The sequence below is a fragment of the Magnolia sinica genome, chromosome 6, assembly GCF_029962835.1.
Source record: "Magnolia sinica isolate HGM2019 chromosome 6, MsV1, whole genome shotgun sequence".
NCBI lineage: Eukaryota > Viridiplantae > Streptophyta > Magnoliopsida > Magnoliales > Magnoliaceae > Magnolia > Magnolia sinica.
Window position 1 is genome coordinate 11,870,694 of NC_080578.1, and position 72,089 is coordinate 11,942,782.

Here is a 72,089-nt window from a genome sequence, read left to right on the forward strand (position 1 = left end):
AAAACTGGATTGTAGACAATATGTGCATACTGGAAATTTAAATTTCTTATTTGCTTTCAGGAGTCCAACAACATTAGAGTATATCAACTGCACAAAGTCCTCTCAGCAGCATCCCGTCAAGAGTGAGAGGCACGTGGAACTTATATATCTTGTAAAGTGACATATTAAAACAAAAGAGAGGGATAAGTTACAGTGGGTTCACACACTCAATCCACTGACAATTCCTTTCTCAATCCAGGTATTGAAGAAATTCATGCTTTCTTTGTAGTTCTCAAGAACATACCTTACTCTATCATAGAAGAAACTGTATTTTGTTATTCTAACTATGTGAAGAGGGCATTGCACCAGATTTAAAAAAAGAACAGAAAATAAAAGAAGAAAGAAATAGCACTTATATAGAAAGCAAGAGTGAATAAAGCATTTTCAGCATTAAGTAGTAGAATATAGGTAGGAAAGGTAACCTACTATATACTGGAGATGGGCAGTTGCATATACCATGTCATCACTGAGATCAGAGAAAGCAAGCTCGGGTTCAATCATCTTGAGGACAAAATAAATCTTCTATCAGTTACATTGTAAGGGAATCATGACACTTAACAAGATTAAAATAAACACAATGAAGAGCAGTTATATTCTACATAACCGCAGAGCTAAAACTAGATCAAAACAAAAAAGAAAACGATACCCGGAATTCAGCTAAATGCATTGCAGTGTTAAGAATGCTGGTTTCAGCATTGAGTTGCCCTGAGACTGTCAAGAATGCTGGTTTTCCTTAATTTTAAAAATAAAACGAGAAAAAAAAAAATCCTAGCAACAGTAGGAAGAAAATGAACAGATCAGAAAGGGGAAAAGAGTTAGAAAAAAAATGGCAAACATCTTTGAAGAGAATACTGGCGCTTTACAACAGAATAACCATTATCTCAAACAAGCTTGAGGAATTCAAAAAAAATCAAACCAAAGCTATTCAGTGTGAATAGAGGGGTGTAGTAAATATTTCCTCACTCTAGGTTGCATCGTGATGAAATTTTTATAGTTGGGTTCTCACCTGACAAATCTCTTGAACTCTAATGGAACTAAGCAGGACCTGAATCACCCATGCATGAAAATTTTCCATCCATCTGATATTTCATTGTAATTGTATGAGCATTTCATGCTTCATAAAAGTTATTAAGTTGACAAGGTCTGGTATAGGAATATGAATTTTTAACTAGATCCATAAATATGCATGAGCAAAAGTGGAGTTGAAGGGGAAAGTAAGTTGAAATGGTTTCTAAGGGAACATGAAATGTGAGCTTATTTCTCCATTGGCATCTGGAATCCCCTGCTAGCTAGGACTGTAACATGGTGGAAAAGATAACACGTCCATCAGCTGTGATGCACTTTGGAAAGATGACAGTTAATACTTGTGGAGTGGGGACATGATGTGAGATAATGGGTTGGCTATTAGAGATAAAGGTACAGGAACATTGAGATCCTGTTCATATAGAGTAGAAGAGCTTAAAAAGAGGGTTTAAGTGATAGTAGACAGGATAAGGTTTTTTAGATTAGGAAAATGTGGCTTACAAACATATGCACCTTCTGGGAGACAAAAGAATCAGTGAATAATCACTCTTTCCACTCAGACCAGCAGACTTGGAGTTTCTTAATATTTTTTTCGTAAAAATAAGCAGCGTATTACCATCAAAGATAGATAGTTTGATTTGGAAGGTGTTGATGAGATCTTTTCAGTGATAGAGGGCGTTTATGATGGAGAATCGCCCCCTATACCTGTTGCGCAGCACGCCAACAACGCAGTGAGCCTAGATCCAATCTCAGGCCTCACCCACAAACGATAAACAAGAAGAAATATAAACTAGAAATAGATCAAAGCATTTAAAACAAACTATAAGACAAGATATATGTGGAAAAACTCCAAACTAGGGTAAAAAACCACGGATGCAAACTTTCACTATGAAGAACGAAGATTACAAAGCAATATACTAACCTCTCCCTTGGAAGTATATAGAAAACTCTTTGCCCATACCCTAGAATAATTTTCCCTTGCTTTTACTCTATATGAAAAACTCTAGAAACCCCTGTTTATAGTTTAGGAAACTCCCATTTCCGCATCCCAGTTGCGAAAAGACTTGCGACACGAAATCCGCGCAAAATCGCAGAACGAATCTGCGTAACCTCGACTGGTCGTGCAGCCTGCACGACCGGTCGAGAGGACCCCACGACCGGTCGTGAATGGGCTATAACCAGTCGAACACCTCGGGATCAAAAAACAGTGCTCGCTGGACTTTGAGTCGAGCCGGACCCTACGACCGGTCTAGCATGGCTCACGATCGGTCGAGGACGGTCCCAGATGTGGCTCCACATCTTAATAATACCATCTTATGGTATAAAAGGAATAATAGGATGTTCAGAGAAGTGGCAACTCTATAAAAAAATCTAAATTCATTTGCCAATTATTAGAAAGAAGTATTGAAGTTTTGAGTGTTAAATGATTTACACTGGCTGGATGTAGTTAATGTAAAGAGGGTGATTGTGAAGTGGAAAGCACTACACAAATAGCACCCCCTAACTAAATTTTGACAGATTTTGTTCAGCAATCAGGGCAACTGTCACATCATCAAAGCTGACATCTTCAAATGAAATACCTATTATAACACTGTAACAATGAGAAAAGTTTCCAAATAATATGAAATGGATATTTAACACTATAATTTAGTTTTAAAATAGGGTCCAAAGCACTAAGGAGGACATGAATCATTAACCCCTAGTTGCAGAAATCTTGAGGAGAACAGGTAGCAGATTTGGTTGCAAGAGTGGGAAAGGTCTCTTCTAAAGCTTTAACCAGTGCAAATTAACACCTAGGAAACAGGAATAGGACCTTAGGTAGAAGGATCTTGCCACTAAATTTTGAATAGATATCTCTTGGTACAATGCATGTTCAAGCTAACTACCATGTGGGGCATGTTATAGGATAATTTTATGTTTCAATTGTCCAACTATCCTAACAGATCACCTTAAGCTTTCAAATATAAATTGAAGCTAACCTCAACTGAAAACGGATGAAGAACGAAAAGCAGTTTGCAAGGGACTGAAAATTAACCAATGATGGATCAAAATATCCAATTGTAGGTCTACTCAAAGTAAGTCATGGGAGGTAGTGTTTCAAGAAATCGGGCACAAGACGGGGGGGGGGGGGTGAGTCCCCACACAAGTAAAGCAATAATGGAGATCCTGGCTAAGACAGGGGACCCTCCGATGCTAAAGTTAGACAGGGAATCTAGGTCTAGGTGTGTTAGGGTTTGAGTGCATTCCTTTCTCTGTAGATTGGACCTCTATTTATAGCCCTGGGATGTCTTCCTTGGATGGAAAAATCTCATATTTGGCAAGTGTTAGTTGTAGTTGTCTTCCGAAATCATCGGCTGAGATCTCGGAATGACTTTTAGTGATAAGGTGATCAAATAGTCGGAACCTAGAAAGGTTGCACTAGATAGCCGAGCCCAACCAGCACCAGATGGCCGAACATGACTAGATGAGGCCAAGCTGTAGGTTTAAGGGTCAATGTCGTCCCGATGTCAGTCCTACAGGATTGAGTGTTCGGCTAAGACCAAGTTGACCTGTATAACAACTTAGCGAGAACTTGTAGGCTGTCGCAGCGAGAGCTCAGTAGCGACGAGGTTCCCTGCTCGTGGTCGGGTCACCGAAGCATCTATGGAGGTCGCGCTCGGTCATTCAACCCGGGTTACCTTCTCGTTGTTGTTGTTATTGTTCTCCTATGCTGGTCACCTTAGGTCACTCCATTTTTTCCATAACAGTAGCTCCCCTACTTTCGAGCTTCTCCCATAAGCAAGCTCGGGAAGTAAGTCGATGAGGACAGACACTTAAGCAATATCACGTGGGAGGTCGGATCAAGTAATCATCATTGCGGGAGAGAGAAGTGTGGCATGTGCAGAGACAGAAGAGGATCCGTAACAATAGTGACAGTGCGCTCGAGGGGGTGTGGGTTGGTACGATGTCTTTTCAGCTCCCAGCTTATGGGGTGTTGACACGCAGCGCGGCTTGGGAAGTCAAGTCGTCCTTCGAATGGCAGACCACCACGTGCAAAGGGCATGTGGTTGAGGCGTCTCCTCGACCACGACATTTAAGGAGGGCAATTAATGCCTGTGGTCGTGGACCCTTATAAAAGGATGGTGAATCCAAAAACCTTAGTCATTTTCTCCATCTCCTAGTGTCGCCTCTCCAGACCTCCCGGTTCAAGTGATTTCCGGTAAGTTAGAAACCTTGCTCTGACAGATTTCTATTCTTCCTCCTCTATTTCTTTTCTTTTTTTCCTTTGCTTCTTAACCCGATATGTCCAATATTTTGGACGAACGAACCTAGAGCTTTCCAAGGAGAATCTGATATGGAAAGCATAGCTTCCCGGCTTGGGGCGTCCTCTGATCCCCCATCTCCAATACCATTAAGCCATTTTTGAACGATGGAGTCTGCCCCATTTGGAAATGTGGTAGCTCAGCCTTCGGCTGAACATCCCATCAATGTCGGTCCCACTGGGTTGAGGTTGAGGGGGACTGACCTGGCTCGAATTAGATCGGAGTACTAAATTTCAGACTCAGTGGTGTTACGAGTTCCTGAGCCTAGTGAAGTCCCTGGCGATCCTCGCAAGGGCGAGGTGGCCATCTACTTGGTCGCCTTGCAATGTGGCATCCGCCTCCCCCTTCGTCGGATTGTGCGAGAGGTCACTTCTCGCTTGAGGTTGGCCCCAGGCAAGATCATCCCGAACGTTTTGAGAGCTCTGTTGGGAACCTACATCCTCTAGTTCCAACTCGAGAATGCCGAGCTAATGGTCAAAGAGTTCATGTACTTATACCAGCCAAAGGCCAACCTGAAGCATCTGAGCTGGTACTATTTCTCAATGTGGGCAAACAAGGGCCATGCCTTTTTTAACACACGCACCTGCCACACACTCAGGCACACTGTAGTGGGATTTCACCACCTATGGGTTTCGAACCCAAGACCTCATTTTTGAAACTCCTCAAAGTCTACCACTCGGCCAAGGATCTGTCTACCCCTATGGGAGGCTCTAGCCACTGATTTGGCCCGAATGTGGGCTCGGGTCCCCACCAAATTCGCCACTCCAAGTTGGATTTCGCTGAGCAATCGAACTTGAGAATTTCTCGTTTTTTTTTTTTAGTCACATTCGCTTACCACCGATCATTTTTGTAGGCTTTTCTCGGATTCCCCCCAGCTCTCTGACCTTCAGCTCCGTCAAGTGAACCAATCAAAGGCGACGAGTGCTGATCATAGGGCTTGGGTCGTGCTAATCATGCCCAACTTCCTGCACCAATCCAAACTCTCCCGAATTATGTTTTAGTTTAATATTTGGGCCTTATATGTATATTTTGGGGCGGCATCTAATGGTTAGAGTGGATTTCATATACTCATTACAATCGGCATATAAAAATCAATGGTGGACATTTCTCTCTCTCAACTCTTCTGCTTAGAATGGCCCATTTAAATCACAAGTCAGCCAGATTTTTTTTAATTATCATTTAATGGTTGAAGTGCATTTCACACACACATCACAATGGACCCCGCAAAAAATCAATCGTGCGAGTCCCTCTCACCTACTCAGGAGAAAGAAGCAACTACGTATTCGAAAAAGAGATCTTATGTCCAATAAGTTGGACCGCAAGCCACAGTCCACCGATATCAAAACTTCTAACATTAAGTGCACGTGACATTCAACCCTTTCAACAAGTTGGCCCACCACGAAAATCACTTGATACAAAGGGTAAACAATATCTAAACATCAAATGATTCACACCATCTCTTCTTGAAGCAATGTCTCTAGTTCACAGAACATATCTCTACTTCACACAACTAATTAAACCACTTGATTTTAGTAACCCTTGATTACTTCACAGGGTCCATTATGATGCGTATATAAAATCCACTTCTAGGGCTATAAGCTTTTAAATAAAAAAAACAAAAGAGAGAGAGAAGAAAAAATGCTGACATATCATTCAAGTGGGTCATATCAAGGAAATTGGGAGAGATGTCCACCCTTATTTTTTTACAGGGCCCACAATAATAAGCATATGAAATCCACTCCAACCATTTCATGCCAGTCTAAAAGGTAAGCCTTGGGTCCAAATACTAAGACCAAACTTGATTAAGTAGGCCCCGACAAGAAAATAATTTGAAAGAGGAGCTTTTTTATATACCTAGTTTCCAAACTGTATAGTCCACCTGAACCACCGGAACTTTCTGGCCCTGGGACAGAGAGTAATGCTCACACAAAACTAGTTGGTCGACAGTGCATTTTTGTCCAACTAGCAATGCATTTAATGAGAAATTTTTTATTTTTACATAATACATGCACCTACCTTGAGGGATTTTAAAATGCCGGTCATAGTTATGTAAAGTGACACACGTGTCAAAGATCTAGGTCATTCATCAGTTAAGACCCACTAAGGAGAAGTTATGTGCCAAAAATTAAGAAACTACACTTCTAAGGAAAGTACGTATGCATTTTAAATCTATATCCTTGGACTATTTTATTAATAATCCACTATTTTCATAGGTATTTGACATGCTTGATTATAAGATCATCAATAAATATATATATATATATATATATATATATATATATATATAAAATCTATCTAATGCACGGATCTGATTTTGAGTTGGATGGTCCAAATCTATAATAAGTGTGTAGCCTATCCTAGATTTACTCTCCCTTCATACGTCTCCTCTTCCCATATAGGAAAGAGTTCATGTGGAGTAGATCCACCCCGTCCATCATGTGGGTCACCTTGTGTATGGCCTACTGACTTGGGCTACACCATGGTAAATAGTTAAAATAGAGAGTCCCACTGTTAAAATCATCCAAATTGCGTATGGCCTGCTGACTTGTATATATGGTTGTTGCGGTGTTTTACAAAAAGTAATACTTGTGATAAGCCAACCTATTAGACAGGTTGGATGTCATATTTACGGATGATATGTGCTGGCTGGACATTAAACGGGAGTCCAGTCTGCTGAACTTTTGACATTTTTATTGGAAAAAAGAATTTCAGCAGAAGCTCTATCTTGATTTTTTACGGGCTCACCTTGATGTGTACGTGTGATCCACTTCAACCATTAGATGTATAATCTTATGTAAAGCACATAACCTAAAAAATCAATCCCACCTGTGATTCAGGTGGGGCACACCAAAGAAAATACTTGGCATAGAGAAGCCCACCCTTGATTTTTATAGGGCTCTCCATGGAGATTATACCAAATCCACTCCAATCATTAGATGGAATACTAAAACTTAGGTTTATATCCCAAAATTCAGGTACATCCATCTTTCAAGTAGGCCACACCAACTTAAATAGTTAGAGGGTGAGATTTTCTTTATCGACTATTTCCAATCGTGTGGTTCACCTTAATCTTGTATGGACCTGATTTTTTTAGCCCTACATGTAAGGTGAGGTGACCCACCAGATGTTTGGGGTAGATTTACAATTAACACCATGGTGGGCTGACCCAAACGGACCACTCATTTCAAAAGTTGGTTTAAATCACTTCCCTACGGACCTTATAAGGATTAATTACCAAAATAACGCCACTTCTCTACAAGCATTGTAAGCATTGATTATCACCTTAAATAACGCCAAGTAGTAGTGCTTTAAGACTCCCACCTCTGATTTTTTACGGGCCACTCTGAAATGTATGTAAGATCCACTCCGTTATTAGACGTGTAATCCAGTGATAGGCCCAGAGTCAAGAAATCAGGCTAACCTATGATTCAGATAGACCACACCAATGGAAACAATTAAGAGAGAGACATTCGCCCTTGATTTTTACAGGGCCATCACAATGAAACTATGAAATTCATTAGATATCACACCAAAATTAAGCCTGGGTCCCAAAAATCAGGTCTATACATGATTCATGTGAGCCACACCAGGAGAAATAGTTTAGAGGGTGAATCTTTTCATGTACAGTGTTTCCAATCATGTGGTCCACCTGAACTATGGATGGGGATGAAATTTGATTCCTTAATCTAACATGGGGTGCATACCAGATCGTCAGAGTTGATTTTACATTAACACCATGATGGGGCCCACCCAAGCCTGGACCCATTTCCATGCCAAAATGAAATTAGCATGCGGTGGAAGTGTTTACTTACATTAATTACGATGGAAGTTTTTAAATGCTTGTACGAAAATGCAATGTCTAACTAATTGTGTAAGCATTAGTCTCTCTCTCTCTCTCTCTCTCTCTCTCTATATATATATATATATATATATATATATCTCTATCTATATATATATATATATATATATATATATATATATATATATATATATATGCGTGTGTGCGTGCGCGTGTGTGAATGAGGAAATCTAGAGTCTAACTGGTTGGACTGTACAACCACTTTGGTTAGGTACTCTCAATTCTAAAATTTGTTAATTTGAATTAATGTTAGTAATAATATATTGAAATGAGTTGTTTTCTAACTTAAAAAATAATACCATGTATGTTTGCATTTATTATTATCATAATTTTTTTTAATTTTTATAACACCATTTTCGGGATGTTGATTATCTACTGACTGGTTGCAGTTGAGTAGTGAGATTGGCTATTGATGTGATGTCACCCAGTTCAGTGAGCCCCACCATAATGTATGTGTAGTAAGCACGTAGTCCATTAGTTTGGAGATATCATTTTAGGACATGATGCAAAGAATGAGGTAGTTGCAAAGCTCAAGTGGATCCCACGGTAGAAAATAGTAGGGATTGATCTCCTACTACTAAAAACATCTAAGGGGCCACCAAAGTTTTCGCCCAAGCTGATTTTTATCTTTTCCCTTTGCCCATGTCTATGTTAACTTATTAAAAGGTTGGATCTGAAATAAACATTATGATGGCCCTAGGAAGGTTTCAAGGGTGCGCATCACTGTCCATGCTATTTTCTGTGGTGGGGTCCGCAAAAGCTTTGGATATGCTTCATTTTTTTATGGACGGTGTGGATACAACACATACATCATGTTGGGGCCCACAAAACTTGGTTACATTACTTCAACAACAAATCTCGCTACTCAACCTGTCACTAGCTAATTCGCGTCCCCATTTTTGGTCGTCTTTAATAATTGCATTATTTATTATGACAATAACATTAATTAATCATATATAACTGATGTGGTCCAAATAGTTGAACTTGAGAGTTTCACACGGAAATGGTACTATGAGGTCGACCTCATAGGAAGCGGCCCGATAGGTCGAGCTTTGTGAGGCCTGTCGCGATGTCCGGGGGACATCCATCCTTGTGAGCTCCACGGTTAAATGGGTTGTTTGGATGCCTGTAGAGTCCTCAAGTTATAAAAGGATTACAAGTAATCTAATTATAAGGACTGTTTGGATGCATGTATTTGCCTATAATAACTTTACAGGTTGTAAATAAATTATAGTTTTTAGTTGTAATATGAAACCTGGTAGAAAATCATGTTTCAAATTGTAGGTAAAGTATTTACAATTAAAATGACATTATATATGTTAGAACACAATGATTAATATATACATGATATGTGGGGCCCACCCTAATGTGTATGGTACATCCAGTCTATCAATCGTGTACTTTCCTTGATATTCTCTCATGGCCTTAAACAAACAATTCACCCATTATCAAATGAACCACATGAGGGAAGGACAGGATGTCCATCATTAAAAACTTTTAAATTGCATTTTGGGGCTAGTATGATGGGTGGAAGACATCCAACATGCTTAGTGTGTGTATGCTTTAATGCTCTCTTATGACCTTAAAAAAATCAAGTTTTTCTTATGTAATTTTTTTTATGAATACATACTTTATTCATTGTAAACACATTATAGGCTAGCTAAACACATTTTGTTTACTTATAAATAGATTAACAATTAAAAGCCAAATAAAATAGCACATAAACCGATTACACTAAAGCTTTTTTAAGGTGTAATGTGTTTACAACTAAAAAAAATTACAGGCATCTAAATGACCCCTGAGTGAAAAATGAGCTGTGGTTTCCAAGGTGCATCCAAACGCGCATCATCAACTATTGAGTTGTTAGATGAAAACAACGTTTATGGCTCAAACGCCGAGGTGCGTCAAATAAGCCTTAAATGACTTCTCATTTTCTTTGAATATTCAAAGCTAAGCGCACTTGTTAGGAGCATTGAACTAACTGATGGGGTAAAATTGTCCATAACTATTAGCATTAATGTTAGCATAGAATAGATGAATGCAATATATTTGATAAATGGTGTATCGTCCAAACCATCCAAAGTGGGATGAGGGGATGTCCACCCTTGATTCTCAATGAGGCTTGCCTTTTTTTTTTTTTCCTTTGATTTATTTATTTTTATCTTGTTCTTTCATCTAGGTGAGGTGGATTAAGGTTCATTTAAGAGTTACATCCAGATCCATGGCACAACTGGCAGACTGAGTGGAGATACCTCTTTTCAACACTTGAGGTCTTGGTATCGATCCCAAGAAGGGGTGGCTAACATGGAGTGTGTGTACTCCCCCGCCTCCCCCCCCAAAAAAAAGGTTCATTTAGAGTTTAGATTTCAAATACCTTAATTCCGAATCCTTTAATTGTGTTTGACAATTTATATTCGGAATATCGGTTTAAATTTAATTATTAACTTAATTTTAATATCCATAATTAGTATGAAAGCCCATTGAAATATATACTTTAGTAAAAAAAATATGAAATCCTAAGCTTCAAACAGGCCACAAGTAAGGAATTACAAATAAGCAACTTTTTTTTTTTTTGTTGGATTTACATAGCTAATGTTCATACTCTTCATATCATCTTATTAATGTAATTTCAATTATGCAATTGATATTTTGATTATTTTGCGATCTCATGAGTGAGTTACATGCACAATAGACTAGTAGCATAGTAATACTTATGTTATTAGTGTCTCTTTTTCTTTAAAAATGAGAGAAAAAGAAAAGAAAAGAGATGATTATATTAGTATGAAGATTGTAAAAATAGCAAAAGTGAGAATGGACAATTCCCTAAATTCCAAATTGGATTAGTCTCAAGATTGTAAAAATAGCAAAAGTGAGAATGGGCAATTTCCTAGATTCCAAATATCTCAATCCATGCTACCAAATGGCCTTGGATGCCCGTTTCTCTCAGATCCCCCCAATCTATGCTGCCAAACAATCTGTTTAAGCATTGACAACATTATGATTTCACACAAGTCAAAGGTGGTCTCTACTCTCAGCTTGTCCCTTTGCTATGGCTCGCTTGAGTTTCCGTTTAGGCTGATTTTTGAGGGGTCACGTGATGAACGGGTTGGATTCTCGAATACATCACGTGGGCCCCACTTATTCTCAGAGTGGAAACGGATTGGCTACTCCCCCTGCCTCCAGCCTGGTGACCGGTGGTCGGTGCTATGTGAGCCACCATGATGTACGGGTTTCATCCATTTTTATGGATCATTTTAGGGATTGATCCAAAAAAATGAGAGGAATATGATTCTCAAGCGGACTACACCACAGGAAAACAATAGCAATTGGATATGGACCAGTAAAATCTTCCTCAGGCCCACTGTACTGTTTATCCGACATCCAATCTGTTGATTAGGTCATACAGACCCAGATAAAGGGAAAAACAAAGATCAGCTTGATCCAAAACTTTTATTGCCCCCCAAAAGTTTTTAATGGTTGAAATTCATTCAACACCATTTACTGTCACGTGGTCTACTTGAGATTGGGATATAACTCATGTTTGTTTTCATAGCATAAAATGATCTAGAAAAATAGATGGACGGTATGGATGAAACACATACATCATCGTGGGGCCCACATAGCACCGACCACCAGCCATTGGCTGATGACAGGGGGAGTAGCTAATCCGTTTCCCATCGGAGCCAACCCTTCCACGGCGGGATTCGAGATGCAACGATTCTTCAACCCAAGCCCTTCCACTCACACGCGCCGCCCGTGCCGCACATAACATAAGATGCTCGCCACGCCAATCGTCCGTCCCTTCGTATTCTCGTTCACTGCCATTGCATGACCCTTTCCGCTTCGCACGAAAACAACAGCAACAACAACAAAAACAAAAGCCACACCCAAACACAAGCGAATCAAAACCCCAAACAAATCACATGCGTTTAGGAACATCTCCTCGCCCTCACACCCTTCTTCCTCAAAACCCTAACAACAAGAAACCCTATCTCGCTCTCCCCAAAATTCCTGAAAAAACCTATCTCTCAACCGAACCCCCTCTCTCTCCCGTCTCCCCCTCTTCTCTCCATTCCTCCCACACCAACATGGATTACTCCTCCCTTTCCGAAGCCCAAACCCAACAGCTCCTAGCCCAAGCCCAACACCTTCAACAACAACCACAGCCACAACAACAACAGCCTCTACAGCTACAACAACAAGCAGAGCAGCAACCACAGCAAGATGCCTCCTACCAACCCTACGACCCATCCCAAGCCCAATCCTACGAAGCCTACTACCCTTACGCTCAACCCTATAACCCTCAGCAATACCACTCGCAGCAGCAGCCCTACCCTTACTACCCCCATGACTACGCTGCGGCGGCAGCAGCAGCGAACGCCTACCAACAGCCGTCCCAGCCGGACCCGGCTGTACAGCACCCTGGCCATGCTGCGCCGCCTGATGCTTCTCAGGTGGCGGGGGGACAAACGCAGCAGAATGCTTATTATCCGCAGGACCCACAGAGCTCGTACCCCCTCCCGCAGGGGCTCAACCCTGCGGCTGCAGCCGCCGTTGCTGCGCTATCGCAGCTGCAACAGTTCGCTGGGAGGATGGACGCTGCTGAACGGGCAATGGTGGGGATTCAGGAGCCGCCATGGCCCGCGAATAATGGAGGGTACGGCCAGATGCCTGGGCAGCCTCCTGCTCAGCACGGAGCTGTCGGTGTTCATCCCAATGTAAGGCTGTAAATTATCTTCTTCTTTCCGTCTTCTTTTCGGCCTTCTCTATTTTCATCTTTGGTTTGGTCAGATTCGGATTTGTTCTCACCACTGTTCTACATTGTTTCCTTTTCTGCACTTATCTCTTTTCCTTGTTATTGAATTATCACAGACGTCGTTCTTTTACTCTTATGACTGCTTTATCAATTTACTTGTAATTTGTTGTTATCTTATTGGTTGAGGTTATGTTCGGGCAGACAACTTTCAATTATAGTAATTTTATTAAGATCAAGATTAGATGGGCCTACTCGTGTTCTCTTAATTTTATGGAAATCAAGATCCTCAAAGGTTATCTGCACAAGCATACCCCAAGATTGAGTTTTTGTCGGCTTTGTCAATCTTCTCAAACTGTGTCTGTCGCTGATCTGATATTCCCTCTAGATGGGCCCCACCCACAGTCCTCGTTCATTGAGCACTAACAACAGCTAAGGTTGGATAATTCACAATACTCATGTTCAGTCATCACATTGAATATCCGTAAGCTTGTTCCATCTGATCTCGTCACCACCATAGTCTTGGTAAGAGCATCATCCTGTGTTTGTAGATGTGTTGATGTTTGCTGTATTGCCATTTTCTTTCTTGATGGATTTTAGTTTGCTCATGAAGTGGTTGAGATTCACATCTCAGAATTATTGTTGTGCGGTCATTTTTTAGTATAGTCTAAGCCATTCAGGTTGCACGCCTAGGCATCTTGGGCCACTTGCCCATTGCCCGCGTCCCAGGTGAGGCATTGTCCCCAGGCGGCACTTGGCACCTGACACATTAGTATGCCTAGTTACGTGTGGATACCACCTGCATAATACTACAAGGCACTGTTATGGGTGCCTCAAAGAATGGTATTTCGGGGCATTTGGACATTCATTAAGGGTGGAAATATGTCTTATAATCCCCCTTTGAAAGAACATTTTCCCCATTTCTTTAGATCAAAGCTTTGATATATGAAAAATAATCCCTCTCCCAAATTCCTTAGTTTTTTCCATAAACCCATGAGATCTTCTTGATTTCGTTTTTTCTATAGTGTTTTAACCACCAAATAGGACTTTTTAAAAGCATTTTGAGTTTCCATTTGTGCATTTAAGGTATAGATGATGAATTGGGGATTTTAGGGAATTGGAAAATTTAGGTTTGATGATTTGGGTGTATCGAAAATTTAGATTTTGTAGACTATAAGGGATTTTATCAAAATTTTGACTTTAGGCTGGGAAATTTGGGGGAGTTTTGAAAATGGGAAATTTCAGGTAAGGATTCGGGGAAATTGGAAAATTAAGGTTAGAATTAGGGGAATTTGGGTAAAAAAGGGGATGTCGGGGGTTTTCAACTAAGAGGAATGGAAAATTTTATGAAATCAGGGTCTCTACATATGGGAATTTGGGGAATTTGAAATTCTAGGGATGTAGATTTATTGGAACTCTCGAGTAGATGTAAGTTTTGAGTACTTGTATGGCAAGTATGCAATTTGTAAGTGTCAATACATCATCTATTTGGTCGGAATTTCTGCAATGTTTTAGGTTAAGCTAGTGCAATCTGGGCTCGGTGGATCGTCTGTTGTTTGCGTGGTACGGTGTCAGTTTGGGAAAATCTATGAAGAGGTCGTGGAGAATGTTGATTTTAGCTATATGGTGGGCTGTTTGGATCGAGAGGAACAACAGATGTTTCGAAAACATCTCCAATCCTGTGCTCAGTACTATCTCCAACGCTAAATGCATGATCGTGGAATGGGCTGTTTCTGATGTTAGGATCAAGGAATCTGATCTTTTCTGCTTTAGGTCGATGTAGGGTCCGCTTTCTCAGCAGACCGTTTTCTTTTTCTTTTTCTTTTTCTCTTTCTTTTTCTTTGTTTTCTTTTGCCAATTTTTTTTTTTTTGTTTTTGTTTTTTTCCCTTGTGTTCTCCTTTTCTTCTTAATGAAATTTCAGTGATCTTTCAAAAAAAATAAAATACATCATCTATCATATTATGCCAAAGCATTAAAAATTTTCTCAAGGCCAAGCTGCTGTTCATGTACATGCCACCACATGTGCAAAATCCAAACCGTCCACGGGGTGGGCCCCACTTTGAATATGCATTTTCACAAAAAATCAGGCCAGTCCACTTGTATGGCCTGACACAATTAATGAAACAAATGGATGGGTGAACAAAACTTCACCTAGTTTTTCTAACATTGTGGACTATTTGAAGAATGAACCAGTCTGATTTTTGGGTATCTTATAGTTGCCGTTTGTTATCTCACCCAAAATCGTCTAGATCACCAATCAATGGCCCCGCATACACTAAAAAATTGCCCTCATTCCGAAGCTCGAGGGAGCTGATAGCTTGAAGGACTTTCGCCTTATAAGCCTAATCAACAATCCTTACAAGATCTTAGCTAAGATCCTCAGCCAAAGGTTGCGGAAGGTTATCTTAAGCATTATACCTCCGTACCAAAGTGCGTTTATGGCTGGTAGACAATTTCTGGATTCTGTTTTGATAACCCATGAGTGTTTTGATTCTTGCCATAGGGTGAAGAGATCAGATGTGATGTGTAAATTGGACTTAGAGAAAGCTTATGACCATGTTGATTTTTTTTTTTGCAATATATGCTAACTCGTATGGGTTTGGAGCCAAATGGAGGTCGTGGATTCGCTCGTGCATCTTCTTCAGTCAGATTTTCTGTTTGAATCAATGGTTCCCTTTTGGCTTCTTTAGTTCGTCCAGGGGCTTCGTTAAGGGCACCCCCTTTCCTTCCTCTTTAACCTGGTCTCTGAAGTCCTAGATTGTTATTCCGCAGCCAAGAAGCTAGGTTGTTTTAAGGATTCTTGGTGGAGAACTTTCCATCTTGCATCTGCCATCTTCAGTTTGCTGACGATACTCTCCCTTTTTGTGAACCAGAGAGAGCCTCCACTTGCTCCCGCTGCTTTCGGCTTTCTCGATTTGTCATGTTTGAATTTGAATTTTCATAATAAATGGTCAGTCTTGCAATAAGACCTCGTCATGGGTCAAGTTAGAAGTTTGACAGCACCTCCCCTTAACAGGAGAGGATTCAAAGATGGTCACAGGGGCTGACCCCTTGGCTGCTAAAGATTGCTTTTGAGAAGACCAACTTTTTGTATGAGAGTGATCCCCACTCTTCGGCTGAAGCATTTTTGTCACTTGAAAAAGACTCCTTATTTACAATTCCTTGCCCGTATCTTGTCATCGGATTGACCTCGTCATACAAATAATCATCCTACGACTATCACCTATGTTGTTAATTCACCAGAGGGATTAACGAATAACAACAAGAAGACTATATAGTTGATTTTTGTAAAATGTCTATCTGTTGGTTCGAGGTAATCTCTGGCTTGAAGGTTAACAATCGAAGTGTGAATTCTTTGGGATTCACCTCTCCTCGGAAGACACCTCTCGTTGAGCAGATCTATTTGGTTGAAAAGTAAGATCTCTTCCCACTTCTTATCTTGGCCTTCTACTTTGTGTGGGTAAACCTCCGTTATATCTTTGGGATAGAATTTTATAAAGAATAGAAAGAAAACTCTCTTTTCTTGGAAAAGCAACCTCCTATCTCTTGGAGGTAGATTAACTCTCATCAAGGCTTCTTTATCAAGCCAGCCTTTTTATTACGTCTCTCTTCCAATGTCCAAAATTTATTGTAGCCAAAATAGGTAAGCTTCGTAGGGACTTTTTAGGGCAGGGAGGATCCTCATCAAGGAAATTTCCTCTTATGAATTGGAAAGAGGTTTTCTCCCTCCATTCCCAAGGGGGACCGTGCATCAAACGCCTTGATTTGGTTAATTATGTGCTTCTAGGCAAATGGGTTTGGCACTTTGCCAGGGAGGACAACAGCCTATGGAGATCCCTCATTTAAGCTAAATATGGTCTCTCGCTGACGGGCTAGTGGACTAAAAATTCTCCCCTTTACTGATCTTCCTATATCCGGAAAGGTATTAATAGCTTAGCTCCTTCAGTATTCTAAAGGTCAAAGTTTGTGGTGGGTGATGGCAAGAGAGTTATATTTTGGGTAGACCCATGGCTTGGGGATCAACCCCTTATCTCTGTCTTTTCTGATCTCGCTTCCCTTTGTCCCGATATGGATATTTCTGTTGCTTCTTGTTACTCAAGCAAAGGTGAGGAAGGGTTGTGGCTTCCCCCATTTAGGAGGAACCTGCATGATAGCGAGATTGAAAACTTAGCGACTCTTTTGTCTGGTCTGCAGGGTTATTCTCTCTTTGGATTAGGTAGATTCGATTTCCTGGAGGCTGTCCGCTTTTGGCTCCTTTTCTGTGCTCTCCTTGTACAAAGCTTATTTGCAGTTGGATTATTTAGACAACTGCTACTCTACGAGTGAGGTTTGGACCTATGGGGCCCTTCCTAAAATTGTGGCCTTTGCTTGGCTTGTGGAAAGAAGCAAAAGGTTAACGATTGACAATCTTTGCAAAAGGGGAATGATTGTTCCCAATGTCTGTCTTTTGTGCTATCAAGATGCCGAGTCAATGGACCATTTGTTTATCCACTTTGATGCAGGACATGGAAAATTAAATATGATATGCAAGATTGCAGGCTTAGATCACACCAATTCAGAAACAATCACACAAATTCCACATCCCACATGAAAATCCAAACATTCAATTAAAGGGGAATCTATGCGGGTCCAAGCCGACACAGGCTAGGACTGGACCAATAAAATTATAAACCAAACAATGTCAAAGGGAAATAAAATCAACTACTCATGCATAAAAATCAGTCTCTAATCCAAGGGATTCCCTAATTTCAATTCAAGGAACCCTAAGGTGATAAAAAATGGGCAAATCAATTAGGGATCATATAATCTAGGGTTAGGATTCATGAAAAATGACTATGAGAGGAGAAAAGAAGATAAAAACTTGCACCAAAAGATGATCCCGCGTGTGGACAACAATAATGGTCAAACGGACGTGCGTGTGATCCCGGTAGCACATGTGTGGGGCCCACTATTCAGGAAAAGGCCACCTTAGCCCTAGTCGGCCAGGGATGGACTCCAAAACCTCCAAATTTCAGCTCGATCCGATGTATGGTTTGTGCGTGGTGCTCCGCCGAAGTTTCAGCTCGCCTGCGGGCCGAAATCTGGAAACCTGCTTCAATGAAGAAATCTGATGCAACAAAAGGACAAATTCGAAGTATGGATGGTGGGGGAAGATGGAAAAAAAAGATGATGGAAGATGGGGGTGAATTGGGATCGATGTGGCTTCGCACCACGGTAGTTAGCCCTTCGAAAAAGGAGGGCTTCGCACCCACTTTTGAATTCTTCCACAACTCATGAAGAGAGCAGAAAAATAAAGCAGGAATTTTTTTATTAACTTCAATGAATGAAAAGAACTACAAGGGGTGCCTATTTATAGGGAGAACCCTATACCCAAAAACTCGCACCATGTGCGACACCTATTACTTGGCGATGAAGTAAACTAAAATAAAAACCAAACGAGGAAATCTAAAGCGTTTACGATGTTCTAAATAATAACAATAAGCAAAACTTAAAATATAAAACCAATCTGACGAGTGGGCCACGATCATGAGATCCCATGGTGGGCTTTTCTTGACAATCGGGCCACTTTTCTGAACCAAAACTTGACTTCTAGCTAGGAGGCCCTCCCTGGACGTCGTCATCGAGACAGATCGATGGTGGGATCCTCCATCTACGTACGTACGTGGGTAGGGGTGGTGGCGTGAGTGCGCGTGTGCGCGTGATGTCCCCATCAATTCTCCCCGGCTGCAAAGATTTCGCCACTGGAGAAATAAAATTCCTGAACCGCTTCAGGATGTCAGGATCAAGTCTCTGAAGCTCCTCCTCAGTGAGCCACGTGCTGCCTGAAGCTGGGCGTAACTTCCATTTAACCACGTACTTCTGAAACCCGCCGTCCGACGTTGAAACTATCTGATGGTCCTGGATATCCTCTATTTCCTTTTTGGGTGTGTGAAGGTTAGGTATGTGAGATAGAGGCTGGAAAAATGAGTCGGGAATGATAGGTATGGGAGGTAGAGGCTGGGAAGATGGGTCGGGATGGGTAAGTATGGGAGGTAGAGGCTGGGAACATGGGTTGGGACGGGTAGGTATGGGACGTAGAGGCTGGAAAAATGGGTTGGGAAGGATAGATATGGGAGGTAGAGGCTGGGAAAATGGGTTGGGACGGGTAGGTATGGGACGTAGAGGCTGAAAAAATGGGTCGAGAAGGGTAGGTATGGGAGGTAGAGGTTGGAAAAATGGGTTGGGAAGGGGCCATGGTTCAAGGGATAAATATGAGGAATCAGGATGGGTGGGCGAAGGGCCAGACAAAGTATCAGTGGTCCTCTGAAAAGTAACTAAATCCTCTACATCGGATGTGAAACTAATTCCCATGGAAGGTGGAAGATCTATCTCATACACATTGAGACTGTTTCGTTTTATAATTTTGACGGGTCCAGCGCTACACGCGTGTAACTTACGAACGGCCCTCGAAGGATACCGCTCGGGCCTGATGCAGACCATCACAGAGTCCCCAATATTGAATCCTTTGAAACATTTATACTGGTCTGTATAAAATGTGCAATGTTCATTATTAGTCATGATCTTCTGCCTGATTTCTTGATGCCATGAATGAATGTGATGCGCAAAAGACTCTGCAGACTCTGACGGCCTATGGGACAGTGACATAGGGACAAGATCAATAAGTTTCCTAGGTTTATAATCAGTAACGACTTCACAAGGACTTAGACCTGTGGACCTATCGACAAACTTATTCAACGTGAACTCGGTTGTAGGTATTACGATGTCCCATATTCTGGTGTGCTCTATATCCTTCCTAGGGGACTCATCCGGTAGATCATCAGGAAAGATATCACGTAACTCATCCATTACCGGAATGGCCTCAGTGGGTAACTCTACACTAGCCGCTGGTACACTCTCTCCAGCCACAAGGCCACACATGTTGTACCCCTCAAAATAGTAGTCTTTATATCTCTCATGGGGTGGGTTTCTGGGTGCACACCCATAATTGATTCCTTGACCAACTCCATTCATTGGTGTATCTTCCAGGCTACCTGCTTGAGATTGGACATCTACCCCAATGGCGGGGTTTGTCCTAGCGATGGTCTTTAGTCGGGTAATGCGTACATCAAGCTGTTCACAGCATTGGTCCATTTCCAAGCGCTTAATCATAGACTCCAACGTCTGAGATATCTTGTTTAGTGACTCTTGCAATTGTTCCATATTTAGTGTAGGGTGCAAACCGAAACCGCGACCCGTACGTGTGGGCATACACTGACTTGCTCAACCTAAAGACCTTCTATGACAACTATATGCGTCTAAAAACTAAATGACCCTACGAGACTCTAGAGGAAGGAGACTACACACATTACTAAAATTCAGCCATATATGATGGATGAATGCATGAAGGACTTAAACAAACTAAACCCTAAATATGTGGTGAATTCTCCTACAAGAACCCTAGGCTTTGATACCAAATTTGATGCAGGACATGGAAAATTAAATATGATATGCAAGATTGCAGGCTTAGATCACACCAATTCAGAAACAATCACACAAATTCCACATCCCACGTGAAAATCCAAACATTCAATTAAAGGAGAATCTATGCGGGTCCAAGCCGACACAGGCTAGGAGTGGACCAATAAAAATTATACACCAAACAATGTCAAAGGGAAATAAAATCAACTACTCATGCATAAAAATCAGTCTCTAATCCAAGGGATTCCCTAATTTCAATTCAAGGAACCCTAAGGTGATAAAAAATGGGCAAATCAATTAGGGATCATATAATCTAGGGTTAGGATTCATGAAAAACGGCTATGAGAGGATAAAAGAAGATAAAAACCTGAACCAAAAGATGATCCCGCGTGTGGACAGCAACAATGGTCCAGATGGACGTGTGTGTGATCCCGGCCGCACGTGTGTGGGGCCCACTATTCAGAAAAAGGCCACCTTGGCCCTGGTCGGCCAGGGATGGACTCCAAAACCTCCAAATTTCAGCTCGATCCGATGTATGGTTTGTGCGTGGTGCTCCGCCGAAGTTTCAGCTCGCCTGCGGGCCGAAATCTGGAAACCTGCTTCAATGAAGAAATCTGATGCAACAAAAGGACAAATTCGAAGTACGGATGGTGGGGGAAGATGGAAAAAAAAAGATGATGGAAGATGGGGGTGAATTGGGATCGATGTGGCTTCGCACCACGGTAGTTAGCCCTTCGAAAAGGGAGGGCTTCGCACCCACTTTTGAATTCTTCCACAACTCACGAAGAGAGCAGAAAAATAAAGCAAGAATTTTTTATTAACTTCAATGAATGAAAAGAACTACAAGGGGTGCCTATTTATAGGGAGAACCCTATACCCAAAAACTCGCACCATGTGCGACACCTATTACTTGGCGATGAAGTAAACTAAAATAAAAACCAAACGAGAAAATCTAAAGCGTTCACGATGTTCTAAATAATAACAATAAGCAAAACCTAAAATATAAAACCAATCTAACGAGTAGGCCATGATCATGAGATCCCATGGTGGGCTTTTCTTGACAATCGGGCCACTTTTCTGAACCAAAACTTGACTTCTAGTTAGGAGGCCCTTCCTGGACGTCGTCATCGAGACAGATCGATGGTGGGGTCCTCCATCTACGTACGTACGTGGGTAGGGGTGGCGGCGTGAGTGCGCGTGTGCGCGTGATGTCCCCATCAGACTGTCCTTTCTCATCGGGATCCTTGCCTTAGTGAATGTCCAGACCATTTGTTTATCCATTGTCCTTTCTCATTGGGATCCTTGCCTTAGCGAATGTCCACTGGGTTAAGCCCTCCTCCATCAAGGATCTCTTTTTCTCTTGGCATGCAGCGAACGGTGGGAGAGTTGGTAGGAAGAAATGGAGACTTGCTTTGTTAGCTATTCTATGGGCAATCTAGGAGAATGGAATAATCGGTGCTTCTGTAATAAAAAGCATCTCAGTTGCTAGGGTTTTTAATAAGGTTATTCAGTACTTCTAGGATTGGGCTCCTTGATTTGGGTTTTGTTGTTTTTTGGGGTTATTCCAACTGAGAGGCTGGCTGTTGTTGTATTTCTACCTTTTGCTTTAGGTTTTTTAAAAGGCCTTTTCTAGGTTTTTTGGTCTCTTTCTCTCTCTCTCTCTCTCTCTCTCTCTCTGTGTTTGCTTTCCTTCTTTGTTTGCTCCTCTTTTTCTTTTTGGCTGCGGCCTAATAAAGTTTCATCTTTCAAAAAAAAAGAAAAAAAGAAAAAAAAAAGGTTTGCTTGGAGTGAGATGTATGCACACAAACATGCGTATGTGGTTGAATCCTCTTAAATGGGACAATATGTGCTGAGTTTTGAAAGTCAAGCCTGATTGTAGGCGGTTTGGGGTCGTTTTTGCTGTAAAGGTGGGGCGTACTGTATTGTACAGTATCAGAATCAGTACATATTGGTCAGTAGATACCATTACCGACTATATTTTAAACCTTGGTATTCAGGGACTGTTGTTGGTGTAATAAGGCCAACATGAACTAGACCACATGCATTGTCATCCAATGTCTCTTGATGTTGACTACTACTGTAACACTGGTCAATCGCTTCTCTTGCTAGGTTGCGACAAGTTTTCAATGTAGGCAGAGTCCTGGTGATCCTACAGAGTCATCCAATGGGACCCTTTAAGGAGAGTAGGCCAAATTCTGCCAGTCCGCAAGCATTGTCATCTAATTACTCACTATTGGTTGACTGTTATGGCAAAATTTGTCAAATAAATCCTCTAACCAGGTTGCTTTGAGACACTACATGAATCCCTTCTTGTGGCCTTGTCATAGGGGTATTTGTGTTGGTAGCTAGATGTGTCATGTAAATGGTTTACACCATGCTATTTTTGAACCTTTCAATGTGGCATATGATGATGTCTGTAATGCAGATGGCATCTTGGCATCAAATGCACTTGTTATGAGCTAAATCTGTTCAATATTTCTCTTTGCCTTAGTTTGTTATCCTCTATGTTAACTCACGTACTTTAGTACAGCTATAGTTTCTTGATTTAGTTGTGCTCTATTCTATCCGTTGAATGGAGCTACTGTGCTTCTTTGTGTGCATGACTGTCATTGGTGGTTTAAGCATATGATGTGCTCTGCATTTGAAGTCTTGAAGGTGTGTTCTACACTTTGTACATCCTCAAAAAGTCAAGCACAAAGTTTTGTGCTGCGCTTGGATCCATTTCCTGCTCCTTACTTCTGAGCAGTTCATATATATATATATATATATACACATACATACATACATACATATACATGTATGTATGTATATGTGTTGATATATTGAAGTTCTTCAGAGACTTTATTCTGTTAAAGGGTGTCCCAAGCAAGGTGGTTTGTCTCTCTTGCGGACTTAATGGGCCTTCTATCTCAAGAGTTGACGAGGAGCAATAAACCACCGTGCAGCTTCTTCTGCCCAAAATCTTTATGGACAAGGATGGAAGAATCAGTTGTACTTGCTACCAAAATGCCAGCCATTTGTTCTTCCTTATGGGCTTCTTGATACTGTTGGAAAGGAAGAGTTGAACGATGGAGTATAACCTTAAGGGCTTTCCAAAGAGATCTGTTGTACTGGAAAACCCCATTTGAGAAGATGAATGGTAGTCTTTAATTCATCCAACAATCATCTCTTTACTATCGTACCTTTTATTTTCTATGAAGTGTATGAGTTATTCTGATGTGCATATTCACTGTTTTGTATTCCTTTGTTATTATTATTGGCAGTTGGAAAATGTTGTAAGGAGTACTTAAGAGGTTTTATACATTGTTTCTACTATTGGAATCCAGACCAGGATATGTTGACCCAAAAAACTTGATTCGGGTGAGTTGACCAGGTGATATGTACAAGTTTCTGAAATTTTAACTAAGTTGGATTTGATAGCATAATAACAGAAAGAATGTGTGAAATTCTACAAAACATATGGAGCAGTTGAATGGAGAATCCATACAAACAATAGAAAGTCTGATTGTTCTTGAGGGGACACCAAAACTCGTTGTCCCTTAATCCGAACTGTACACATGTTACGTGATTGGACATTCATATGATGGGCAAACTGTGGATTGGCCAGTCCAAAATCACTACCTTTCAGATCATCCTGTTTTTGCATAAATGGATGGTTAAAAACAAATATCAGCAATGGTCAGCACAAATGGGCAGAATTTGTCCAATTAGATGAAATTTGCTCATCATCCTGTGCGAGTTTGGGGAATGTTACATCTCTTGTTGGCTCACTAAATGAATAGTATGAATCTCGTACATTTGTGCTGCATCTATAGTTTTAGGAGGACGCTAGCTCATCGAAAAAAGATTGAGGGACCCTAGTTATTGGTCTCCGTAAGAAACACCAAAGACTTCCCTGCAAACAATAAACGAGCACGCACCTGTTTCTAAAAAAATGTACCACGAGTGGAATTCACCCATATCAAAACTGAGTTTAACCATTTGATTAATGAATGACCCGGTTGAGTAGAAACTGATCCAGTTGAATCAGACGATTTCCTTTTTATTTAGTTGGGTTGAGATTTCGACAAGGTAAAACATGACAGTATTGGCTGCTGAATTGGTTGATACGGCCCCCAAATAAAAATGTAGGCTGCTGTATCACCTATATCAAAACTGAGGATCCCAAATATCCATGCTTTTTTTTTTTTTTTTTTTTGGTTTTAGATGTGCGTTTAATAGTATAACGGGCCATTCTTTGGTAAGAATGTTGTTTGTTGGGTAAGCGTAAGCTTGACCTTACTGAAAGTCGACCACATAGGCCCTAATCGAACACAAATCAAGCACGATTTGCTTACATATAATTACTATCTAAAATAAAATAAAATAAAATAAAAATACAGTGAGATGGGAAAATGGAAAAAAGTGATGGTTTACCCGTTCTTCCAATGTTCCCAAAATGGTCCACGCCACTTTGGTTCGTTGAATCCTTGGAATAGGACTAGGTCCGGTTTAAATTTAGTTTCTAAGCTTCCTTCATGGTTGAAATAAATAAAGAAGTGGAAAAAATGAGAGAAATTGGAAAAGAAATTTCATAATGGGCCCTTTATGGTTGTAACAGCCCGTAACGGGCATATCGGTCCATTACAACTAATGTGGGCCATTAAAGCCCATTTTTTTTTTTAATGACAGATTGTGATTCACTCTGATGTTGAGTAATAGGGTGACCGTTTCCTTTACATAACGGTCGATACAGCCGTAGGAAAATCGTTTTCAAATACCATGGCCTTAGAGCTTTCATATATTTGGTTTAGGTTAAAATTGAATCAACTTGACAAGATCTTTATCAACCCAATGATTTCCTAGACATTGCCCCAAAATCATTTAAGTTGTTTCCTAATATAAAGTAACAAGGTATACCATTTTTACTAATATTTACAAGATTGAATTGAATGCTCAACATCCGTTGATGCATGCTATTACAAATTATTTTGGTATGCAATTTTATAATTAATGTACAAAATCATGTTTTTAGATGACGGAGCCAAGGTATTTGTTTAATGAGTGAGGCATAGGCCATGAGGTGGACAGGGGCAAAAACCTCAAAAAAACCAATTAGTGTAAAAAATGGGAAAAAAACTAAGAAAAAGGAGAATAGATCAACCTTGTGAAATGAAATGGAATAGTTCAAATCACTTAATGGTTGTAAAGAATGAATATGAACTATGGAACAACAATTGACGAATTAAGTAACAAGAATCATAAAACCATTGATCATCTAAAATTCATCAACTTACCAACCCAAGAAGGCAAATATTGGAGCAACTAAATTGCTAAATAATCTCACGAAACAAGCAAAGAATTAAGTTGAACTTATAAATTGTTAATAGTCAAGAGTTGAGACTTCCAACCTAGAGTCATATGACAAAGATGAGGGGGTTGTTTGGGAGCGTGTTTTTGATATGCATTGGCAATTACCATGGAATCCAAAAAGGAAAAAAAAACATGTACTTCTAAAAAAAACCAATGGAATCCACGTGAATTGGAATCACTAGTTATATTTGGCAGTTGTAATCGGAATCCGTTGGAATCCATGTGAATGTGTTTGGTAGCCTGTATTTGGAATGCATAGGTGGAGAGAGAGGACTGTGACTTGCGAATTAGTGAGAATTAGAATCCATTTGAAATGGAATTGAATGGTTTTGTTATGATATGGGGGGATCAAATACACTCTCAAATGCACCAATTATCATTGATTCCCACCAATTACAAGCTCCGAAATGACCTCTATTGTCCTTGGCCAATTCCAAATGAGGTTTGGATGATGTATTTTTTTGAAAGATAGGTTTGGATGATGTATGGAAGTTGATTTCTGTAAACCCATCACTGTTTGCCTGCTCAAGTTTTAAGGGTGTTCCTTCTTTGGTTCTTTAAATAACCCTACCCTTCTTTTGTTCTTTAAAGAATAGTACCCCGAGGCCTTGGAGTTAGGACTGAAGGGGTGATAATAGGATGAATAAGAAAAACTGCTCATGGAAGTTGTGAGTTGTGTTATTAATTTGATTCTCATGCCTTGGGGTGACTAAAATGGTAAGGACAGGAGTAAGAAAGGCTTCTGAAAAAGAAGTAATTTTTTGTGGACAATTTGATGCTTAATCGTTGAGGCTGAGGATAAGATTGTCTCAGCCTCGAACAGTCTTGAGGGATGGTGTAAGGCAGTAAACTTTCAGCCTTGAGGCTCAAGTCCTTTAAAGCAATGCAGTAATGCAAAAATATTTCTTCCTTCCTGGAAGGCCTTTTCACTTAGCGAGGTTAGGGATTTATTACTATTATTTTGAAGTCTTAGACAGGATTTGTTGGTGAAACAGGATGTGTAAAAAGCTGATCCCAAATAGTTGGGACAAGTCTGTGATGATCATGTGCTATACTGGGATTGAATGTGTGACTCCTATGTCCCACAAGGATTGGTATGACCACACCAAATTGCTTTATCGACTGAACTATAATAGATACGCCATATTTATTAAACTAATGCATACAACATATGATTTTAAGTAGTATACTATTTAACACAAACATATGGTGCAAACACATAAAATATAACAAATGCACCAAACATGTATTTCTATTATGTGTGTCACTCTTAAGAAATATTGTGAGCAATTTGCCCATGTTAGGGTGTGTTTGGTTGTATGTCCATAGTGGTAAGAGGATGCATCCATTTGACACCATGTTGTGTTTCTCTTTTCTGGATTTGCATTTGGAGAAGGATGGTTTTCAGCCCCAAATCCCTGAACTAGTTTTCTAGATGGAGACAGTCTTAGCACATCGCATGTGCCCAAAAAATTGAATTACCCTAGTATACCCTTTGATTAATAGATATGGCAATTATACTTCTACTGGAGCTCAACTTGCATACCTAGCCAAAAGATGGAAACAAAAGACAACACAATTTTGGACCACATTGTTCAAAGATTTTCCACTTTATATGGTTATTTTGCATGTCCAATGAACCAAAATTTGAGTAATGCTTATTGAGTTCTAGAAAACGTTTAATGTAATATTCACTATGTCGTATATGAAGTATGAACCAGTGTCTTAAATATCGATGATATCGGCCGATATATCCCACGATATATCTTGTATCCCACTAGTGCGATATATCCCACATGCTCAATCTAGTGAGCATTTTTGAATTTCAATCCTTTTATTTTCTATAAATCATGTTAAATTAGTGTCAAATTGTTACAAATCCATGATTTTTCATGCTTTGCATGAAAATCATGGATTGGGAGCTTTGATTTTAAGATTTGAAGGAGATGGACCAAGTTGCGGAAAATTGAAAAAAAATATAAAATTCCCAATTCTCGCAAATCGTTTGAAATCTGTGTCCAAACATCAAATAAAACATGTATGTAACATAATTTAGTGATTCTTCTTTTGCTTTTGAATGTATCGTTTGTGTTTCCACATATTTTCTTACATTTATAAATTATATGAATAGACATTAAATATACTTGCATCAATTCAGTTAGATAATGCATAGATTAGAACCCCATACAAAGAAAACCTATTATGTGTACTTATTTTTTTGTAATGTTTTGATTTATAAGTGTGTATCGATATTTTTTTAAACAGCCACAGTTTTATTGAAAAATTCAATCAACTTCCCAATGTTTTCCCATGTTTCCAACAACAACAATACATTACACAATACAACCGATATATCCCATGCGATAACCGATACGTATCCGTATCCCAAGAATGCGATACGTAACGTGATACCGATATTTCGAACACTAGTATGAACAATTCATCAATTCATCAATCTAGTGACACTGACACAACATCTCTCTTGTAAACTATATGATGGAATGCCATGTTCAAATACAACTAAAGATGCTTTTTATTATGGATAAAAAGAATTTTATTAAGAAAGAATCAAGGGAAAAATTCAACTAATGATGGATAAATGCAACTAATGATGTTTGGTTTGATTCATGACAAAGTTCTTGAATGACCAAAAACACAACGATGAAAAACCATAAATGGTGCCGGAGAGAACTCTTTGGAATTTGGCAAAATTTTCGTTCATTCATATTCTAAAAAGAAATCATCTAAGGTATATTGGAATTGGGTGAATTCTACTCACGATCTGGTTGGTGATTCCAGTTTGAATGGGTGAATATTGAGTCAGGATATTGAGCTGTCTTGATGGGGTCTAGGCCTGTTCCGCTTTGAGCTGTGCTTAAGCTATGCTGCCAGGCCTGGGTCCACATTCTCCTAAAGGCCTGATGGCACAGCTCGGTCCAACTTAGCAAATAAATCAAACTTACCTCATTGATTTGCAGCCTAGTCTTGGTTTGGGGCCCGAGTCCGCACCACTAGTTGGTTGGGTGGGGGCTTGGCTCCTTGGTCCATGGGAGAAGCCTCGGCTCACCAACCCATAGACCTGATTCAACCTGGCTAGTATGCAATCTATTGTGTTGCTATCTGCTCTGTCATTTACCATGACATCAGATTAGTTTCTATACACAATCAGGTTTGGACATTGACACTTGTCAAATAGAAGTGCATATAGCCTCCATGATTTGTTGTATGGATTCGTCTGTGCAAAAGCCCAGCGTGTCAACATGGGGCACACCGGTATGAGCATGAATTGGGTAGCGTAATGCATGGATTCAGCAGTTGCAGAATCATGCATGTGTTGTTTGAAACAGATTCTATGTTGGCACGTTGGCGTAGACAATTCGGAGGGAGTCGTCAATGCAATGACCTGGAGAATCTAACATCCATTTAATACTTTTTAACCAACACCTTTAACACACAAACTGGGAAATGCCTTTTAGGGCATTAAAATGTTAAATTTTGTTGTTATTCCATTTGGACAATTGACTTGGGAGCTACAATCTTGCCTTATCATCCCTGGATCTTCATGTTGTCAGGTTCTCACCATGTCATTGGTTTTGCGCCAAAAATAGGTATGAGTTCTTCCTTTTCTTTAATACTCTATTACTAGGGCATCCATTAATGTTTGTAACTGAATCACCTTGGAAATCATTAAAGATCATTTTCAGTGACTTTTGTGGTTTCTGGGGTGTGTTCCTATAGTTTATGAGGGGTCCTCAGTTCTTTCAATTCAAAGAGGGGTTTGTTTCCCTATGTTTTAGTTGGGATTCCAGACATAAGCAAAACTGGACACCCTCCTCCGGAGAACCCTCCCTTTCATGCCCTCTTGGGATTTGTAACCCTATTTAGGGGTTGCAATGGTATGGCTGGTGATGGACTGGGCCTGGGCAAGGCAAATCAATACTTTGAATAGGCCTGGCCCGACCAGTTCAAAATCCAGGCCTGAACCAGCCCCAGGCCCCAGGCCTAGGCAATGGGTTGGGTCGGGTCGGCCTGTGGGTCAAATGGCCCGACCCGACCCTCTTCTAATGCGGATTTGGGCCAAACTCAATGGGTAGGTGGGTTGGGCTCAGGCTGAACCCTACCCAACCTGACCTGCCCACGTAGTTATCATGAGCTTGGCCAGATGACCTGGCCCACCCGGCCCAAAACCCAAAACAAATTATTAGATGATAGGTGGTATTGATACATGGGAATGATGTATTTATGTTTGTATGCATCTCTGCTAATTGGGCAGATCTGGGCATGCCTTTAGCCTCATATTCCATTCTTTAATCCGAGCGTGGTCGTGCTGGGTCATTGCGCCTGGGCTTGATGAATTTTAAGTGGGTCAGTTTGAGTCACAGGGCAATGGATCAAGGGTCAGGTTGGGGCCATAATTCTTGGCCTGTGTAGTAAACGGGTTGGGCTCGGGCTGACCCTGACCCAACCCGACCCATTGCCACCCCTAGGTTTCAGTGGGTTCCATGGGAATTATAAATTGCTCCTTAATAGGCTCATGATGCGTTTGCACTGATTTGATTTGGCTGAACTCTAGGATTGATTGAGTACAAGCTTTGAATTTGTAAAAAAAAAAAGAAAAAAGACCAATAGGTGATTGATACCATTCAACAACTCTTCCTCGTTCTGATTAGGGGGGCTTAATACAAGTTCCTGAAGTAGCTCGTGATGTGGTCCACCAGGCTCTCTCCTTCCATAATCAATCCCGACTCCATCCAAAATAGCCTGGCTTTTTGGATCCAATGCAGGTTACTAATTCTTAGCATGTTGTGGAGGTTGTAATGGCCTCCGCCTCATTTGTTAGTTCGATTCCATAGTATGAGGTTGATGCTGCCTGCAGGTAGATTACTTCTATTCCAGCATGGTTACCCATCTGCAACTTTTCCATCTTGTATCCAAGTCTCATTCATGAAGATGGAAATACCGATTTGCCTGAAGGAATCTCCATAGAAGTCTATGAGTGGATAGTAGGTCTTGATGGTCTGCTTCTTGTTCATGGACAGGTCAACTCTTGGATGTCTTGGGCAGAAAAGCAAATCCGACTTGCAGCCACTATCACTCAGATCTCACTTTGTGGCAGTTCTTGCTGTTGGGAGCATTGAGGTTAACCCACCATCTGCATTTTGGGGGACACACCAACAGCCCTGCTTCTACAGCCTGCTAACTGTGGACAATGCTATAACTGAAGATATGGCTACTTGGACCGTCCGTAAAATGTAACAATATCCATTGCCCAAAGTGACATTGAATGGCAGCAAGTAGCTGCTATCACTCAATTCTCACTTTGGGGCTGTTTTTGCAGTTGGGAGCACTGAAGGCATCTTCCTATCCACATTTTCTTGGATACACCAAACGGCAAACAGAAAACAGCCTTTCTTCCCTAATGCAGATGCAAAAAGGGAAAATCTCATTGTCTGCATGTATGTTATGTTGGGCATGCTAAGAGTTGTGAATGACCTTTTGTGAATGTGCATAAATCCAGTGGTTATTGGCCTTTTGTGAAAACTAGAGGGGGATGTTAGATTCTGTGCTTCATAAGATTAGAAGCAATGGGACCTGACCTTATTGCATGGTAGGAAGCAAGGTCACCTTAGTTTTGGGTTGAGGTTCTCAGTTGATAGCATCAAAATTTCCCTTTTCTATGATTGTATAAAAAACCAGCCAGCAATTTCTATTCATTATAGCTGGGAAGAATATGGGGCTTGGCTGGCTACTTGTGAAAAATAAGGAGAGGAATGTGGATCATCACTTAACACTAAAAAAATCTACCTCATATAACCGTGATTGGGTGATTTAAGGTGGATGATTATACAGTTTTGCATGCCTCCCCAAGCTCCTTATTCGGTGTAAAATCTTGTGAATGTTAGTTCCAGCTGATGTTGCAACTTTGATATTATCACCATTGTTCATCATATGAATCACTGGTAACGTATTTCTGGTTATTTGTTGGGTATGTGTATTTCTGGATTTGTCGCCGACTCATGAGCAGAAAACAGATGAGTCTGTATGTTGATATTTGTTCACAAGATACAGCCATGGTGGATTTTCAAAGGTGCTTAAGTCAAGGGCTGGTTTTCACTGAATGAGAATGCAATCATAATTGTCATTACATTCTCATTTTGGCTATTTCGTGGAATCCACATTTTGCTGGATACACCAAACAGCCCTGCCTCCACAAAATGTGCATGGATTGGGTGTCATTCATTCAGCTGTCATTCTGGTGTAATGTCCAAACAGGCCCTAGGCTAACAATCATGCCATTTGGCACCATCAAATCCATTCTCATTGGTATGCCTGGTTTTGTTTTTTCACTACCCTTTGTATAGAGAAATTAATTTCAGTTATCATCTGTATCTAGTTTTGACTTTGTCGGTCCTTTCTCCTAGTGCCCCTGGTTTTGCCAAAAAATTTATTGTTTTTATCAGTCTTTAAATTCTTGAGGACCCTTTTGGAGCTTTTCTACAGGTCGGCAGACCTCCATACAGGGGTGGTGGTAGAAGGGGGGGTGGGCCATTCAGGGGTGGCAGAAGTGGTTCTGGTCACCACCGTCCAAGGTCTGATATTGGACCACCCTCTGGTCGAGGGAGAGGTCGCATGGGTAGGGGTGGTGGAAGGCGATTCCCGCATCATGCCCCAGCTGCACAACCACAATATTTTGAACCTGCACCTTACCAAGAACCATCATCAGCAGATGCACCAGGAGCAGAACCCACAGCGGCAGCAGCATTTGCACAGGGACAACGGCGGCGGCCTCCCCAGGTTGCCTGGTGTGACCTCTGTAAGGTTGACTGTAACACTCAGGAAATCCTTGAGCAGCACAAAAATGGAAAGCGGCATAAGAAAAATATGCAGAAAATTGAAGAATTTCAGAAGCATCAAAATCTCTTGTTGGAATCACAGGCAAAGTCTGGAGAACAGCCTCTGAATTTCGAAGGAGGTGAAGAGAAAAATGAGGCCTCTGCTGAAGGCTTACCTAGCAACGCCGCTACTAATGAAAACAAAATGGAAGTGGATCAGCAAACCCAGACGGCAGGACAATCTGAGATTCCCGCAGCGGAACCAACTGTAGCAACTGCAGGGAACTCGAGAGTGGATGGTGGTTTTGAGAATCGAAGGCGTCCTCCCAAGCGCAAGCAGCAATCGAAGTTTGGCCGGGGTGGGAAGCGTCTGAGGCAACAACCAGAACCAGTTGCAGAAGCTCCTAAGGAGCAGCCCAAGTACTGCGCCTTGTGCCATGTGACTTGTGACACGCAGGCTGTGTTTGAGTGCCATCTATCTGGCAAAAAGCACACTTCTCGGGTCAAGCGGTCTCAAGGCCCGCAAGGCCCATACAGGGCTTTGGGCCTCCATGCTCTTTACATGCCTCAGGCCCAACAAGCCAGTTTACAGGCTCAAGGACAACAGGGTTCACAGCTTCAAGGACAAAAAGGTATTGCAGAGGCTGGGGGACAGCAAGCTGCTCTAGGGGGTCCTGGAGGCCAAGATGCTACAATGGCAGTTTCTGTACGTGAGCCTGATGGAAAGTTCAATCAATCTGTTGATAGCATAGTCCCTGCATCAGAGAATGCTATCATGGGAGCTGGACATGCTCTCCGGAATGCAGAGGATGTTGTTATGGATCCTGGGTATGTGGTATCGTCAGCCGATCATCTGCCAGGGCTCAAACTGAAAGAAGATCCTTCCAAGATCGAAGTACCAACCATTTAAGATGTGGCTTCGCCGTAGAACTGGTATGTTCTTTTCTTGATTATCTTTGCATCTGCTTCTCTGATCTTTGCAACTGTTTGGGCTTTTTTTTTTTTTTTCTCAAGACAGTTTTTAGGTTATGAGTTTAGCAATCAGGTCAGAACAATTCCCTTTATAAATGAAGATTGATTCGATTACTTCGGTGTAGAAGCATCCATTATCCTTTGTTTTTGGGTTTTCTTCCGTAAAATGGGTTGATGCGAATGCATGAAATTAGTTATCATGGTAATTCTATGCTTCTTTTATATTTTTTCCCTCTTCTTTTTTTTTTTTTTTAACTAAATACGGGCACCCAGATGTTACTTTTGGTAGCAAGACTTTGTAAATGCAATCTAAAGGATCTCATCCTTGGGTATTATACCTTATTTTCTCTTCTTCACTGATCAAAATTCCGGTGGAATGTTCAGGGATATGACCTGATCAAGGCCCTTGATTACAAATCTAATCACCATGGGTTTTCCTATTGTTTGTTTTCGGAGTCGTGTACATGTTACTACTGTTTACCAACCCTGCCGCTCTTGGTTTGTGCAAATTGAAGATGGATTGGGGCCCGGACCACCTCATGGGTGTTGATATAAAAATGATCCCCTGCCTGTCTTTTGATGGTCAGAAATGGCCAATTGCAAGTTTTGACTGCTGGCGTGCTCATGAGGTGGCCTCTCAGTTCAGATTGATCAGATGGGAACCTATTCTTTTGAGCTGAGCAGTCCGAAAGGCATCTGATTGGGCTTCTTTTTCTTTTTTCTTTTCTTTTCTTTTCTTTTCTTTTCCTGGTCTAAACTGTCAGTTCTTATTAGCAGATATTTGAACACTCCTCTCTGGAATTGAAGGACATCCTGATGTGCTGGTCTGCGTGCCTGGGTTCCCATTATTTGGTGATCCAGGCTGTTAATGTGATGGCTGCAACATGGATGATGGATGCTTCAAAAATTCCCCAGGTTGGAAGTCTCTAGCAGTCTACCGATTGATGGTTTAGGGAAAATTGCCAATGATTGGATGGTTAGGGTCTTGTAATCAGTTCTGGGGCATCCCTTGTATGCCTGGTGGAACCCATAGATCAATGGTCTGATTCCCTAAATAATGGGACCCGCCATGCAGACCTGGTGAATCAGAGTCCTGGTGCATCAGGATTCAGGACTGATACCTGTCCCCTAAATCATATGACCATGGTGGTTTATTTATTTATTTTACAATTTTAAATGTGCATTCTCAACGGGGCCCTGATCTGGATTGTTTTCATGGACTTGGCTACTTAAGGTGGTTTGGCTACCACTATTTTTATGGTGAAGATGAAGTGATCTAGGTTGTAGTCCAGATATCTAGGTATCGCCGTTGTTTCCTTTTCTTCAATTTTCTTGAATGCTAGCCAGTTTAGATCATGAAAATCAATGCCCCATTGCTGAAGGATAACACCGGAAAATCACTGGGATTGGGTACATGCTAGAAAGGGAGTTTGTGTCTGGTGTCCAAAATCAACAAGTTAAATTGGATGGTTTAGCTGCCTCTGACCAGTGTCATTTTGGGCCTCTTTTCCGTCTAGGGTCTGGCTGATTTGATGCTCTGGATTGAACTGTGTTACAGTGGTAAATGGACGATTTTTAGTGGCTTGACCAAGCTCGTAGTGACCATACGAGCTTCCACCTCATCCTCCACTGCTGCATTGGTACAAGTGGGTCCATATTTGATCTAGTTATGGGATCTGCAGTGGGTAACTTTGGCCTGCAAATGGGTGGTCACGATATGAACATGGAAACAATCCACTTTTGGACTTTTTGGGGCATGGTTCAAATATGGAGCCATCAGATCAATGGATTGGATCATTGAATCAGCCAGCCCACTTGTAGAGCCAGAAACCCGAAGATGCTATTGAGTATCCTGGTTCGCAACTCTCTCTAGGGTAGTAGCCTAGTAGGGAGGCACATAAATAGGGAATGCCCATATAGTGGGCCAGTTATCAATGGATGAGAAATGGTTGGAGCTAGGTAAACTTAGAGAAGCCGCGGCTCCAGTTCTCTGAGATGCGATGATAAGGCCTGCCAGATGGACGCTCCCCGTTAAGAGTCCTGATCGTTATCTGAATAATGACAATTAATGGGCCAAAAGATGGACATTAATGGCTGTTATTCATATAGCGACGACCATTCTTCTTAAAGCCAGTACAGCAGTTTATTAAACAAAAAAAAAAAACAAAAAAGCGTCTTCGGTGATCACTTCTCCTACAGAAAAATACATCTGATGAATGGGGTCGGATGGAATGACCACGCGTGCCAAGTTGGGCCAAAAAAAAAAACAGAGAGTAAAAATTCCTAACAGAAAATGATGATTTTGGCCTTTTCACCGTGAGTCCCACATCTGAATAATTTAGGATGAATCGTGGGACATGAAGAGGGATAATCTTTCTGCATGGCCAGAAATGGAATAGAGGCAGGTCAGTTTGCTTCAATATTCATAGGAAAAACAGTCGTGGATTTGGAAATGAAACTTGAATTACAAATAAATCCAATGCCAATGCACAATAATCTTCTCATCAGTGAAGGATGATGATACCCCTCTTCACCATCGTTATATATGCAATCAAATACGATAACAATCAGACACTACTGATACAAGAACTCCTACCATCATACTTAAAAATTTGAGTGGTGAGATGGGATTAGTTGTCGAATCTTGTATCTTCTCTTGCAGCAGCATTGGATCAGGTTTGGACCTGTTCACCTTTCAATATAGCTTGCTGAATTCAGGCAGTTGTGGAGAATCACCCAATCTTGGAAAGAAGGCATCCCTCTCGAGTGAGACGTGCAAGCATGCCATCACCTTCTGCATCGATCCCCATGCGAGCGGGGCACAACAGAAGGCGTAGGCGAATACCGCCAAGGCCCGAACAAGCCCATCTGAATACCAAGGGCATGCCATGACGGCAAGCACGCCCAAGATCCCGAGCCATGGCATGAGGACCGGTAGAGCTGGCAGTAGGAAGGTGTTGACAATGATCGATGAGAGCGCTGATGAGCCAAGCAAGTAAAGTGACCAGCCCAAGATCGGGTGTATTGTCCGGGGAATGAGGAAGAAGGGAATCGTATAGGCAGCTAAGATGGACCACATGGCTGCCATCTTGAGCACAGCTTGCAAGTAGGTGAGGCTCTTGTCCGGACGGCGGTAACACAATTTGGATAGGTTGGGCCGTGCCAAACGGGTCACCACCATGACTACCAGGTACATAGCCGATTGGATCAATACGACAGGGACCTCTGCGCTGTACCTGTTTGGACGTCGATTCAGCCATTCCAAGTAAGAACACCAGAACAATGATGTTCACCAAATATTACAATAATGCCAATTCAATTGCATGAATGCATAATGTGACACTGCATTAGATACTTTTAAACTGTCAGAAAAGGCTTCTCTTTAATTTACTACTGATGACGAGATCATTGTTGGAAATTTGGAATTTCTTCGCTAATGATATCTCTTGTTTTGAGATTGCTTTAAGTTCATAAATTGCCAGGTCATGTTTGGATAAACAATTGAATCAAATTCTGAAAAACAGCCAACCATATTGCAGCTAGTATTCGTATAAAGCTCAGCCCAAGTTGAACTTTCAAAGTAATGTCACTGCAGTCCATGTTATTTATTGAGCTAGTTATCGCAATTCAATTTAATAGTGGATCCAAACGCGGCCTTATAATAGAAGAACAATGCAAATATGCACAAGCTGTCTATCTTACCCGAGGGTTTTCCGGCGTTTCTCGTGCCATGAGAGGCCCAAAGGTAAGACAGGCCATGACCACCAGTACCAAGGTTTCAACCATGGCGCACTTGGGAAAGTGATCACGCTGTTAGGTCCGCAGGGTATGCTCCACCGCAACTTCAGATCTGCGTTGAAAATGAATATGGTTTTAACATTAAGGAGAAGGGATTCCACAATTGCTGCCTTGAAATAGATATTACAGAAAGGTTCAAGCTTGTTTCTACTTACAATAATAGGAAGCATCCATCTGGTAGCCTAAAGGAAGGCGGAAGTAGCCATCAAGCTTCGTCCCATTACTAGGTGCATGGAACATTGGCTGGTCAAGCATGTCCGAGAAGTAACCCCCAAGAAAACCCTGATCTGCACCGTCCGGGTTGCTCAGGCCATTCTCCAACTCATGAAGCATGTTGTTGAAGACCTCCTTGGACGGCTGTAATCTCCAAGAGAAATAAAAAATGAGAAGAGATAATGCCATTAGCATGCATCATAGAAGTTCTATGCAAAGCATGCATGTTGAGCGGGACTTCTGATCCAGTGGGTCACCATGTGAATGAGGGATAGTCAAATATTACACTGGTTGAAAACTTTGAGAATTCATGCAGAGAGCTTCTGCCCATTAAATGTAGATCATTTGTTACGGTTGATTCATGACTAAGCCATTTCTGGCCCTACTTGTACATATGAGAGGCTGGTCCATTGTAGAAGAGTCTAGAGAAACCTAGAATACGCTAGTCTAATGGTGTCATCTAGTGATTTCAGGAGCAGTCCATGCTATAGTAGATTTGAGTAGAGATCTCTAGAAGGTTCTAAAATTCTCTCTCGAGTGTGGTAGCTAGGAGAAATGTGGAAGTGTATAATTATTTTAGTCTCTTTTGGCTGTTGGGTTAATGCAAGGTGGCGCAATTCAAGGCAATTGCATAAAGGGTCTAAAGTGTTCCTAGGTCCATGCACAGGTAAATCCTTACTTGAGACACGTATGGATGAATGCCATGTGGCTCAAGGGTCTAAAGTGTTCCTAGGTCTATATCAGTGTATCAAATAGCATTCATAGCGTATCGGTAGCGTACGCTACGTAGCGTAGCGTAGCGATTTCGCTATGTTCGAAATAGCGTTTTTTCCCTGTAGCGTGCGCTACAGGGGTCGTAGCGTACGCTACGGATATGTAGCGTATAACGCAGGTAGCGTACGCTACCTGTTTGGTATATAATTTTTTTTTTTGTTTTTTGTTTTTTGTTTTTTTTTTTGTTTTTTCAATGCAGGAAACAGTGGTGAACTCACACCACAAGCTAAACTTAAGTTAAAAAACAAAAAACCTAATTCTAAAGGGCTTTCACCCTCAAACCGCAGCAGCCGACGCAGCTGCTCTCCCCACCCTTCTATTTGGAGACACAAAATCTTCTCACAGGGCTAATCCGACGCTGCCGACGCTGCTTCTCTCCCCACCCTTCAATGCTGTGGTCGAAAGTAAGCTGCCAAGCGCAAACCGACGCTGCTGACGTTGCTCGCCTCCCCACTTTTCAATCGTGAGTTGGAAAAACTACTTCCAGAGGCAAACCGATTGCTGTGTAGCTTCAATATTTACAGTTTTCAGCGATTCAATCTCGTCTTGAGACAAAAATAGGTATGCTCCTTCCTTTTTTTTGAATTTTTTCAATGTACAATGAAAATAACTTGGTATTTTCAATTTTTTCTTCATTTTTTTCCCTTTTAAAATGCTAGTTACTGTCGGTTTAGTGTTCTTTATACTTTCTTTTTTTTCCTGTGGTATGGCCCATGTAGGCCCCGCTAAGGTGTGTGAAGGCGTGGGATGTGCGTTATTTTCTATGATGTGGCACACGTGGGGCCCACTGAGGTGCATGAAGGGATGGGATGTGCATTATTTTCTATGGTGTGGCCCACGTGGGGCCCACTAAGGTGCGTGAGGGGTGGATTTGCATTATTTTCTATGGTGGGCCCACTATATAATATTTATCATATATATATATATTAAAAAATAGAAGTATTGTGTAGCTTACGCTACACGCTACGCTATTTCGCTACATGCTACGGAGGGTTGAACGCTACGCAACACGCTACCGCTATTTAAAACACTGGTCTATATATAGGGGACTCATGTCAGACTCGCTTGAAGTTGTAATTTTCTCCTCCAATGCAGTACAAGCTTTCCCATTCCACTCTCGTATGTTTTCTTTGGGTTCTCTCGCATCCTAACTAGTTCTTGGTATTTACCACTGTGGTGTCAGTGGGGATAGGCTTACTCAAGTAGCTTGGGGATCACCTAGGAGCGCTGCACAAGTAAGGGTGTTAAGGTGTTAGCAAGTCCATGATGGTGCTCTGTTTTGAGTGGATTGCCAGAACCTTTGCATTACAAGATATGGCCCATCCACCTGGTGTCCATCAAATCAACAGCGTGAATGCAAGTGTGATATATACACGCAATATTTTCAGTATCAATAATATTAGTTGATATATCTCACCATACATCTTGTATTTCGTCTATGTGATACAAAGTACACAAGTAGTGCGATATATTCTACTAGTTCGATTCATTGAGCATTTTTGATTTTCGATTTTATTTTTTTTTACTATAAATTATATTAAATTAGTATCAAATGATTACAAATCCATGATTCTTCATCTCTTGCATGAAAAATCATGAATTTGGAGCTTCGATTTTGAGATTTGGGGGAAATGGGCTGAGTTGCGGAAAACTTGAAAAAAATTAAAACTTCTAATTTCTCACAAATTAGTTGCAATATGTGTTTAAACACAAAATTAAACATGTATATAGCCTGATTTAGTGTTTCTTGGTAATTTGAGGAATTTTTGAAAAAAAAAAAAGTTTTAAATTAAAATTGTTAAAATATTCTTTTTCAAAATTTCATTTCGATCGGTGGTTAATTAGCTCCCATTTCAGAGTGTTCAAGAGTATTTGATTAAAACATTATCACATACACTATAATTTTGAGATTTGAGGTAACATGGGCTGATTTGTGGAAATTGGAGAACTTGATTTTTTTTTTTTCCTCAAATTAGAGAGGACGAGTACCAACATTGTGCTATAGAGTATCTTTACTGGTATCATTCTACTATGACTTGGGCATGGTATTGTTAGTTTGTGGAGTAACAATACTATGCCTAGCCTCATCGAGATGGAAATGATGCTTTTAAGCCACCGCACGGCTCTGCGGATCTGAGCCAGGTATATTTCTAGTTTTTTACTTCTTTTGCTTTTGAATGTATTGTTCATGTTTCCATACATGTCTTCATACATTTATAAATTACATCAATATACCTACATCATTTTAGTTAGATAACACAAATTAGGACCATATATAAAGGAAACCTATTATGCGCACTTGTTTTTTATGATGTTTTGATTTTTAAGTGTATATTGATGTTTTTAAAAATAATTTTTAAAGTTTCATTGAAAATTATGACCAATTTTTCAATGTTTTCCCATGTTTCCCGACAACAACAATGCTTTACGCGATACAACTGATATGTACCCGTATTCCAAGGGTGTGGTACACTACGTGAAAACAATACAGAAAACATTATGCACAACTAGTGATGTATTTTATGCCCATGTTATTAAATACCAGGTAGATTCAAAGATAAGTCAAAATGTTTGATTAATGGTAAGCAGTATACCTGCAAGACAAAGAGGCCAGTATGGAAGATGCATGGATTGATGAAGACAGCGCAGAACTGGCCGCACTGGAAGAGCTCGTCAGTGTTCAGCAGGAAGAGATTGTCGGAATCTAGCATGACCACACGATCATAGTCCACCAGGCTCCATGCATACAACTTATTCAATGTCAGCTTGAACCTATTGTTGAAGTTATCCTGCTTCATGTATGGGTTCTCCATGTTCTTCACCATCACCACCTTCGCGCCATCTTCCTCTCTCCTGCCAAACGGGGGGGGGGGGGGGGGTGGGGGGAGGAAATTATACAAATAGACAATGATCCCAAATAGCTAGGACAATGCTACAATGATGATGCCGCATTAAAGGAGATGTGTACAATGCAAATGATGGGGCCACACACTTGCATGGAAATGCAAGCGGGGATGGGAAGGGTCAAGGGAAGGAGGGATGAACCAGCATTTACTTTTTAAAGAAGAATTTTGCACCATGGTTAAAAGACTAGGCGACTTGGATCGACTCATTCAGCCATGAGTTGAGCCAAGACTCGCTTAAATTGGGTGTACCTTGTGGTATTAACGACTCATATTGAAGTCACCAAAGCCATTCACACTACTCTCATAGGTGATATGACTCTAAAGCTTTAATGTTAGTGTTTTAAATAGCGTGTAGCGTATAGCGTGGTGTTTGGTCCTCTATAGTGTAGCGTAAGCTACACAATCCTTAATATTTTTTAATTAAAATAATAGAAAATATGATAAAATTTAAAAAATGCATAATTTCTATGAGTTCTTGACTACGAATCTGAATCATCAACCACTTACTTCCATACAAAATCTCTCTCTCTCTCTCTCTCTCTCTCTCTCTCTCTGCCTTTAGACATCTCTAAGTGCGAGTTTTTCTTTTATTTATTTATTGAAACATTACAAATTCATGATATAGACCGCAATTTGAATAGTTTGGATTGATTTATGTGCTCTATCCATGATATGGACCACAATTTGGATGGTCTAGATTAGTTTAATGTAGTGCCATGTGTCATAGGTACAAGTCATCACTATTTTAAAGTAGGTGTTAAACTAACATAGAAAAAACACTTTTAAAAAATGAGATTTCAGGTAGCTTACACTATCTATGCTACACACTACGCTACAGTGCATATAGCGTATGCTACATGTACTGTAGCTTATGCTACACACCTGTAGCTTATGCTACTTGGGAGTTACACTACGTAGCGTTTTCGCTACACTACAGCGCTACTAAAAAAAATAGAATGTGAGTAAGTTATATGATTCTAAAACTTCAACACGAGAGGGGATCTTAGGGGTTGTTTGGATGCCTGTAAAATTCGTTAGTTGTAAAGGGAGTACGGGTAAACAAATTATGAGGGCTACATTTGCCTGTAAGCCTATACACACATTACGACTTTTAGTTGTAATACAAAATTTAGAAAAAGTTATGTTTCATATTACAGGTAAAGCTGTTACAGCTAAAAAGACATTATACATGATAGAATATAGTTGTTGATATACACTCGTGATGTGTGGGGCCCACCGTAACGTGTACGGTACATCCAATCCATCCATCATGTGCTTCTGTTGATGCTCTCCTATATATATATATATATATATAACTAACTTGAATGATCATGAAATGGATCACATGTGAGGTAAGGGTGGGAAGTCTATTTAAAACTTTCAGATTGCATTTGGGGCCCACTGTGATGAGTGGAGGGCATCTAATCCATACACAACATGCATGCTTTGATGCTCTCTTAAGGCCCCGGAAAAAAATAAATAAAATCGCTTTTTATGTGATTTGTAACTTTTGGCGGGATTTACCATCCCTGAGCTCTATGTGGTGTGAATACCTACAACTTCCAAATACACAGTTAATAAATTACCACTTAAAGCCAAACATAATAGCAAGTAAACAATTTACGCTTACAACTAAAGTTGCAAGTTTTTACAACTTAAAACTTTACAGGCGTCCAAACAACCCCTTACTGAGAAGATAACCGGAATACTTTCTATATACGTATTGCATGGAAAGACTGAAAAAAACAGGCCCAAAATTAGAGCGTGAACCATCCATTCATCAGGTGTGCCACGCTTTCCTTGATCATTGGACCTGATTTTTCCTTTAACCAGCCAATTTTACTCGTACAAATGGGACCTACTCGAACTCGATGAGTAGATTGCCCAAGTCTGCAACCATTCACCACTTTTAACTCTCACTTCCATCAAGGTTATGCTCTACAGACTCAACTAGTTCGGGCCATGGCCCAGTGATCCAGACCATCAGACTGGAGCCCACATAGACGGTGGAGATTAAACAACCGAAATCTACATGAATATGCGAAAATGCAAATATATATATATATATATATATATATATATATGATGGCCAGGATCTTCCATTATCTAAACTCTCATCAGTCTTGAATGACTGAATAGCAGGCCCACTTGTTGAGATCCGTGGGTACTTCACACGTGCTAAAGATCGGAGTCATTCATCAGGTATGGCGTACTGGGATTATGCCATGTACTAAAAATCCTGGGAGGCTTTGAATTCAACCAGTTGGACTTTTATCCCTCACCACCCAGCTGTCACACACAAGTGTGACCTTCTCGGTCCAGGGCAGGTCCACAATATGCTCACCTGATGAATGGCTCAGATCAATGACCCGCTCCGTAGGAACGGATACCTGACATTTGCAGACCCTATCATTCCGGGTACCATTTTAACCTTTTCGTTGAGACAGATTCTCTGTATCGACTGAGGGCCACGTGATGACCCTTACTTCAAGGTATTGACTTGGGGCCATGGGATGGTGCGCCATGCTACTCACTCATTCATTCCTTTTTTTTAATAAACGATTTAGACCATACGTTTTACTTTAAGTGGGTTGAACGGTTAGAATTGTGATTCAGGTGCATCCCATATCGTGGATTGGACCTAATTTATAATAATTTTATGGGCAGTCGAAAGAAGAAAAAATGACACAATCAAAGATGTTCTTGATATGTACTGGCAATTTAAAGGTAACCATTCATGTTGTAGACAATTGATCAGAGATGGAAAGGAATGTCTGACCAAACGATTCTTGAAAAATACTAGCCACAATCTACTGTCATCTTCAGACATGATGGATGAATCACTCTTAGCAACTTGACTCTAACTCATACAGACTTTCCATTTCACTGGGCATCAATCAGATAGTTAGGATCATCTGATTAAAGTGATTCTTGAAGGATATATGGAATCCATTGATTGTCTTGTTTTTTGTTACATTCAGTGTGCACAGCACGTTTTGGCGGACACTGGTTCGATGTTTATAATTATCGAATCAAAGTAATCACCAAAGGAATGTGCAATCAAAGTTGGGACCACATGATTAGTGGTTTGGATGCAGCATATTACGACTGATACGAGCAATAAGTTTGAAATGGCCATTGATTGATTGGATGATGAGTTGGATCGCATTCAGTTTGAAACGCAAGGACTTATCATTTATTAATTCCTTGCTTTTAGAGGAAGAAATGCCCATCACTCTTCACTAAAGGTTAAATATTAAAAATAAAAATAAATTAACATGGTTTTTGGTTTAAGGATTTTGCTGCACCCACAAGCACCTCAAACACCTGATATATGGTTTCCGCACGAACCTGAGCCGTGCATCAAGTGGGGCCATCATGTCGGTGACATGGCAAAGAATCCAGCCTGGCATAACTCATCAAGCGTGGCACCCGTGTATGAAAACAATGGACGGTCCGCATCAATCCTAAAGGTGTGGCTCGCTTGATAAATAAACCCGGCCTAATATTTTGCACCAAACATCAGCAGCTGGATACCACCTGCTCAACTTGAATGTTCTCACACATGCTGGTTTGACACGTGCGAGCACTGGTAGAGGTGTTGGCTTGGCAAACAAAGGAATTTTCAGTGTTTGCGGTAGTAATCGATGGAAATTTGGTCATTTTGCAAATGACAGTGCATCTGGAAACGTTAACCAGGCATTTCTTTGTCTTTTCCATTTCTTAATACAGAGTGCTAGTGTGACACACACACACACACACACAAAGATCGGACTGTGATGATCATGCCATCTTTTTCGAAAAGGAAATGGCGCCAAAAAGTGCCACTAATAGAGGCAGCAGTTTGAGCAATAGCGGCCAAAAAGTTTTAAGTGGAGTTGTAGGATACTCAGGCTGCGTATGATGCTTGGTACTCAGGCACTCAGAAATAGCACACGTGGCACATATTAAGTCAATAAAACCGACTATATTGTGCAGCCCGTTGGGATTGGTTGAATAATCCTAAACTCTTGACCCGAGGACACTTCTTTGTGGAAACAAGACCGTTGGATATTTTTCATTTTTAACCGTCCAAAACCAGTCAACTAATCCGATGGTCAAATAAAAAAAAAAAAAGGTTAATGTTTGGTTTATGATTATATGATATATCTACACCAGGTACCCTAATTTGGACGGTTTAACTAAACCATTTGTGTGCCAAGTTCGTCAATCAAAATAATTTCTAAGTTCCTGCGTAACATCCATCACACTCTACCAGAGCATCAAAGTTTTTCTCTTTTGGGTGGTGGAGATGTGCCAGTGGCTTTAAAATGACTGGGGTGTCATTTTCGTGGATTCTACCATCCCCCATCTCCAAAAACAATCACCACAACACGTTACGTCCCACAGGCCACACTTCACACCGAGAGAAGCCATTTCCCACCACTAGCTGGTGGAGTCTCGGAATCCCTGTGAACTCTTACCGCCAAATTTTCAAAAGGATGGCGCGAGAACTGCATTGCCCCCAACAACTCAAGGTAGAGATGTTACCACGCAACTGCCCGTGGACCACCGGCACACCAAATATTTTTCCCACGAAAGGAAGAATAAAACCTTTCTATTGTTTGCAAGCCTTTTCTTTCCTTCTCCCTCTTTTGGAAATTTTTGTCTCCTGGCGCAATATGTAGTAGAGACAGAGAAAGTGTAAATGCTAGCAGCTGAACACACCCTCCAAAGTATCAATTTTTTTTATTTTTTCAAAAAAATATAGTTTTACTTTTCTAAAATAAAAAGATACACCCTAATTTTTTTGAGGTCTTAAGCTAGATATTTAGTAAGTGTAACAATAGCCATAAATGCCACCAACCTATCATTATGATACATGACGGTCGTTACAACACTTTGGGGGAAAAAAAACATCCACCTATATCAGCCGCCTAACAGCTCTTTTTTTCATAATGGCCATTAATGGTTGCCACTGTTACCAACCCGCCATAATGCGTAATGGTTGCCATTGTTACCAACTAATTGGATCACAAGTTATGTTTCACCCAGTGGATAACTTCCAACCTATTACGTTAGGTATGTCCTACCATGAGGATCACCTCGGTCAACTTCCAACCTATTAAGTGCAGGTGAAATCGAACACTTCCCATAGGTATGTCCTACCATGAGGATCACCTCGGTCAACTTCAAACCTATTAAGTGCAGGTGAAATCCAACACTTCCAATAGGTATGTCCTACCATGAGGATCGCCTTGTATAGAAATCAACCTTGTCTGCTCATCAGGTGGGCCACATGATAAAAAGTGTAGTTAGCAAAATACAAGTGTGGTCTACTCAATGAGCAGATATAACATTTTTTCATAAGGTTGTACTCATGATGGGGCTAACCTATTGGATAAGTATGATGTTACACACATGAATGATTAAAAGTCATTACTGGGTTGACTGTAACTTATAGACCAACTGGTTGGACTTGACACCTCAAATTTTTTGGGCTTATCTGGATCGTAGAAAAAGAGAAGAAAGGAAAATAGATACCTCATGCTATTTTAAAATTTTCAGCTGGACTTTGACACCTTAAATTGTTTGGGCTTATATGGATAGTAGAAAAAGAGAAAAAAGGAAAAATGAATAACTTTTGCTATTTTAAAATTTCCACGGTATGTAAGTAGTAGTGAAAATATTTAATTTCAAAATGCAATTACAATCTAAAAATTATGGTCAAATTCTTATCAAATATGAATAACTTTTATGAGAGCTTTACTTGAAGTTTTACTTGTTTTCCAAATAATTTCTATAAAATGAATACGTGGGCTAGACCAAATGGGCACACAAGTTCATGATCCGGACTGGAACCGAGATTTGATGATCAATCTAATGGGATAAACGGTTAGATTACATGTGCAATTAAGATGATCAGTGGATGGCTATTATAGTTTAAGGATATTTATTTTAGTTAATTTTTTATTAGTGTTTAATTATTTCTCTTTTGTATTTCTGTAAATTTTTAGTGAGCCAATTTTGAAATATCAAATAATGTCTACATGATACAAAGTTGGTCCCATTTGATAGTCCATTAAGCTAGTTTTCAAACTAATCCAAGATCATGCAATTCCGACTCTATTTGAGCAAGTTATGACCAATTTATTTAATGCCTATGTGGTAGCAACGGAATTTACGAGCATTCTGATTCTTTTTTGTTATTAAGATTTCTCTACTTTGTTTAATTATATATAAAACTATATTATAGAGGTATAATGTATTACGAAGATGATTTCATTAAAACTCCTTTGGTTTGTTATTTGGAAAATAATAATAATAATAATATTTTGCATGAGATTTGGAAAAAAGGGCTTTTAGTAGTTTAGAACTTCGTTAGAAGATTATTGAGTTCTTTCTCACAATTTCGTTCTTCTAATTTTAACCTATTTGCTTCTCCTTTTGGAGCTTGCATCATCATGAGAACATGCTTCCCCTGGAAAATCGTGAAAAATCATCTTTAGATACGAGGCACTTACGGTACAACCCTTCCATCATCTTTAGCAACTACAAATAGTACAAAGAGTATTAATGCTGCGGCAGGAAAATGACACGGATTGTGTGGTGACCCTGCTACTAATGATGTCCGTGGTGACCCAACGCCGTCAGATCTGACCGGCGCATCTGCTACTTTCAAAGTTGGAGCCCATGGATTTTCATGCAAAGCATGTTTGTCAATTATACGGTGAGCCTGCCACCACCAATGTCCGTAGACCCAATGTAGCGGGTTTTAATTGGGCCACGTGCCTCTAGCAAAGATGGAACCCCGCTCCGCCTGGAAGAAGTGAGGTGGAGACGTAATCAACCGACCCATCTTAGACAATGCTCAAAGTCACTATGGAAATTGGTGGTGGAGAAGGTGGATTGAGTCCTGCCCCTGCTCAGACGTACACCGTCCTGGTAGGTATTTTGTGGGGGCCACTGTGATGCGTGCATTTTATCCATGCCGTCCATTAATTTTGCCAAATCGTTTTAGGGCATGACTCAAAAACGAGGCCGATCAAAAACTCAACTGGACTACACGGTAAAGATTGAACCACCACCATTAAAAACATCTTCGGAGCTGCAAAAGTTTGATCAAGTTTGATATTTGTGTTTTTATTTAATTCTGGTCTAAGCGAACTTATAAACAGGTTGGATTGCAAATAAACATGATCCTGGGCCCTAGAAGGTTTTAACGGTGCGTCGGCGTCAGAACCTACCTCTTTTTTGCCGCATGCGCGAAAATGTTTTGTCAAAATGGATTGATTGTGGGGATAAAACATATACAAAACGGTGGCCACACAGAGCCCCTACCATGACCAAGTCCGTCGTGGCAAGGGCAGGACTCAATCCGCTCCGCTGGTATTTGAAAGCTGTTAGGTACGACACACGACGGGGACATCTTTGTCAGATACACGTGGCCCGTTCCCTATGGAAACGGATTGCCTACTCCCCCTGCCACTAGCCCCGTGACTGGTGGTCGGTGCTCCGTGGGCCCCACCATGATGTATATGTTTCATCTATTCCGTTCATCCATTTTTACAGATCATTTTATACTTCGTCCCAAAAATGAGAGGGAGATAAATCTCAGGTGGACCACACCACAGGAAAACAATAGTGATTGGATATCCACCATTAAAATCCTCCTAAGGTCCACTGTACTGTTCATTTGACATCCAATCTGTTGTTTAGGTCATAAAGGACCAGATGAATGGAAGAAACAAAAATCAGCTTGATCGAAAACTTTTATGGCCCCAAAAAGGTTTTTAATGCTCGACACTCATTCAACACTGTTTCTTATAATGTGGTCCACTTAAGATTGGACTATATCTAATTTTTTGTATCATACCATAAAATGATCTGAAAAAATAGATGGACGGAATGGATGAAACGCATACATCATGATGGGCCCACAGAGCATCGACCATCAGCCTTTGGCCGGCGGCAGGGGGAGTAGCCAATCCGTTTCCGTTCCCTATACAATCCTGTAACGATAGTCGCCACGGAGGTCGGTCGTGGTTGGGTCACCGACTCACCGAGCAATGCGCGTCCGCAGGAAAAGTAGACCGATGACCTGCGGCGTCATGGACGATGCATTGAGAATCTTTTTTAAAAGAAGATCACAACCGTTGGATTTGGGCTCCACAGAGAGACCGCTGAGAACAGAATACTACATCCGTCTACTTTCAACTGAAAAAAAGTCTCTTAATGGTGACTAGGATATTCCAATTTGCGCAATTTTCGAGTCCATCCGTACTGAGACTCAACAGGCCAATGGTCTGGATTTCCAAACCGTGGGCCCTACATGTCAAAACTGAAAATTCAAAACCGATTTATGATGTTCCTAAGTGCGGTCCACGCATCATAAATATCCATTCCAATGGAAATTTGAACTCATGTCTCCCTCGCTTTCGATAATCATGATCGCATGAGAGAGTGCGATGATCGGAACCGTCCATTTCCGGGATGCCTTGCTATTGTGATACTTAGGAGTTAGGACAGACGATTCTGAGCATCTTTATGTGCAGATGAATTTAAAACATTAAAAGGTAAATTTCAATGGTTGGCACTTAAATTCAAAAATCAGTTGTCAGGATCATCACTGACGCTTGATTAATGGACCATGGTTTGCTAACGAAAGTATCTTGGAAATTGACGGTTCAAATCATCAAACCATCGCAGCATGTGGTCCCCAATAAAGGGGATCGTGAGTCGCGACATAGGCGAGTTTTATTAGACGGGTAACTCCATAGACCGACAGATGAGTAAATAGCGGGGCCACGTGCGTTTGTCAACGAAAAGTAGTTCACATGCGTCGTTAAGCGCGTGCGCGTGTGTGCGCGCGTGTGGGAGGGTGAGAGAGAGAGAGAGTGAGAGAGAGAGAGAGCTGTCTTACAGAGCTTGAATCCACCGAACTGGAACATCGAGGGAGGCAATCACCACGAGATCGGCTTCCACCTTCAGCTTCGTCAGCGATCTGAGCATGACCCGCAGCGCCACGTAGAACTCGTAGTCCCGCGGCGTCCCCATGTACATCATCGCCGCATACGCGTTCCGGAAACGCTGCTGCTCCTCGGCCCCGATCGCCGATCCAATCGCTGCAAGAAGCACTACCACCACAAGCAAACCACTCCACCAAAGCCCTAACCCTTGATTTCTCCTCAATCTCTCCTCCATTTTCCCTCTCTCTTTCAGCCCTCTCTAAAATCCAACACCCAAAATCATCAAATCAGACCCTAAAGATCAGATCTAACTACAGAGAAAATGAAAACGAAGAGAACCGATTGTCTCTCCTTTCCTTCCATTCTCCACTTCTCTACATCAGCAGCTCCACAACCCAAACAGAAGATTTCCGGCCGTTTCCTCTTTAGGAGCTGGAATCCACGGCTCGACACGGAGAATGCGCGCCGGAAATCTCAGGTTTCCCGTAGCCTGGGGAGAGTTGCAGAGGAGTGAAAAAGGGGAAGTTGAAAGAGCAGGTTCTCTTCTTCTCTCTCAAGAGAAGAATCCAAGAAATGCCCTAAAAAAAAGCCAAAACCGGCTTGCATCGGTTTTACTTGTGGGTTTTCATTTTAAGAATATTTATAGATATACGGATAACGCGCCCATGCGGGCCCCGCTTTTGCAGCCGGTGACGACGTGTCCTTTTGCCACGTGGCGTCTATCCTTTCGCATATTCCGTGTCCGATCGCTGCGTGAAACTTCCGTTCATTTTCCTCTCACGGTACACGTGGCACACATGTGTATTATAATGACTGTCCATCTTGTGGGCCACACTGTTGATGAGCTGAAACCCAACAGGCAGCAGCTATCATACAGCTCTGACTATCCAGTATCCAGTTGGGGCGTGGATTCGTACAACGCTCGCCAGGACCTAGCTGGAGACGACGGTCCTGTCAAGGGCTCTATTAGTTCCAATGTGGTGTATGTGTTTTATCCACGCGGTCCATCCATTTTGAAAAATTATTCTAGCTACCAAACCCAAAAATAAGGTAGATTTAATGCTCAAATGGACCACACCACAGAAACAGTAGGGATTGAATTCCTATCGTCCAAAACTTGTTGGGGCCACATAAGTTTTGAATCAAGCTGATATTTATATTTTCCTCATATCCAGGTCTATGTCACCTTATAAACAGGTTGGATGACAAATAAACATCACGGTGGGCCCATGAAGGTTTCAACGGTGGGATCATTATCACCATTGCTTCCTGTGGTGTGGTCCACTTGAGCATTTTATCTGCCCCAATTTCGAGCTCATCATTTAAAATGATTTTTCAAAATGGATGAACAGCTTGGATAAAACACATGCACCATGGTGGGCCCCACAGAGCCCCGGACCGTTCGTCTCTGGCTTTGATCTGCCCCAATTCTGAGCTTTTACTGTCGAATTTGGGCTACTGCTATATCGATTACTTCTGCAGGCAGCTTATCTCATGTCCGTTCCATTGCCTTTTAGATTATGGCCCATCTACGAGGTGGGCCCATCTGATCAACGGTCACCGTTACCCTTTTCTTCACCAGCATCTTGATATTGCAACTGGCGTGGATTTTTCTAATACACGAACCAGCATAATGCCATTTCCTACTTTGAGAAAGTAGTCAAAATATTAATAAAAGCTTAACCGAAGATATTACTCTTGTGAGGTTCGCTAATTAAAAAAACATTTGGTAGCCGCACACATGCACACGCGGGCGTACTTATCAACTAATATGACACGTGTATTAGATCCGAGCTTTCCATCAGATGAGAAGCACAATTTAGAAATTAATTCATAAAAATCAAGCTATTTCACAACTGAGTTAGGCTACAGCTATCAAAAGAGAATGGCAGGAAAAAACCTTTGACCGTAAATTTAAGTTGCATGTTGTGGCATACCTGAAAATCAAAATTAATTAATTATTTTAGAATGAAATATAATCATCATTTAAAACCCCATGGAAGGCTCAGATCTCGCATACGTTTTTAAATTTTCACATGTGCTTGCGTATCGATGCGTACGGAGGTACACGCGCGTGGAATTAGCAAATGGACAGGAATATATCCTGATATTACAAGTGGGCCGACTTACTGTAATGGCATAGGTCGGGACTGTAACCGTTGGATCCGGTTAATGTTGGGTGAATGAAACAAAGAAATAAAACGACATAACGCTTTTCTGCATCAGAAAACCTTCTGAGATTGAAAATTCCTGTAATTTGGAATCAATGGCCCACAAGAACAAAGGTCTGTAAATAATCAAAATGCTAATTTATTCCAACAAGTTATTTACGTATCTTCCATCGAAGGTGAGGCCCATCTTTTAAACGGTTTGGAAAACATGATCTCATATTCAAAACCTGTAATCCTACGTGTCCTACTGCAATAGGTTGGGATGTGTACTGAGACTACCCTACTGTTAAATGATTCTACGCCGAGCATATATGCTGAGATTGCGTGTATGCAATCTCCACCACCAATGGTGTTGGGCGGTGGCCTACAATGGTTTGTGGGCCCACCTGAGGTGGCATGTTCCACGTGACAGGCTTTGTTTGTGTATATACTCGATTCCAGTGTATGATGTTGTACATTAAATCGTTGTTGCATGCAGTAGGTCTATCAGAATAAGACAAGGAGAGGCATAAGAAGGCGTGAAGATGGCCGTGATGCTCTTATCTTGGACTTTGCTGTAGCTTTTATTTGATAAGATTTTACTAACGGCATGTCACGTGGAGCTCACGTGGGGTATGGCACGTGCTGAATTCTTAAATTTTGTTTAATTTTTAAAATTTTGATTACTTTACATAAAAATCAGAGAAATGGGTGGGAAATGATGGGGATATATGTTATAGAAATAAATGATGAAATGTTTTTCAATGATTATCAATTCATTTTTATTTTTTCCGGTGTTATTTTACATGTCATATATAAAAGAAAAAAAAAGAATCAATTATTGTTTAAAAGACTTTTTTTTTTGGTAAAATATAAGCCGTATAAATATTTAATAGAGTATAATATAAATCATCTTTTAATTGTAAATACTAATCATAATTTTTAATTTTTTAAAATATTCCAAGCTTCATTTCTTTTCATGCCAATTTAGGTTGCATTTGTAGGCTTAAGGATTTTTTAGTCCTCATGAAGTGAATCAACGAGAAAGGAGAGACAATTATACATGTAAATTTTTATCATTAATTGTTTTTTTTTTTTGTAAGAAAAATAAATTTCAAGTATAATATATATATATATATATATATATATATTAAAAGTAAATAAATATATTATATATTAAAAGTTTTTAAAATTTTAAATTAGATTGGGGAATTAAGATCTACATAAGGATGGTGAGATGTGGGACTATATGGTCACTTTTTGGCACTTTATTATGCAAACTTGCATGTTACAAAGAGTTTAAAATTGCTTAATTTGGCTGGTAATTGCATGTATTTATTGGGGGACTGTGGAAGCACACATATATGAATTTAGGAGAGTAATCCAATTGCACCAAGCAAACGTAATAATTTAACGTGAAAAAACCCTTGCGGGAAAGAAAACCACAGCACAAAGTGACAGATGATCATTATGAAAGTAGAAATTATAAAGAGAAAGAGCTTACCCGATTCAAACAATCTCACATCTCACCCTTATTACACCCTTTGAATAGACAAATTAGAAATCCTACTTATCCTTTCTAATCCCACTTTTATATATATATATAGAAGGATCCCAAGCAAAATCAGAAACAAATCCTGCAAAATTGCAACTCTACATAAAATTGCGTGGAAACTATCGATGACATCGAAACTAATCCTTCGATGGCATCGAAATAACACCTTAACTGTCCAAAGACAAAGCATGATTTTTTGAAAATTCTCGATTGCCTTGAGCCATGTTCGATGACATCGAAGGTGCCATCGAACAGCTTCCGATGGCCTTAAAAGAATGCCATGATAGTCCAGTGACCAGTTCGAGAAAAATTGAAAAATCTCGATGGGATCGAGTACTATTGAATGCCATCGAAGGTGACATCAAACAGTTTGTCGATGGCATCGACATACCCTATATCTGACTATATTTAAGTTATTAAATACAACAGTATTGTCATGTGGTAATTGTTTTTAAAAAAAAAAAAAAAAAAAAACTATTGTGTAAATCTCTTTATTTAAAATAGACAGAAATAACTGTTATAAGAAAAAATCATGCCATCGAAGGACATTTCTCGTCGGGTTTACAATGTGTGGAGAAGTTTTCAAACTAAGATTCGGGTAGGAATAGTTTTAAGTCGGCCTGCAAACATCATATGTAGCTTCAACCTTAAAAGTTAATCCTAACAAAGCTCGTTTTCCCATAGCCCTAAGTTGGTCATATAAATGCTTTCGGAGACATTTGATTTCAGACGGGTGCTAAGGAAGTGGTAGTACCCCTTGTGGAACTCTGCTAACTTCTTCCTCATAATGATCGATTTCATCAACATTCTTGTAATTCCTAGTGGGGCAATTGTGTTAGGAAAGGATTGGCGGATGAGGGAGAGAAATCCCCATAGTGGGGCAAGATGGCTTATCAGTATATACATGTGTAGAAAGTAGAGAATGAGCTAAACTAAGATACAATGGTGGTTATTCGAACTAGAATTGAAAAGCGCTCCCATTGGGGGGGCCTTGACTGGATTGAGATTGGTTGGAGTATGCCTATTGAGGTACTAGTTGTATCCCGTTAGGAGGAGGATGGGCTGGAGTTTGAGATATTATGATTAGAGGGCATTGAAAGTGAACTTGATATCCATTAGGGGGAATAAGCTAGAATTGATTGATGAGAGGTTTAGAAAGACCCGAATGAGTAGTGTACTGATGTGTGATGTCAATGGAATGTGCCACCCCTTCTTGGAGAATATAGGTTACTGGATCTTCTAGCCTACTTATGTTGAGGGCTTGGTCAGGTACTGATGGGGCAACTGGGGCTAGAGGGCTTGTTGCCTGAGCGAGTTGGGAGGAGTTGGAGGGTTATCTCCTTAGACTGGCATGGTGGCCTGTGCATGGGTTCAAATAATGCTTTAGTATGTGTACAATGATTTTGTTAGATGACAGACCTGTAATTGATTTTTGGGTGGAATGGTTATAGAACAGGCTACTGCCCTCTGATGATTGGCTCACTATGTTCTTTTTTTGTTTTTTTGTTTTGATTTTTTTCTAAGAAAGATGAATATGCGGAATGTAAATGTCAAGAAAATACAAGAGGACCAGTGCACACTGGAATATCAGGATATGCAGACGGAAAGGTAAATGGACCAGTACAAACTGGATTGCGGGATGGTAAATAGATTAGTGGTAGATGGAATGCAAGATGCTCATAGGAAGTTAAAATGACCAGTTTTCCACTGGAATGTTGGATGTAAGCAAGAACGTAAAACAGATCAGTATAAACTATAATGCAGGATATTCGTGAGACAGTAAAGGAACCATTGTACATTGGAATGCAAGATGTGATAAGGAAAGTAAAACGTACCAGTGTAAATTGGAAAGTTAGCTAGTTAGTAGATTACTGGGTTAACATCGGGCCAATAAAGACTATAATGGCGAAAGTTAAAGAATCCATGAAAAATTTGTAAAATCCCCTATTTTGAGTCGACCCTTAACTAGTGGTTAGCGATACCTAATAGAGTTGTCATTTTGTGAACGCCCTCCCTCGTACGTACATGTGGAGTGATGCCCTCACTTTCTCGGCTTTCTTCGTCTGTCAGTTTTGGTTTGATTTGTTTTTGTATGGGGTTGACTAAGAAAAAAATGTGTGTTTAACTTAAAGTTGTGACTAGCAATGATATGACTTTAGAATCTATAGTTGGTTAGGACCTTTAAAGCGCCTAGAGGATGAGAAATCGTAAGATTCCTTGAGTCAAGTAACTCATACATTGGTATGCATTGTAGAATCTGGGTAAGAATCTCAACTATGGAAAATGAAGGGGTTATGCACTATTTTACACGCTATGAAATGCACAGTCTTTACTTTACAAGTCTGTTCGAATTTTAGAGGGATTCAAAGGAATTTTGGCATCTAGTCATACTTCGAAGAGTTTAGGACTTCAAACGAGTCAAAAGAGAAAATAAATGGCACTCAACCTTATTGCACAGGGTTTAAGACCGTGGGTAGGTATAAGAAAATAAATGGAACTTAACCTTACTTCGTAGGATTTAAGTTCCTAGGTAGGCAAGTAAAATGAAAAGTAATTACTTAGGATGAATGATAATAGAAATAAAATAAAAATGTGAGTGGGTGTACTATTGGTGTTCTCGTATGTGTGGATTGAAATACGATTTAATTTGATATATAAGAAGAAAATTGAGAAATCATGCACCATTTTTATTTGTTAAAAGAGATGATCAAATGTCCCGAATTCCAACATTACTTGTTGGCTTTAAATTTTTTTTCTCTAGCTTTTACTTTTGAATTGACAGAGCATCGGGTACGGAGAACTCTCCAAAAACGGCAAAGGGTCATGTGGATATTAAATATATGCAGCTTTGAAGGAGATGCACACACAGTCCCTGAAACTTGCTTGGAAGAATCGGCAAATCTTTTGCTATGCTTTGATTCTTCCAGCACCCTTACCCTCCATATGCTCTCTCTCAATCCTCCTCTTTTAGTTTGCAACATGCTATTTAAATACACGAGGAAGTGATTGAATATTGTCCTCAAATGGCCATACTCAAGCAGCAAATTAATTAAATACACATGCACAGGATGTGACAACTCATCATTGGCCTACACAGAGGTTGATAGAGGTCGTGGCAGCTTTTGGGCAAAGTGGAAGTGGGCTAGACCCAGAAACGGCTGGCCAAGGACAATTTCTGCTAAAAAAAATAGTTCCTAACGAACCATTTTGGCTAGAAAAGAAGGGGACGTCAGAGACCGTGTTCCCATGTTTGGTTTGCCACTCGTACGCCCCAGCAATGACTATTTCCAAGCCATGCATCATTAGATATATATGCTTTGACAGGGCTCATCCAAATTCAAAGAGCATAATTCATCCATGCTTAGAGTGGGATGTCTGCACATTATATTATAACATATCATACACATATTGGATTAATATTTAACAATGAGGCAAGAAGTGGACTATACTCATGACTAACTAGGTTTAGTCTAACAAACCCAAACTGTCTAATTTTAGTCTAACAAAATACAAGCCGAACTCATCCCATACAAAAAACAAGTTTGACTCGATCCCTAACCTTTAGGATTGGGTCTGAGTTTGGTTGGTGGGTCAGGTTTGTTAAAGTATATAAGGTAGATTTAGGTCATGTTCTATATTAAGGTAATTTTTATAATATATATCTGTTGGGATCTTTTAAGGTCTCTATAAATCTTTCACCTACTCTGTATAAAAAATTATTACAAGAAAAATAACATATGTTTCAGCATTCTACAAGGTATTATCTTTCGTTTAACACGGTATTAGAGTACTCAATTTAGATCATTTGATCCTCGTTTTCCCTCTCTGAAATCCTGATTCCATTAGTCATCCCTTGCATCTTCTGACATCTTCCACCATGTTACGTCTCTCACCATCCATCTTTAGAGCCTCTTGTTAGTGGACACTTGTTGAAAGAAGACCATAAGATATTTTTCATTTTAAACCATCCAATAAATGTGCATTAATAGCATGATAAGATAATAAATAAGCATTACTTTTAGGGCCTGTTTGGACGGGTGGATCGTAAGAGATTGAATGGTATTAGGGTGGATGGCATGAATTTCAAGGTAATGATGGTGCTGTCAGTGAATTGTCCTAAGATCCATTGGATTGCTACATCCCGGATTGCTAAATCGAGTTTGTTTGGCACGCCTGGCCAATCTTGGGATTAAACCTTCCCATCCCTTCCAATCTCTCGAGCTAAATATGTCTCAAGCAAATTTGAAAGGATTAAGGTGGAATAGATGAGATTTAAAGGTAATAATGGTGTTGTCAGTGGATTGTCTTAAGATCCATGGGATTGCTATATCCCGGATCAGATCACCCAGTCTGTTTGGGATTTAAAGGTAATGATGGTGTTTTCAGTGAATTGTGTTAAGAACCATGAGATTTCTATATCCCGGATCAGATCACTCAGCCTGTTTGGCACGCCCAGCCAATCCCGGGATTTAACTTCCAATCCCTTCCAATACCGTCCAATCACTTCCATCCGCCCGGCCAAGCGGGCCCTTAGGTTATCATTACCTAAAATGGACCATAATTTCAGTAGTTTAATTTCACGCATGCAATTTGAAAATAATTTCATAAAGGCCTGGGTATCATATGTCACTCTCCGCCAGAGCATCAAAGCTTTTTCCAAATAAAAGCAGGGCATTATGACATGCTCTGACGATAGCAACGTTGATTAATGTGCTCTGTGGCTTGAGCCTTTGCGTGCCAGCTGGTACAACCAGCACGTGCTGTGCCATAGCTAACTAGCTATGCCACGAGAGAAGCCGGCTTCTGCTGCTCGATTTGGCTCGTGCTGGTCAGCCGGTCTTCATGGTTGCTAGTACATCCCTACCTATTGATCCACCGCTGGATCCCTGTGGGGGCCATCGTGATGTATTTGCCTTAAATCCATGCCGTACGTCAATTCCTTCAGCTTATTTTAGGCTATAAGACTAAAAATGCAGCATATCAAAATCTCAAGTGGACCACACCATAGGAAACAATGGTGATTGAATGCTAACCATTAAAAACTTCTTGGGCCCACCGGAGCTTTTATTTTCCATCTAAATGGTTGATAAGATCACAAGGACTTGGATGAAAGGACAACATAAATATCAGCTTACAAAATGTTACTAATGCTAAATCACCTTTGTTTCCTGTAGTGCAGTCAACCTAAGATACGGATCTACTAACTTTTTGAACTCTTGGCTCTAAAATAAGCCCGAAAAACAGATGAATGACGTAAATATAAAACAAATACATCATGATAGGCTTCACAGTCAGGATCCATGGAAGTGCGTGTCCTATTTCTTTATGATAAGTGGGATTTTAACCTTTGCGTTTGGAGATTAACTTTCAACGATTCACACATTTTTATTCTTTAGATTGGGAACCCCAGGGGTTGAAAATCTCAGTTTGGCCCGTTACAACGGTCCTTAGACTGTTTTTAATTTTTAGTTTTTTTTTTATTCATTTAAAAAAAGGCTTACTTGACATTTGAAAGATCAAACGGTTACAATATTTCAAGCTGAGGTTCTTTTCGAGTATCCCATTGATTAGTAATGAAAGGTTAGGGTCAGTGAAAAGTACCTGATTCAACGCTAAAATTCCGTACGCATCCTATTGCAATACCTCGGATTGTTGTCCATCAAACTACTGCAATAAAGCAAGATCTGAATATTTAGGAGTGATCACATCGAACGTGGACTGCGTCGTAACCCCACCAGACTCCAGCTCCGAACGGGCGGGAGCTTTGAGTGGCCACCGTGATGTATGGGTTTTATCGACACGGTCCATTCATATTTCCGTGGCATTTCAGGATGTAAGACCAAAAATAAGGAAGATCCAAGAAACAAGTGGACCACACAACGAGGATTAAACTCTTACCGTTGAAAACTTCTTGGAGGCCACAAAAGCTTTGGATCGAGCTAATATCTATCTACTCTATTCATCCAGGTCTATATAACTTCATGAATAGGTTGGATAAAAAATAAACATCACGATGGGCCCTAGAAAAGTTTCAATGGTGAGAATCATTATCACCGCTTTGTTCCGTCATGTGTTCTACTTGAGCCCTAGATTTACCTAACTTTTGGCATAAATCCATAAAATGCCACAAAATAATGGATGGACGGTGTGGATAAAACCCATTCATCATAGTGGCCAGTCGAAGCTCCTGCCCCGTTCCCAGCTGGAGACAGGCAATCCGCGTTTGATCACATCATGGTAATCACCGTACGTTTGAGCTGTGTGGGCCACCTGTGATTTTTATGTCAAATCCAAACCTTAAATTGGATGGGATTCTTAATGACGGTACATGTCGAGAATTATCATTGTCTAAAGTTAAGTTGGGACATACCATCAGGATCCATGTACAATCATGCCTAAACCTTATATGTTCACGTGATTGGACCCACCTGAGTTTTGGAGTGGAATTTCGTGCGTTCGTTTTTTACTTGGTGGGGCACACGTGCTGAATGGGTTAGATGGAATATTCACAACATAGTGGAACCCACATCCATCCAGAGGTTTCCATGGCGGTGGTATTCTAGGCATGATAATGATATTCTAAAGCTATCAAATCATTGTACCTATCAAATTAGTGGCTGTATTATTCGGCGTGTCTGAGAGCCCGGAATCCTTTCTTGGTACCTTGAATTAAAATCATCTATAATTCAACAGTAGTTATATATGCATAGTATAATCATGGGTTGAATTTAATTACTAAATAATTTTAATATTTCTTATTAGTATATGTAGGTAATGTTTGACACTAATAAGCCTCTTGAAATATATACTTTACTTGAAAATGATGAAATTTCAAGTCTCAAATGGGTCACATGCTCAAAATCACATCCGAGTAACTTACTAATTATTTTTAATCGTTCATTTATATGAACAATGTTTGGATGTCACAAATTATCCTATTAAAGTAATTATAGTGATGTAGTTGATAATCTACTTGTTTTGGGATATTATTAGTGGCTACTAGATTAGTAGCCTAGTGACACATGCTACAAATGCAACTTTTGTAAAGATTTTATATGTAATCCAAACTTTCACTTTCGATTTCAGAAATTCACTGTATTTAATACTAAGCTTATGGTGCTAAATATATTAGGGGATTTGAAATTCCTTCAAATCTTCCCAAATCCATGGTGCCAAACGATCCCAAAATTACATTAATAGAATGATCTAAATAATCCAAATATTGGACTAATTAATCACTTGTTTCTGATCCCATGCCTGTACTTGTGGATATCTCTGGAATAAAACTTCATCATTTTTTTTCAAAGTAGATATTTTAATAAACTTATTATAATTAATTTGTTAACCATAACATATGTACACTCATTAGTAATAATAAAGTTAATTTAGAAATCAAAATCAAACTTCTATAAATATTATAGAATTTTCTTACATTTCTATTTTTGAAGAGGCATGGATTTGGTGTTATACGACAATGAAACTGTGACTAAACCACTAATTGAAGTATGGAATAATGTCCAAGTGTCCTAGAGAGATGAATAGGACTTTTCAAAAATATTTACTTATTAAAATCAAACAATGCCTAACTTAAACTAATTTATCAATTAAATTAAGTGAGGCAAAATAACTCTGGAACTTTTAAGCCTATAGAGGATTCAATCACATAGGCTACACATGATTTATAAGTTAAGCAGTTAGCCTAAGGAGATAGTATATATGCATGTGTGGGATGTGATTCCTAATAATCTTAAACATTCGTTCAATCATGCATTATAATTAAACATTTAGACCATATAAGCATAATTAAACAGATGCACAAAAACAATCCTAAGCACAACGATATATAGTGGTTCGGATACGTGCCTATCCACTCTTAGCAGACGCACTCAACCCTTGAGTGTACCGAATTTTACTATCAAATGATTTTAAACCATGTTAATCATACACCTTTACAACCTACACAATATTAAACTAATGAACTTACACAAGGCAAAACAATGCTTACACAAGGCAACAGGTCCTACACAAAGACACTTTTAAAGCCTATACAAGGCACCTATATGTCTACACAAGGCAGTAGGTCTAACACAAAGACACTACCCATATTCTCACGTCGGTAGCCTACGAAAGGTCTTAGCGAGAAAATTATAAATTACAATCCTACGCAAGGAAAGGCTTCAAACCCAATGGATTCTATATACTTACATGTAAGTGAGTGAGCCCTGTTTAAGCACATGTTATTGAAGATCTTCCTAGTGGTGAAGAGTCTTCAGCTCCCTTGAACTGCAACCACTTGTAGATGCTCCAATCGAGGTATCGAGGTTGTTGGGTTTAGCGATTAGTTGATCTACTCTAGTTAATGATATGTATTTAAAATCTAGAGAAGGTTTCTATGAGCTAAGCATTCAAGGATCTCAGCATAATGATTTACCATTAAAGGGTGTTGTTGGAAGATCAAAGAATGTCATAGTTTATTCTTCAGTCTAAGCTATGAATATACTGATAAATGCCTTTAAGTAATGGATTGAATGATGGTGATTTGAGCATGAGGGCTTGAGAGGAAGGGTAATAACTCTCTTAAAGCTCTCTTCAATACTCGTTAAAAAATCCAAGAAGCAACCCAGGTGTTTATATAGAGTCAAATCACAACGGTAAAAAAACGTGCATAAATCTGTTCTTGTTGATGCCATCGAAGGGTCTTCGATGCCATTGAAGTTTCCTTTAATATCATCAAACCTTCTTTGATTGCATCGGCTTTCTGCATTGAAATTTTCAAATAAGTGCAGAACGGATTATATCTGATGCTATCGAAGGGTTCTTCGATGTCATTGAGAGATGGCTTGATGCCATCGGGATTTTCCTTAAAAATGTCACTTGGTTGCTGGACAGATTGAGCCACATTTTGATGCCATCGAGCATGCTTTTGATGCCATCGAAGATGTCACTATTGCATGTCGATGCCATTGTAAATAAAATGATTTTCCTATGAAAACTCTCTTGACAATTTGGTCAGTATTTCAATGCTATTAAACTACATTTTGACGCAATTAAAATTTGAATTTTGATGTCCTCGAGTAGCATTCGATGCCATCGAGAATATATGATTTTCTTTCTAAGCTTGTTGGACAAACTAGTCCCTTTTACGATGCCATTGAACCGTGTTTGATGCTGTCAATAACTTACTTCGATGCCATCAAAAGATGTTCGATCGTATTGAAGAACACCCAAAGTATTTCAAGATTAGTGGAAGGAAGTAGCCCAAAGTCAATGCAATCGACAATACCCAGTATATGTTTAGTTTGTTGTTGGACTATAAGGCTAGGATTTTGATGCTATCAAATAGAGTTTGATGTCATCAAAATCATCCTCGATTATACTTTGATGCAATCGTTATGACATAAAATTTACATGTTTAATTCATCTTTCCACCAACTTTAGAAATAACCTAAATTAAGCTTATTAAGGATTTTGTAAATACATTTTTGTGTAAGATTAAGTTCTTATAAAGGGAGTCATATACCTTCAGGGTTTGATTAGGGAAACGAAGCTTTGTCTATTTATGTGAATATTCGAACTTCTTCAATGTAAATACATTTCATGCAACCAAGCTTATTATTTGGCGTGGTCCACTTTAGCATTGGATATGTTCTAAGAAAAGGGATAAACGGCATAGATAAATAGATACATCACAGTGGGCACGCCCACAGAATTGCCCTTTCCTGGTTAGAGTCAGGTGGGGTAGTAAGCAATCTGCGTCCTAACTTTTGTATTCTATGAAAAGCTTGAGATGGTGATTTGCAATTTGGTACCGTCCAACATATATTTGGATCTTCTTAAATTTTGGGATAATATCCTTAAATGAGATCAGAAATGGATGGCGGTGTGTATATGAAACAAATTCATCAGGGTAGACCCCACACGGTAAGGGTAACACCTAATCCGCTCAAATCCAATAACTTGATTGTAACGTCAGAGGTAAAACAAGCTACCAAACCCATGTCACTACACACACACACCCAAGGTATTCAAAAACAGTTTTTTTTTTCTTTTTGTGGGTTAGCTTGTTAGTACACACCCATGTCACTACACACACACACTATGTTAGCCACCCCCGCAAGTGCTGAAACGAGGTTATCTCCACTCAGTAAGCCAGTTGAGCAATGGATCTGGATGTGAGCTATGCTAAGCCTGCGCGAGTGTGAGGCAGGTCATCCCGTTCCACCACATGGCACGTAAACCATAGATCCAATCCATCAACCAGAGCGGCCCAGCTATGTAGATACTCTGCCCCAAGAATCAGATCAGCCCACTGGTCAGATTGGCAACAGTTTATGAAACAGATGTACGCCTGAAAAACCATGGCGAGTGTTCTCTAACCCGTAGATCTGTTTCTAAGTTCTAACATTGTGCCCCGTTTCATGAGTGGACCAGAATAATTTCTGTGGGTGAGAAAATCTACAAGGTCAGATCCACTCATCTACTGTGCATCTTATACACGTGGCACGCTCTCCTGCTATCCAGACCATCCAAATGGAGCGCTCCATTGTGGGTAAAGCACCGTCCAGAAATCACATTGATTTCTGGCAATCCTACCCATCCAGTGAACGGTCAGCTTCCCGAATTTAAAAGGTGAAACGAACGGCTGAGATCATCCATCCATCGAATTAGCATGATTTTTGGTGCATTCCCTAGCAACATTGTGCCTGTGATTTTTGACGGTCTGGATCGTCGATGACTTGCTACAACATAGTGAGACGAGACAAAAGGTTTATGAGTCTAGCCTACGACGGTCCACAACTCTTAAGAGTCCGGGCAGATATGTGGATGGAAGCCGATTGCGTCCTGCCCCAGCTTGGACAGACTCGGTGTAAGCAGGGCTATATGAGGCCTACTTGAATATATTGTTTTATCCACACCGTCCATCTATTTTTTTCAGATCATTTTAGTACATGAGTCCAAAAATGAGGCAGATCTAAAGCTTCAGTGGACCACACCACAGGGATCAGCATTGACGCTGACACCCACTGTCAAAACCTTTCCATGGCCCACCCATGAAGGGAACGCAAATATCAGCTTCATCGAAATTTATGCGTTTTAATGGTCAGTGTTCAATCCCCACTGTGTAGTCCACTTGAATCTTGGATCCACTTCATTTTTTGCGTCATATCCTAAAATGATTTGACAAAATGAATAGACGGCGTGAATAAAACACATACGTCAGGGTGGGACCCACATAGCCCTGCTTGGACGGATTGAGGATGCAATCCTCTCCTCCATCGATAACGAGAACGGATTACTTGGTAAAACGCGGACTTCCGTGAGGCTATAACAGTGGGCCCACATTGACGTATGTGTTGCGTATCCACACCGTCCATTCGTTTTACCCGCTCATCTTAACTGATGAGGTAAATAAATGAAGTTGATCCAAATCTAAAGTGGACCACATCATAGGAAACAGTGATAATTGAATGTCCACCATTAAAAACTTTTGTATGGAGCACAAAACCTTCAAATGAAGCCGATGTTTTTGTTTTAATGTCTGTGTGACCTTATCAAAAGGTTGGAGGGAAAATAAATGTTACGGTGGGCCCTTTGAAAATTTCAATGTTGAGCGTTCCATCATTGTTCGCTGTGGCATGATCAAACTTAGATTTGAATATGCTTCATCTAATGGGCTCATTGCGTGCAACCCCTTCTTGGACCAAAATCGGTCGAGGCAGGGGTTATGTGGGGCCCACCGTAATGCATTAGATTTATCCATGTCGTTTATCCATTTTTTCATATCATTTTATATTATGAGTCAAAATACGAGGTGGATAAAAGGTTTAAGTTGACCACACCATAGGATGCAGCAGTGAAGATGGGACCCACTGTTAAAACCTTTTTAGGGTCCATCGTGATGTTTGTTTTCCATCCAACCTGTTCATAAGGTCACACAAACATTGATGAAGGGAAACCACAAATTTCGGATTGAACCAAAACTTGTATAGCCCCTAAAAATTTTTAATGGTAGCCAATCAATTTCCATTGTATACACTACTTGAACCTTAGATCTATTTCATTTTTGAACTCATACCCTAAAACGATATAGAAACACGGATGAATGGCATGAATAAAATACATACATCAAAATAGGTCTCACATAATGGACTGATTCTGTCCTGTAGTTGCAGGACACAATCCACCTACTTCATAATGTATTAAAGTGAAACCATGTTCCCTCATCAGGTCGGTGTTTCCGCAGCCGACGCAGATTGCGTCCTACCCCACTGTCTCCAGCTACAACGGGTACGGGCTTTTAGGCCACCGTGATGTAGGGGTCTTATCAGAGGTGAGAATGATTATCACCGTTGAAACTTTTCTAGGGCTTAGTGTGATGTTTATTTGCCATCAAACGGATGAATGGCATGGATAAAATACATACATCAAAATAGGTCCTACATAACCTTGCTTGGACTAATTCCATCCTGCAGTTGCAGGACACAATCCACCTACTTTATAATGTATTAAAGTGAAACCATGTTCTCCTCATTAAGTTGGTGTTTCTGTAGTGGACGCAAATTGCGTCCTACCCGACTGTCTCTGGCCAGAACAGGTACGAGCTTTTAGGCCACCATGATGTATGGGTCTTATCTATATTGTTCATCCATTTTTTATCTAACATTTTAGGATAAAAGCTCAAAAATAAGTCATATCAAATGTAAGAAGCAGCAGTAGTCATATCAAAGGTAAAAAGAAGCGGTGAGAATGACTATCACCGTTGAAACTTTTCTAGGGCTTACTGTGATGTTTATTTGCCATCAAACGGATGAATGGCATGGATAAAATACATATATCAAAATAACCCTACCCAGACTAATTCCGTCCTGCAGTTGCGGGACACAATCCACCTACTTTATAATGTATTAAGTGAAACCATGTTCGCCTCATCACGTTGGTGTTTCTGTAGCGGACGCAGATTGCATCCTACCCCACCGTCTCTAGCTAGAACGGGTACAAGCTTTTAGGCCACCGTGATGTATGGGTCTTATCCATATCGTTCATCCATTTTTTATCTAACATTTTAGGATAAAAGCTCAAAAATAAGTCATATCAAAGGTAAGAAGTAGCAATAGTCATATCAAAGGTAAGAAGCAGCAGTGAGAATGATTATCACCGCCGAATCTTTTCTAGGGCTTATCGTGACGTTTATTTGCCAACAAACCTATTCATAAAGTTATATGGACATGGATAAAGAGAAAACACAAATATCAGCTCCATTTAAAACTTATGTGGCCCCAAGAAGTTTTCAATGGTAAGAGTTTAATCTCCATTGTGTAGTCCACTTAAGCCTTTGATTTGCCTTATTTTTTAAGTTTATGCTTTAAAATGATATAGAAAAAAAAGAAAAAAAAATACAGATAAGACCCATACATCACTGTTGACCACTCAAAGCTCTTGCCCGTTACCAGGTGAGTCGGGCAGGGGTATGACGCAAGCCACTTCCTGGCCAAATTAGACAACTAGGCAACGGAAGTGTGGGATTTGATTAAGGTGCTGCTGTTAGAAATGAGCCTATACAAAACATATTTGAAAGCTATTGAGTAGAGTCATACAGCTCGACCAGTCCATCGCTGATCCTGCCATGTCTTGGTCACCTGGTCACCATCCAGTCACAATCGATGTTAACTCTTAACCCTTAATGAAGGAAGCTAATTGCCTCATAACTCAGGACTCTTTAATAAGGGGAATTACCTCATAGCCTAGGACTCTTTAATGAGTGGAATTGACTCTAGCACAAACAGTCACAGTGATTTTGATTGGGACACGTGTCACGTGTCACTGCCAAAGAAGTGATGATTGAATACAGTCAAAGATGAAATACCTGATATATACACACCATGTGAGCCTTATACATGATCCTCACAACTATACGCAGTGGTGTGGCCCACTTGAGTTTCCCACCTACCTGATTTTTGAACTACCCTTGAAACTCAGGTGACACACCTAACAAATGGGTTGGATCTCTTCTACTTGAAATTATTCCATTCATTTCAGCGACAGTCATGCCAGTGTCACGACAAAACGGATTAGCTGGTGTACCACAAGCCACTGACCTTGGTGCTGTGTTGACATAACCTACTTTTATGGGCCCTACCATGGGATATTTATTATATCTTAAATGCCCGTCATTTTAGGAGTTTGTTGTAAGTCTTAAGCTCAAAAATAAGACAAATACAAAGATTAAATGGACCACACTACAAAAGGCAACGGAGGATTTAACGTCCATCGTTAAAACCTTCTGTGGGTTACAGAGGCTTTGGATCAACCTGAAATTTGTTTTACCTTTTCATAAGTCTGTGTAACCTTACGGATAACTTAAATTTGTTTTTCCTTTTCATCCAAGATTGTGTGACCTTATTAATAACTTAGATGAAAAATAAGGATTATAATGGGCCCTATGAATATTTTAACAGTGAGAATCATTGTCTACAGTGTTTCACTTGATTTAGACCACTTGGGATTTAAATATGACACAGTTTTTATCTTTTGCTCTAAAATGTTCTCGCTAAACGGATGAACAGTGTGGATATAATAGATACATCATTGTGGGCTGCATATCTTTGACCTCATTTCAACTGTTCGTACATTTCGGGCTCGAGAAGCGTCACTGGTCGTCTTCAGACGCCACGGGACCTTGGTGGTTCGTGGCGGAAACGGATCGGCTACTTCCCTTGACACCAGCCAATACTTTTATAGCTCCCAAAAAGTTTTTAACAGCCGAAGTTCATTCAACACTGTTTTCTGTAATGTGATCCACTTGAAACTGGGATATATCTCATTTTTTATGTATTACCATAAATTGATCTAAAACAATAGATGGACGGATTGGATGAAACAAATATATCATGGTGGGGCCCACAGATCACCGACCACGAGCTCCGGGGCTGGTGTCAGGGTGAGTAGCCAATCCGTTTCCGTTCGTGGCACACCGGCTAATCCGCTTGCCGCGCCGAGAGCAATAGGAACTGTGTTAGCTTGTCTACGCACAATCACATCACATCGCATCAGGGTATGCTCACAAATTACAAATCACTATGTGGGAGAGAATATGCGTGAGATCGAAGCCGTCCATCAAGTTTGCTGGCTCATTTTTACCATTTGGGTCCGTTTGTTTTTCTCAAATACAATGTTATCATCTATGATGAGTAATAATTATTTACACCTGTAATTGCAGCCCAGCCGCCTCTACATGACATGATACCTACACCTCTTAGAAGGAAGCGCATTGGCTGGTGTACAACGCAACAATTAAACAGTTGGTGCATTGACGGCAAGTTCTGTGGGCCTAATCATAAGGTATTTGTTGTATCGAAACCTGCGATCGGTTAGGCGTGCTCGTATTAAGGTTAAGGCAAAAAGTAAGATAGATCTTACTACCACTATCAAGTAAACCACGCTGCAAAAAGTAGTGGGGATTGAATGTCTACCATTAAAATCCTTTTATGGGTCACAGAAGTTTTGGATCGAAAATTGTGTTTCCTCTTCATCTAAGTCTTTGTGGTCTTATGATCAGATTAGGTAGAAATAAACTTTATGGTGGGATTAATGAATTTTTTAATGGTAAAAATCATTATCCCCACTTCTATTCGTGGTGTGGTCCAGTTGATCTTTGAATGTGATTCATTTTTTGGATAATACTCTAAAATGAACTCCAAAAATGAATAAATGATGTGGTTATAATAAATATATCCCTGGGGTGCGTTACGAAACTTTGACCTCCCTTAACCCATTCGGACAAATCAGAGGTCGAGAAGCGTCAGCGCTTGTCTTGCACACCACGTACATACAGCAGTTATATAGTTGGTGTGTGGTACACCAGCCAATCCAATCCGCTTCCCTCTCCAGCGCTTGTCTTCGCATGGCGGTTATATAACTGGTGTGTGATACACCAGCTAATCAGCAGCTATACAGCTGCGGTCGGTTCGTGCTAAGACGAGCACGGACGCTCCGAGTTGCATTACGATTCAAAGGGGGTTAAAGTTTTACAGGCCCCATATTAATGTATTTATTATATCTACACCGATCATCTAATTTTAGAGATCATTTTAGAGCATTATCCAAAAAACAAATCATATCCAAAGATCATCTGGACTACACAATAAATAGTAGTGGAAATAATGATATCACTATTAAAAAATTTATAGGGCCCACCATAATATTTGTTTTCCATCCAATCTATTCATAAGGTCACAAAGACCTGAATGAAGAGGAAAAACAAATTTCATATTGATCCAAAACTTCTGTGACCCCAAAAAGGGTTTTAATGGTAGATGTTCAATCCCCCACAGCTTTTTGTAGTGTGGTCCATTTCATAGTTGGATCTGGCTTATTTTTCATCTCAAGCCTTAATAAGAGCTCGCCAAATGGATGGACAGTTTGGATATAACACATATCTCGTGATCAAACCCACGGAACTTGCTGATGTCAATACAATAGCTAGCTGGTGTGAGGTACACCATCCACCAGCCAATCTACTTCCCTCAAAGCCTCTGATGTTAACATCAGAAAAGAAAACACAATTCTTGTAAAATTTACAATGCCCAACCATTATGTATGTGTTTAATCTTTGTTGAACGTTTTTTCTTTTTTTTAACTGCTCATTTTAAAACACCAGCCCAAGACAAAAATGAAAAAAATAGGGGTAATTGAAAGCCTACTGTAACGCCCTGGAAATCGGGGGTTGCGCATACGCTCAACTCCTGAGTCCCCGAGAGTCACATTTAACAGATATTCATTAATATGCATTTAATCCGTTTTAGTTGCGCAGCCTGAAATTTCCTGGAACATGAAACATAATCACACAAGTCTACTGAAATGAAAGAGATCTATCATATTGACAGGTCCAAAATATAAATGGGTCGCACAATGTATTGCCCAACCAAAACAACAAAAGAATACTATATCCCAAAAATAATAAGGTTGAGCCCACTACTCAGTAATCCTGATCCTGCCCATCAAGCCAATGGAGAGCCGTCCATCAACTGGAAATAAGATAACTCATCTTCCTCGTTGAAGCTCGCCTCACCAGGCTCCTCCAGTCCTGAGTCACCTGCATCTATGAACGGGTCTGGTTGGTGTTTTAAAACACCGTCCCAGAGTGGGAGTGAGTGATCAACTTAGTGGGTGCTATTAATCTTAAGTTATCACAGGCATCAATTATAATATGATCTTAATGAAAAATAGTCAATCATAAATATCTAACTAATCTTATTAATGCGCATGCATGCAGGATGACATGATGCATACCCTCGCCACAACGCTCCCTCAAGCGACTCCATCTAACAATCGTGTATGACAACACTCTCTCAAAGCGATCTCGACTGCCGAGTCGCCACCTTAGTTAATGTGGTGCAATGCGATCGTGTTAATCGAGTTGTTAGTTAAGTCCTTTCATTTAGCAGGTTAGGGATTTTAGTACACCCCACGTATCAATGCCCTAAACTGGTTGCGAGGCCAAGACCCCCCAACGTGGGAGGCCGAGACCCCGCGGTCCGTGATCCCGTCGGGTTTCTCATCCCTGACTTCAAGCACATGAGGAGTGCCGAGAGAAAGGGATGGCTCGCGGTCACTACAGGGAGGCGCGGTACCTCAGCATAGGTCGACAGCTCGGACACAGTGTCTCATTCCACCATGCCCAGCTCATGAGGCTGTGGACCAGTTTCAAGTGGGTTATTGATGGGCTACAACAGTTGTAGGGTGGATCAGGTTCCGTACATATGTGAACAAAAAGGGTTAACAAATAAGGTTGGTTAGATAATAGGCTAGACCACGCGAGTCAGGCGAACGTGGGACGAGTGACATCGGGCACAAGGGGCCCATGTAGTCGAACTACAGCTGCCCAAGCCCATGGGTCTTGCCATAGTATAGTCCCACCGATGGGACTACCATCTCTTATCCTGTTCCTGACCAACCCAATAGTGTCTTGGTGATCTATGACATACCGGCAATCCAAGTTATCAACTAGCATATTACATTATGTTTTCATGCCTCTCAATCATACAAATCACATATTTTCAACGAGCAAGCTATCACTATCATGAACAAGTGCCTGTGAGTTATGTGGGCCTATGAGGAAGTAAGCACTTCCTCCATATTACAAAATCATATGCA

The 72,089-nt window shown here is 40.4% G+C and overlaps 2 protein-coding genes and 2 long non-coding RNA genes across 4 annotated transcripts; 2 read left to right on the plus strand and 2 right to left on the minus strand.

Moving 5' to 3' along the window:
• The first annotated feature begins 12,021 nt into the window (after positions 1 to 12,021).
• LOC131248277 (uncharacterized) lies at positions 12,022 to 33,734 on the plus strand. Its single transcript, XM_058248485.1, has 2 exons — positions 12,022 to 12,941; positions 32,289 to 33,734. Exons 1-2 carry the CDS (start codon positions 12,147 to 12,149, stop codon positions 33,528 to 33,530), a joined length of 2,037 nt encoding a protein of 678 aa, XP_058104468.1. The 5' UTR covers positions 12,022 to 12,146; the 3' UTR covers positions 33,531 to 33,734.
• LOC131248281 (uncharacterized) lies at positions 21,665 to 25,094 on the plus strand. Its single transcript, XR_009172183.1, has 2 exons — positions 21,665 to 23,574; positions 23,699 to 25,094. It is a non-coding gene; the product is annotated as an uncharacterized LOC131248281 (long non-coding RNA).
• A 2,280-nt stretch (positions 33,735 to 36,014) lies between the features above and the next one.
• Positions 36,015 to 50,853, minus strand: LOC131248279 (putative glucuronosyltransferase PGSIP8). The gene is made up of 5 exons (XM_058248486.1): positions 50,186 to 50,853; positions 40,972 to 41,230; positions 37,546 to 37,747; positions 37,295 to 37,442; positions 36,015 to 36,828 (listed from the first exon to the last, which is right to left on the minus strand). Exons 1-5 carry the CDS (start codon positions 50,464 to 50,466, stop codon positions 36,288 to 36,290), a joined length of 1,431 nt encoding a protein of 476 aa, XP_058104469.1. The 5' UTR covers positions 50,467 to 50,853; the 3' UTR covers positions 36,015 to 36,287.
• LOC131248280 (uncharacterized) lies at positions 48,333 to 50,178 on the minus strand. The gene is made up of 2 exons (XR_009172182.1): positions 49,271 to 50,178; positions 48,333 to 48,718 (listed from the first exon to the last, which is right to left on the minus strand). It is a non-coding gene; the product is annotated as an uncharacterized LOC131248280 (long non-coding RNA).
• Positions 50,854 to 72,089: the final 21,236 nt, after the last annotated feature.

Coding starts and splice junctions, on each gene's coding strand:
- LOC131248277 (XM_058248485.1), top strand. CDS start 12,147: ATGCGTTTAGGAACATCTCCTCGCCCTCACACCCTTCTTCCTCAAAAC. Junction 12,942..32,288: donor CTGTCGGTGTTCATCCCAAT/GTAAGGCTGTAA, acceptor GCTTTTCTACAG/GTCGGCAGACCTCCATACAG.
- LOC131248279 (XM_058248486.1), bottom strand. CDS start 50,466: ATGGAGGAGAGATTGAGGAGAAATCAAGGGTTAGGGCTTTGGTGGAGT. Junction 41,231..50,185: donor GTTCGGTGGATTCAAGCTCT/GTAAGACAGCTC, acceptor CCCGTTTGGCAG/GAGAGAGGAAGATGGCGCGA. Junction 36,829..37,294: donor AAACGCCGGAAAACCCTCGG/GTAAGATAGACA, acceptor ACGTCCAAACAG/GTACAGCGCAGAGGTCCCTG.